General features: G+C 35.9%; 2 long non-coding RNA genes across 2 annotated transcripts; both read right to left on the bottom strand.

Annotated features, from left to right (window-relative positions):
- Nucleotides 1–37,858: 37,858 nt before the first annotated feature.
- LOC141706273 (uncharacterized) lies at nucleotides 37,859–38,961 on the bottom strand. The gene is made up of 3 exons (XR_012568742.1): nucleotides 38,902–38,961; nucleotides 38,432–38,545; nucleotides 37,859–37,915 (listed from the first exon to the last, which is right to left on the bottom strand). It is a non-coding gene; the product is annotated as an uncharacterized LOC141706273 (long non-coding RNA).
- A 97-nt stretch (nucleotides 38,962–39,058) lies between these two features.
- On the bottom strand, nucleotides 39,059–40,885 carry LOC141706272 (uncharacterized). The gene is made up of 6 exons (XR_012568741.1): nucleotides 40,486–40,885; nucleotides 40,360–40,415; nucleotides 40,144–40,270; nucleotides 39,983–40,046; nucleotides 39,556–39,668; nucleotides 39,059–39,122 (listed from the first exon to the last, which is right to left on the bottom strand). It is a non-coding gene; the product is annotated as an uncharacterized LOC141706272 (long non-coding RNA).
- Between the last annotated feature and the right edge of the window lie 31,204 nt (nucleotides 40,886–72,089).

Here is a 72,089-nt window from a genome sequence, read left to right as displayed (position 1 = left end):
TTGCAATATAAAACAGGACTATCAATCAACTACAATATATCTCGAGAAAGTTCAGAACACTTGCCTGGTACTAGCTTGCTATACTACACTAACTTCCAATTACAATCGTCTACTCCTCGACTATCTGCTTCCCATTCCTAAGCCTTTCCTCTTCTGCTCACATAACATAAGTATCTATCAATACTCAACTCATACGATTCTATTCGACATACACTTCTATCTACCCTTCGTTTTACCCAAATCCGATTAACGGATTGAAAGTTACGCTATAAACAAGTAAACACCGAACATATAGACCGACAGTCAACCAACAAGTCACATATAACACATAACACGTCAAACAATCAATGATATATCATTTATAAAGGAGTCTCAGATCATAAACAGGCTTTCGGGTATTTAAAATAATTTTTAAAACATTTTTCGGAATTAAAACGGGTCGTTGGATCAGTTTTAAAGTAACAAACAGGGTTCGGTTGGTCAAATCTGGCTTCAAAACAATTTTATAATAATTATCGAGCCTCGGAAACAATTTAAAATAATATTTTAAAGCTCGAAATTATTTTTCGGCATTTTTAAATCATTTAAATAATTAAATCTAATTAAGTAATTAATTAAAATCAATTAATAATTAATTAAATCAATTAATTTTTGAATTAATTGACCAATTAATCAATTAATTATTAATTAAAATTAATTAACTAATTAATTCAGATTTATTTTCGAATTAAAAATAATTTTTGGAATTAAAATTATAATTTTTAGAATTTTCAGAAATTAAAAACGAATTTTTTATAATTAAAATAATTGGAGAATATGATTTTTAAATATTTTTAAAACAGGAATCCTATTCTTGCAAACTCTGGAAATTTCAGGGACCAAACTGCATCGTCCCCAAAGGTCCAGGTACTAAACAGTAATTTGACAGGGGGTCGCCGTAAAACACCCTGTTTCGCCGCAGAAATCGATTCAGGGATGCTCAGGCCACCACCACTTCCAGATCACATCTACACAACACCAGGAACACAACCATGCTATCAATTCATACTAACAATCCCTGAGTTGGCCGGAAAATGGCCGGGAAGTTCCCTGGTTTCCGGCGAACTCGACGTAATGTTAAAATCACAACTCCCTCCTCTATAGACCTCGTCGATTAGCAAGCCTTATACGATTGAATTGCAAATTTCATAAGGAACACAACCCACTCCTCTAGAACATCTAGTTATCCTGAAATAAGAAACCCCCAAATTCAATTAAGAACATTCAAACAAATTATAAACCCTAATTTCAAAATTCGAAAATCAAACTCAATTTTGAACATGTTATTGAACTCCAAATCAGTCATATAATATATCAAAATCATCAGGAAAACAAGCTCTACAACATGCAATCATCAAATCATTCAAACAATAATTCGAACAAAAATTCATATTTTTAATCAAAATAATTCGAAAATAAATAAAAATATAGAAAATAAACCTTGATTTCTGCAGTTCTGAAACTTGAAGAAATTGATAGAACACTCCGAGAACTTCGTTTGGGTTACTCAAGCTTTAAAAACAGAGATCACTAACACCTTCAAACTGCTGTTTGATTCTCAGAAAGGTTTTTTTTTCCAAAAGAAAGATTTATGAATATATGAATTTTCTCTGGAAAATTATATAATTACTGTCTGTAAATGATTTTCGGTACGAAATAAAATACGGTAAATGCTATTTATAATTACGGAAAATTAGTATCCCGTTGGAACATTCCGGATACAAAATGGTACGTTTATTAATAAAAACTGATCCAAACGGTACCGGTTTTCGGGATAATTATCCAAACCAGTACAATTTGTACTGCGGTCTTGGTCTCAGCGCCTGGTTACACGTATTACGAGGTGATAATTGTGATAGTTTAATAAAAAGATCCTGCTTATCAAAAATACGAGTTTTATTGATTTACCAAAACGAATAATGTATCGAAAATATTGCGTCGGGACCCGCACAGGACAAACTGTACGCCAGATCGAAAAAGTCGAAACATGGAAAATGCTCGGAATATTGGAATTAGGTTAGGAAAGAGGTCTCGGAAGAGTTTCGGGTTATAAAAACGTAAAAACGGATGACATCGGTTGGTTCATGATTGTATAAAATAGTTTTTAAATACTTGGAAAAAGATTTTATAAATTCCATATACTTCCTATAAAATCATAAATCAACATAAAAATAAATAGGAAGTTATGACAATTACTTATATTTTATTTTGGACATATAAAAATTAAAATACTCAATTAATATTATTATTAAACATCCAAACACATTTACCACTTAACAAATAATTCACAGAATAGATACTGGACATACATAATAATTATTTATCAGCAAAAATAATTACACGAGATATCCCGAATATTATATTTGACGTCGTTTAGACCCTGTAATCTGCGATTTAATGTTATCAGATTTAATTTCAAATTTTCTGATTTTTGCTATATTTGGTTTTTAAGATTAGATCATGATGGGTATGATATGTTAAGATCATATTATGTGTTTCAACATATTCTTATGTGTTAATTGAGCATGGTGGATTGTGGCGCCCTCCAAACCCGGGTCAGAAGTTTGGGGTCCACACACACATCTTAATTATAACCTGCTTATAAAAATAATAAAGATAATAATAATATATTCAATGACCCTACTTACCAATCACCACGGACCGCAACAGGTTAAAGTATGCACACAAGCCAAACACACTAATATATTACAAACCGTTCAAATCCCAACTATTTCAAATTTAGACTGAGTATTAAACATTATTACAAACTTTTACAAACTTAAATTATTCCAAAAGAAGCCTACTAGCTCAGCTTTCTCAACCTGAACCCCTAGCTCTCGCGCTGGACTGGGGATCCTCTTTACCAACTGGTTCCTTTTTAACTGGAAAGAATATAAACAACATCGCACGAATGAGCTAACTAGCTCAGCAAGTCACAATGACAAAACTGAGAATAATGATCATCAGGTGAATATGTTTATGATATCAAGTGAACAATGGATTATGATTTAGAATTGGATATTATACTTTTAATTTAAAAACCAAGGTTAGGCTGCTGATCAGTCACGCACTAACCCCGAGCAAGGCACACATCATTGCTCTAACTACTGGATCCAAGGCACACATTGGCCTAACTTGACCATTATATGGTCTGACCACGAATCTGGTCCACAATTTTATAAAAACAATCCAATTCTAACATAATAACAGAATATGCAATAATAAACAATAACCGAAATCATTAACAACAATAAATGTTTAACAATGAAAGGGTTTCAATCCTTGTAAGGATCAATAAGGCAATTTAAAAACTTGGATGCTGGGTAATGAAAGAATTGGATAACAAAGGAATCAATGTTTCAAGGTTTCAAGGATTCGGTCTTTCAAAGTATAAGATACCATGGGTTGAGTATATAATAGTTCATTTCAGTGTTTGGTATTTAGTTTGTATGTATTTGTAGAGTAGTATCGTAGATTTGTGGCTCTTGTTTGGGTATACAATAATCAATGGATTAGAAAGAATATGATTCATGGCTCAAGGACAATAACTGAAATCAGGATTTAGGTTTCTGTGCTTCAAAGCACTTGCAATATCACGGGATTATCAAGTACTACAATATCACGAGAAAGTTCAGAACACTTGCCTGGTATTAGCTTACTACACTGCACTCGCTTCCAATCACAACTGTTTTACTCCTCAACTACCTGTTTCCCTTTCCTACGTCTTGCCTCTTCTGCTCACATATCATAAACATCTATCAATAATTTACTCATGGAATTCTATTCAACATATACTTCTATCTACCCTTCGTTTTACCCAAATCCGATTAACGGATTGAAAGTTATGCAATAATCAAGTAAACACCGAATATATAGACCGATAGTCAATTAACAAGTCACATGTAGCACATAATACATCACGTAATCAATGATATATTATTTATAAAGAAGTCTCGGGTCATAAATAGGCTTTCTGGTATTTAAAATGATTTTTAAAACATTTTTCGGAATTAAAACGGGTCGTTGGATCAATTTCGGGTTAATAAACAGGGTTCGGTTGGCCCATTCTGGCTCCGAAATAATTTTAGAATAATTATCGAGCCTCGGAAATAATTTAGAATAATATTTTAAAGCTCGAAACTATTTTTCGAAATTTTTTAAATCATTTTTAAATAATTAAATCTAATTAAATAATTAATTATAATCAATTAATAATTAATTAAATCAATTAATCAATTAATTTTCGAATTAATTGACTAATAAATCAATTAGAAATTAACTGAAATTAATTAACTAATTAATTTAGATTTATTTGTGAATTAAAAATAATTTTCAGAATTAAAATAATAATTTTTAGAATTTTCGGAAATTAAAAATGAATTTTTATAATAAAAGTAAATAGGAAATATGATTTTTAAATATTTTTAAAACAGGAATCCAACTTTTGCAAACTCTGGAAACTACAGGGACCAAACTGCATCGTTTTCGAAAGTTGGGGTACTAAACTGTAATTTTCCAGCCCTTCGCCGGAAAACAGTCGGGGATGGCCGGAGAACACGTTCCCGGCGTCCTCACTCCACCAACACCTCCAGATCACATCTACACAACACCAGGAACACAACCATGCAATCAATTCATCCTAACAATCCCTGAGTTGGCCGGAATTTGGCCGTGAAGTTTTCCAGTTTCCGGCGAACATCAGAAAACTTCAAAACACAACTCCCTTCTCTACAGACCTCGTTGGTTCATGAAACTTATACGACTAGATTGCAAATTTCACAGAGAACACAACCCACTATAACACAACATCAATCTATCACAGAATAAGAAACCCCCAAATTTCAATTAAGAACATTCATACGGGTTATAAACCCTAATTTTAAAATTCGAAAATTAAACCCACTTTTGAGCATGTTATTGAACTCCAAATTAGACGTATGACATATGAAAATCATCAGGAAAACAAGCTCTACAACATGCAATCATCAAATCATACAAACAATCATCCGAACAAAAATTTATATTTTTAATAAAATAAATTTGAAAATAAGTAAATTTTCAGAAAATAACCTTTGATTCTGCAGTGAAACAAAGCTCAGAATCTGATAGAATACTTCAAATCCTTCGTTTTGGTTACTCAAGCTTTGAAAACAGAGATCGGTAACGCCTTCGTTTTGCTGTTTGATTCTTAGAACAGTTTTAGGAAATTAGGGTTTTTCTCTGAAAATTATATAATTATCTGTCTGCAAATGATTTTGATACGAAATAAAATACGGTAAAAGGCTATTTATAATTACGGAAAATTAGTATCCCGTTGGATCATTCCAGATATAAAATGGTACGTTTATTTGTAAAAACTGATCCAAACGGTATCGGTTTTCGGGATAATTATCCAAATAAGTACAATTTGTACTGCGGTCTTGGTCCCAGCGCCTGGTTACACGTATTACGAAGTGATAATTGGGATAGTTTAATAAAAAGCTCTCGTTTATCGAAAATACGGGTTTTATTGATTTACCGAAACGAGTATTGTATCGAAAATGTTGCGCCGGGACCCGCGCAGGACAAACCGTAAGCCGGATCGAAAAAGTCGAAACATGGAATATGCTCGGAATATTACAATTAGGTTAGGAAGGAGTTCTCGAAAGAGTTTCGGGTTCCAAAAACGTTACAACGGTTGACGTCGGTTGGTTCCCGTTTTTATAAAATAGATTTTAATTACCCAGAAAAAGATTTTAGAAATTTCATATGATTCTTATAAATCCATAAACTAACATAAAAATAATTAGGAAGATATGACAATTATCTATATTTTATTTTGGACATATAAAAATTAAAATACTCAATTAATATTATTTTTGAATATTCAAGTACAGATAACACTTAACAATTAGCTCACAGAATAGATACTGAACACACATAATAATTATATAATAGCAAAAATAATTACACGATATATCCCGGATATTACATCCTTCCCCCCTTAAAAGGATTCTGTCCTCAGAATCTCTAAGAAAACAAATGAGGGTACTTTTCTCTCATATCACTTTCTAACTCCCAGGTTGACTCTTCAACCTTTGGGTTTCTCCACAATACTCTTACTAACTTTATCACTTTATTTCTTAATACTTTCTCCCTTTCCTCTAAAATCTCTATTGGACTCTCTACATATGATAAATCTGTTTGAAGTTCTATTGGCTCATATTCTATTATATGCCTAGAGTCTGGATTATATTTCTTAAGCATTGATATGTGAAAAACATTGTGAATGTGCTCCATGTGCGGAGGTAACGCCAACTCATAAGCTACTTTGCCAATACACTTTAGGATTTCAAAAGGTCCGACATATCTTGGGTTTAGCTTCCCTTTCTTCCCAAACCTCGTTAGTCCTTTCCACGGTGATACTTTCAATAATACCAAGCTTCCTTCTTCAAATTCCATGTTTTTTCTTGACTGGTCCGCATATTTCCTTTGACGATCTTGTGCAGCTATTAATCTTTTCTGGATAATTTCAACAACTTCCTTTGTCTGTTGCACCAATTCAGGTCCGAGTATTTTGCGTTCTCCTACTTCGTCCCAATATACTGGAGATCTACATTTGCGTCCATAAAGGGCTTCATAAGATGGCATCCCAATACTGGCGTGATAACTGTTGTTATAAGCAAACTCTACTAGGGGTAAATGCTCGTCCCAACTTCCTTTGAAATCAATAGCACAAACACGTAGCATGTCCTCGATTGTCTGGCTCGTTCTTTCACTTTGACCATCCGTTTGGGGTGATAGGCCGTACTCATATTCAATCTTGTTCCCAAACATTCTTGAAAACTCTTCCAAAATCTTGAATTAAATCTTGGATCTCGATCAGATACAATAGACACTGGAACTCCATGACGAACTACGATCTCTTTCAAATACATATGAACTAACTTATCGAGCGAAAATCTTTCATTTATAGGCAGAAAATGAACTGACTTGGTAAGTCTATCTACTATAACCCAAATGGCATCATGATTAGCCCTTGTCCTTGGTAATCCAACTATGAAATCCATGGCAATATGTTCCTACTTCCACTCTGGAATCTCCAATGGCTGTAGCAATCCGCTTGGTCTTTGATGCTCCGCTTTAACTTTCTGACAGGTATAGCATTTGCTAACCCATTCCGCAATTTCCCTCTTCATATTTGGCCACCAATAATTCTTCTTTAAATCTCTGTACATTTTGGTACTCCCTGGATGGATGGAATATCTTGAACTATGTGCTTCTTGTAAAATTTCATTTTTCAGCTCTGTTACTGGTGGAATCCAAATTCTTGAAGAAAACCTAAGAATACCTTGATCATCTTGTTGCGTGCATAATTCCTCACCTACCAAACTATTTATATCTTGATCCATTACCTCTTTCTGGCATTTCTTTATTTTCTCCAATAACTCTGGTTGGAAAATCATACTGTACACTTTTGCTTCCTCAGGCTTACAAATTCTAATCTCCAATTCTAATTTTTGAAATTCTTTATATATCTCTTCAGGTACGGATAATACATTTAACTTTTCCTTCCGACTTAAAGCATCTGCTACAACGTTCGCCTTACCGGGATGATAATTAATCGAGCAATCATAATCTTTGATCAATTCTAACCATCTCCTTTGTCTCATATTAAGTTCCTTCTGGGTAAATATATATTTCAAACTTTTGTGATCCGTGAAAATTGCACACATTTCTCCATACAAATAATGTTTCCAAATCTTCAAAGCGAAAACTATAGCTGCTAACTCCAAATCATGAGTAGGGTACTTCTGTTCGTGTGGTTTCAATTGCCTTGACGCATACGCAATCACCTTGTCGTGCTGCATAAGAACACATCATAATCCTTTGTAGGAAGCATCGCTATAAATTACGAAATTCCCTTGATCGTCTGGAAGTGACAAAACAGGTGTTGTGATTAATCTTCGCTTCAATTCCTGAAAACTTTCTTCGTACTTGTCATTCCATATAAACTTTTCATTCTTTCGTGTAAGCTTTGTCAATGGTGTTGCAATTCTTGAGAAATTCTGAACGAATCGTCGATAATATCCTGCCAATCCCAAGAAACTTCTTACCTCATTGGGTGTTCTCGGTCTTTCCCAATTCGTAATTGCCTCGATCTTTGCCGGGTCAACTTTGATCCCTTCGTTACTGACTATGTGTCCTAAGAACTGAACTTCCTGCAGCCAAAACTCACACTTCGACAATTTAGCTTTTAACTTCTTTTTCCTTAAAATCTCCAAAGCTGTCCTTAAATGTTCCGCATGATCCTCCTCCGTCTTTGAATAGATCAAAATATCGTTTATAAATACTATAACGAACTTGTCCAAATATTCTTTGAAAATTCTATTCATCAGGTCCATAAACGCTGCTGGGGCGTTGGTCAATCCAAAAGACATCACTAAAAACTCGTAATGCCCATACTTTGTTCTGAAAGCTGTCTTTGGTATATCTTCTGGTTCGATCTTTAGTTGATGATATCCTGATCTTAAATTGATTTTGGAGAAATACTTGGCTCCCTTCAATTGGTCAAACAAATCATCAGTTCTGGGCAACGGATACTTATTCTTGATCGTCAACTTATTGAGCTCCCTATAGTCGATGCACAGTCTCATGCTTCCATCTTTTTTCTTAACAAATAATACCGGTGCACCCCACGGGGATACGCTGGGTCTAATTACTCCTTTCTCTAAGAGCTCTTGCAATTGCTTTGCTAACTCTTTCATCTCAACGAGCGCCATTCTATACGGGGCCTTGGATACTGGTTCGGTTCCAGGTGCTAAATCAATTGCAAATTCAATTTCTCTATCTGGAGAAAGTCCTGGTAACTCGTCGGGAAATACGTCTGGAAATTCATTTACAACTGGAATATCTTCAAGTTTTGCTGGCTTCTGACTTCTGTCGATCACATATGCTATGAAATGCTCACATCCTTGTCGTAGTAACTTCTTGGCTTGAATCATCGTTAAGAACTTCTATACCTGCTTCTGTCCCTTGAACGTTACTATTCTTTCGTCTGGCGTTTTCACCATTACTTTCTTATTTCGACAATCTATCTGAGCATCATGCTTAGATAACCAATCCATTCTTAATATAACGTCAAATTCTCCTAATTTAAACGGTATCAAATCTACACAAAACTTACTACCAGAAATCTCAATCTCACAATTCCCACAAACTTGATTAACAGTTACACGTTCTTGATTTGCTAATTCCACAGTCATTATTTCATTTAAATACCCAACTGGACAATTTAACTTACTAACAAAATCTTGTGAAACAAACGATCGAGTTGGTCCCGAATCTATTAACACTTTGGCACATAAAGAGTTCACATTAAGCGTACCTGCCACGACATCCGTATCCTGGATCGCATCCTTTACCGACATGTCAAAAACTCTAGCCCTCAGAGTCTCATTCACTGTTGGGGTAGATCCCATAATCCTTAATGCATTACTGACTGGGGTTGGTGTCTTGCAATCCCTGGCCATATGTCCTGGCTTCCCACATTTAAAGCATGTAAATCCAATGGCTGGAACCTTCATTGCTGGATTCCGGATAGGCTGATCCTTATTCGCTGGCTCTCTTGCTGGCTGATTTCGGCACTCCCTCAAGTAGTGCCCTTTCTGGTTGCATTTAAAACATACCATATTCAACTTGTTACAAACTCATCCATGCTTCTTTCCACATACTTGACAATCTGGAAAAGTTAATCTCAACTGATTCGGCTGATTCACATTAGCTGAACGATTGCCCTGACCTCCGTCTCCTACATTTTGTCTCCTGAAATTAAAATTTCTCCCTGGCTGAAACTTGCCCTTCTTAAAATTTGGAAACTTCCCTGTTTGTGACTGACCCTCACTTCCCTCAACTTTCCTTTTCTTGCTTTCCTTTTCTTTCTGGAACATCTCACTCTCTGTCTCTGCGATCATAGCTTTCTGTACAACCCCGGTATAAGTATCCAATTCAAAAATAGCTACCTTCCCTCTGATCCATGGCTTCAAGCCTTGTTGGAATCTCTTAGCTTTCTTTCTATCAGTATCAACATACGACGGCACATACCTTGACAATTCCTCAAACTTCCCCTCATAATCTGTTACCGACATGTTCCCTTGCTATAATTCTAAAAACTTCAGCTCCGTTTGATCCTGAACAAACTGAGGAAAATACTTTTCTAAAAACAACTCCTTAAACCTTTCCCAAGTAATAACATATGTACTTTCTAATGTTTTCACCATTTCCCACCAATAGGTGGCCTCATTCTTCAGATAGTAACTTGCAAATTCAACCTTCTGCTCCTCTTTCACTTTTACCAAGGCAAAAGCCTTCTCTATTTCCTTTAACCACACATTTTCTTCAATTGGCTCTAAGGAACCCTTGAATTCTGGTGGGTTTACTGCCTGAAAAGTTTTGAAAGTTACCTGGGGATTGGTCTGTCTCTGCTGTTGTTGTGCCAGGTGAACTGTTTGTTGGGCCAAGATTTGAAGAATCTGGGCTATTGCTGGGTCCATGGGTCCTGGGTTCACATTCTGGTTTATATCATTTTGGTTGATATTGTTGTTGTTGTTGTTGGTTTCTTCATTTTGGGTGTTGGTGCGAGTATATCTTCTGGGAGGCATTTTCTGTAAAGAATCAATCAATTTATTTAGCTTTTGAATCAAATCTTTGTATAAAAGAAAAGTTTTATGAAATAGAAATATCTTTTTTTTTTGAAAACAGTTGTAACTAAGTAAATTGCATGCTTCTTTACAGAATATAAACAGTTATGGAAAACAGGGTACATGGTATCACAGGATATACTGGTGCAATAAATAAGGTAAAGTATAACAGGTGCAATAAAACAAATGACAGTGTTGGAAAGGAAAAGGTACTGATATATAGATCAAAAGTTTTAGGTAGTACAAGCGTAAAGACGCTTCGAAAGTAAAAGCAAAAAGGGTACAATAACCTACTCACTAGTCAGCATCGTTAGTCTATAAATACAACTCAAAAGTCTACTGATACACACTACACACTACTGTCCATACTACATAACCATAACAACACTACTCAGCATCTCCATCTCAAAATCTCTAACTCAGCTCCAAGGAAACTCTGGTCCTGCCAGCCTCTCAAAGTCCTCCATTACCTCAGTAGCCCAGCCCAGCAGTGCATCAGGGCCTCTGCCAGGTAGTGTAGCTCCATGTAGCCTAGCCTCAAGAACCCTCCGTGTCACATGAATCACCTCTCGAAGCTCTCTCACACCACGATCAACATCTGTAGTCCTAATGATATGCTGTAACTCTCTAATCTAAGCCAACAAGGAATCACGCTCCAATAGAAGAGCCTCATACCGGTAATAAGGAACTGGGGGCAATGTAGAATGGAATGGGGAACTTGCTACTGAATGCCCAGTGGAATCTGACTCAGCTGGTGGGGGTCCTCTGACAGGTGGCCTCATTCCTGGAGGTGGAATAGCCTGCAATGGTACGAGCTGCAACACCGGTGGAGGTAGAATAGCCAATGCTGGTGGAATAACAGGACGTGGATCCGATGCTGGTGCTCCAACTGAAGGCTCTGAGTGATCAGCTGATACGGGAATAAAAGAGTCGGCCATCTCTGCTATCTGAAATCATATCATAATATAAGAATCTCGTACCACAACGCAAACTATACTAATACCGGTTATACCATAACACTCAACCTCTCGACGTCCTATCATCATATACCTTACTTCTAATCCTATCCCTCTACCCATTCCCGTCAACCTAGGCTTGTGTCAGTGACTTATAACCTGTGGCTCTGATACCAAACCTGTGGCGCCCTCCAAACCCGGGTCAGAAGTTTGGGGTCCACACACACACCTTAATTATAACCTACTTATAACAATAATAAAGATAATAATAATATATGCAATGACCCTACTTACCAACCACCACGGACCACAACAGGTTAAAGTATACACACAAGCCAAACACACTAATATATTACAAACCTTTCAAATCCCAACTATTTCAAATTTAAACTGAGTATTAAACATTATTACAAACTTTTACAAACTTAAATTATTCCAAAAGAAGCCTACTAGCTCAGCTTTCTCAACCTGAACCCCTAGCTCTCGCGCTGGACTGGGGATCCTCTTTACCAACTGGTTCCTTTTTAACTGGAAAGAATATAAACAACATCGCACGAATGAGCTAACTAGCTCAGCAAGTCACAATGACAAAACTGAGAATAATGATCATCAGGTGAATATGTTTATGATATCAAGTGAACAATGGATTATGATTTAGAATTGGATATTATACTTTTAATTTAAAAACCAAGGTTAGGCTGCTGATTAGTCACGCACTAACCCCGAGCAAGGCACACAGCATTGCTCTAACTACTGGATCCAAGGCACACATTAGCCTAACTTGACCATTATATGGTCTGACCACGAATCTGGCCCACAATTTTATAAAAACAATCCAATTCTAACATAATAACAGAATATGCAATAATAAACAATAACCGAAATCATTAACAACAATAAATGTTTAACAATGAAAGGGTTTCAATCCTTGTAAGGATCAATAAGGCAATTTAAAAACTTGGATGCTGGGTAATGAAAGAATTGGATAACAAAGGAATCAATGTTTCAAGGTTTCAAGGATTCGGTCTTTCAAAGTATAAGATACCATGGGTTAAGTATATAATAGTTCATTTCAATGTTTGGTATTTAGTTTGTATGTATTTGTAGAGTAGTATCGTAGATTTGTGGTTCTTGTTTGGGTATACAATAATCAATGGATTAGAAAGAATATGATTCATGGCTCAAGGACAATAACTGAAATTAGGATTTAGGTTTCTGTGCTTCAAAGCACTTGCAATATCATGGGAGTATCAAGTACTACAATATCACGAGAAAGTTCAGAACACTTGCCTGGTATTAGCTTACTACACTGCACTCGCTTCCAATCACAACTGTTTTACTCCTCAACTACCTGTTTCCCTTTCATACGTCTTGCCTCTTCTGCTCACATATCATAAGCATCTATCAATAATTTACTCATGGAATTCTATTCAACATATACTTCTATCTACCCTTCATTTTACCCAAATCCGATTAACGAATTGAAAGTTATGCAATAATCAAGTAAACACCGAATATATAGACCGATAGTCAATTAACAAGTCATATGTAGCACATAATACATCACGTAATCAATGATATATTATTTATAAAGAAGTCTCGGGTCATAAATAGGCTTTCTGGTATTTAAAATTATTTTTAAAACATTTTTCGGAATTAAAACGGGTTGTTGGATCAATTTCGGGTTAATAAACAGGGTTCGGTTGGCCCATTCTGGCTCCGAAATAATTTTAGAATAATTATCGAGCCTTGGAAATAATTTAGAATAATATTTTAAAGCTCGAAACTATTTTTCGAAATTTTTTAAATTATTTTTAAATAATTAAATCTAATTAAATAATTAATTAAAATCCATTAATAATTAATTAAATCAATTAATCAATTAATTGACTAATTAATTGACTAATTAATCAATTAGAAATTAACTGAAATTAATTAACTAATTAATTTAGATTTATTTGTGAATTAAAAATAATTTTCAGAATTAAAATAATAATTTTTAGAATTTTCGGAAATTAAAAATGAATTTTTATAATAAAAATAAATAGGAAATATGATTTTTAAACATTTTTAAAACAGGAATCCAACTTTTGCAAACTCTGGAAACTACGGGGACCAAACTGTATCGTTTTCAAAAGTTGGGGTACTAAACTGTAATTTTCCAGCCCTCGCCGGAAAACAGTCGGGGATGGCCGGAGAACACGTTCTCGGCGTCCTCACCCCACCAACACCTCCAGATCACATCTACACAACACCAGGAACACAACCATGCAATCAATTCATTCTAACAATCCCTGAGTTGGCCGGAATTTGGCCGTGAAGCTTTCCAGTTTCCGGCGAACATCGGAAAACTTCAAAACACAACTCCCTTCTCTACAGACCTCGTTGGTTCATGAAACTTATACGACTAGATCGCAAATTTCACAGAGAACACAACCCACTATAACACAACATCAATCTATCACAGAATAAGAAACCCCCAAATTTCAGTTAAGAACATTCATACGGGTTATAAACCCTAATTTTGAAATTCGAAAATTAAACCCACTTTTGAGCATGTTATTGAACTCCGAATCAGACGTATGACATATGAAAATCATCAGGAAAACAAGCTTTACAACATGCAATCATCAAATCATACAAACAATCATCCGAACAAAAATTCATATTTTTAATAAAATAAATTCGAAAATAAATAAATTTTCAGAAAATAAACCTTTGATTCTGCAGTGAAACAAAGCTCAGAATCTGATAGAACACTTCAAATCCTTTGTTTTGGTTACTCAAGCTTTGAAAACAGAGATCGGTAACGCCTTCGTTTTGCTGTTTGATTCTTAGAACAGTTTTAGGAAATTAGGGTTTTTCTCTGAAAATTATATAATTATCTGTCTGCAAATGATTTTGATACGAAATAAAATACGGTAAAAGGCTATTTATAATTACGGAAAATTAGTATCCCGTTGGATCATTCCGGATATAAAACGGTACGTTTATTTGTAAAAACTGATCCAAACGGTATCGGTTTTCCGGATAATTATCCAAATCAGTACAATTTGTACTGCGGTCTTGGTCTCAGCGCCTGGTAACACGTATTACGAAGTGATAATTGGGATAGTTTAATAAAAAGCTCCCGTTTATCGAAAATACGGGTTTTATTGATTTACCGAAACGAGTATTGTATCGAAAATGTTGCGCCGGGACCCGCGCAGGACAAACCGTAAGCCGGATCGAAAAAGTTGAAACATGGAATATGCTCGGAAAATTACAATTGGGTTAGGAAGGAGTTCTCGAAAGAGTTTCGGGTTCCAAAAACATAACAACGGTTGACGTCGGTTGGTTCCCGTTTTTATAAAATAGATTTTAATTACCCGGAAAAAGATTTTAGAAATTTCATATGATTCTTATAAATCCATAAACCAACATAAAAATAATTAGGAAGATATGACAATTATCTATATTTTATTTTGGACATATAAAAATTAAAATACTCAATTAATATTATTTTTGAATATTCAAGTACAGATAACACTTAACAATTAGCTCACAGAATAGATACTGAACACACATAATAATTATATAATAGCAAAAATAATTACACGATATATCCCGGATATTACATGGATGGTTATGGCTTATGACCTTAGGTTAATGGTTTTGTTTTTTTTTAAATACGGCTTGCATATCGTTTGATCTTGTAATTATTAAATCTCGAATGTAACTCGAGTTCTTGTTGTAAATACATTAGATTAGTTTTTATTTTTCATTCGTTTAATGTACATGAAGACATGAAGATTTGAAGATCAAGGAAGGGTAATCTCACATGGAGGCCATCCAAGGAAGCAATACAAGAAAGAAGACATGTAATAGTTAACATGTATTTATTTTTCACCTTAGATTGACCTAGATCTTTGTCATTAGCTTGATGAAGATCACATAGGATAAAGCCATAACCAACCACGTTTATTTATTGCACTTTACATATATATGAGCATATGATGAATGTATGTGTATAGTAGTTTATAAAGATGCATGCTCAATTAGATTGAGGTTGTATGTATTAGATACGACACTCGTGCCATGCTTTCTAAACAAGATAAAATTTGTAACGACTCAAGATTTTAAAATGAACAAACGATTATGAGATTCTCGTGTTTATGAAACACGGAATAAAATACAAATTTTCTTTATTTCTGACATGGGGCGATTTTTTCAAAAGTGAGTTCTTTGAACTTGTAAGGTTGTGGGTTTTAAGCGAGACCGTTGTGACTCCCTCACTACCTGGAAATCAAACCATTGATCAATATTTATTTGAAGTATTTTATTCAAGGAAAAATTAGGAATCTCTTTATGATGGGATCGTGATTGTTTTAAAATTTACAAAACCCTAAAGTTAATATTAAGTTGATCAGATGCCTTCCAATGAGTCCAATGCGTTAACCCCTAGATCGACCAGGAGTGGGTTCGCCAAAGCGAAGTACTCCTATCTATCGTGGGAGATGTGTTGAAGTATATTGATACTTTTTGACTATTGGGTTTGACTTAACTAAGTTATCACAATAGGATTGTGAACTTAGAGGCATAGAGTTTGGCGAGATTTATTAGATAAATATGAACAAATGTTGTTCCACCAAGCTATCCAAGAGTTATATTGTTGATATAATTGACAAATGTTCTCTACCTAAATAATTATGTTTTAGGAGAAAAGCCAAAGCTGACCTAACGCATGGTGAAATATGGATCTTGGCTCACTAGAAAGGATATAGAAGATATTTATTCCGAATTAATAGTTAGGGCTATTGATTTACTAAAAATAGTGGGAGATATATATTATGAATATATATATATGAATAATCACTTGAACATAACTTAATGATCATCTGTAGACTAAGTCATTTTATGAACTTTAATATTGTAGATATCAAATGACAAATAACACAAATAACTTCTCTATGTAATAGTCCCTGAGAAGGACAAGCTGACATGAAATAATTTTCTCAATTGACACGGGAAATTGAGGATTGTCCTCAGGTTCAAAGATGTCACTCAAACCCCTCCCTTATTTCTTCTAGCTGAGAATGAAACATGTGCTGAACAAAATGCTTACCAGAAGCAAATTGATTATGCAACTGATATTTCATATCTCATGCTTGTAATTATGAGTGCTGACCTTTAGAAGCAACAAGAGCATAATGATGCTTATGATATGATTGAGCATCTTCAAAGGATGTTTAAAGGATAGGCTCGTCAAAAAGATTTGACAATAATAAGGCACCATACTTTGCATTAATGGGAGAATAATATCCGGTTGGACCACATGTTCTAAAGAAGATAGGTGTATGTACCTTGATATTTTGGGTTTCAAGAATAGTCTAGATGTTACGACCGGTATCTTCGTGTAATATTATTTGTGGATTTGGTATAATATTAAAGCCGAATGAAAATATATTCAATGATTGTACGTTTGTGTGAGTGCAAATTTCTGCATTATAAATTTGCTTTATGTAGTTTATGATTTTTCAAAGCAAGAGTTTATTTAATTTCTTTATTTTTGATTTATAAGAAATATTCTAAGCCTTGGAAAATTTTTCTTTTAAAAGGTATTTTGTTCACAAATTTTGAAAATGATTTTATAAAGTCTCTAAAAATCCAAATTATTTTATGGTATAAATTTTATAATTTTTGAACTTGTATTTTATTTTATAAAAATAAATCATTATAAATTTTAGTTGTCATATTTAGCAAATTACAAGGAAGCCCTTGCATGCAAACCACCCTCTCATTCTTTTCAAGGAAAAAGAGGACAATTCCAACCCCACTAACTCTTATTTTTCTAGCCAATTTCCTTCTTTACCCTTGCATGCAAATTGAACCAAGATCAAGTGGAAGGCTAATCATGTCAATTCCTAATTCCACTCACTTTTTCCAATACAAAAACCATAAAACAAGCAAAGACATGATCATTTCACTTCACTCACCACCACACGTTCTCCTCCCTCCCTCCTCCCTCTCTCACTCTCGGCTTTTAGCCGAAACCCCCTCCCCATTTTTTTTTCTTCATTCCTCAACCAAGCTTCTACTCTTTACACAAGTAAATGTTACTTCCCATACCATGATCACTCATATTTCAAAGAGTTTTGAGTAGAAAGTTTAAGTTTAAAGGTTGCATGTAAAGGTTTTAGTGAAACTCAAAATACAACCTTGATTCTTGTGAGTTTAGGGTTGTTTTTGAGAGGACTACAAGGAATGGATAAGTGCCAAGTCTTGAGAAGGAAACTCTTGATGATTAAATGGCCCTTCCCATCCATTTCATTCGGCCATGACCATATGGGAGCCGAATGAATGGTCCTTGAGATCATTCTTGTTATTTTGCTCAAATTTTGCATGTTTATGTGATAATGACTTGAATTTTGTGGTAAAAATTTGATAAAACTCCTTGCATGCTAAGTGATCATCTAGGTATAGCTCATGTTAGGCTTTCATGTCAATTTTATGGTAGAATATATGTAAAAAATGTGTTGTTTTGGTTTGCAAACCCCGAGGACATGCATGCATGTGGATTTCTCTTAGAATGTTGTAAGATTTTGATCATTTGGAAAGATTTTGTTAGTGAGCCTTAATTTCAGTAGGAATAATGTGATTAATATTGATTTATGCTTCTTGTTGCATGGTAATAATTTGTGGTTATCTTTTATAAAATGCATATCTTGTGGTTTCAAAAACTTAATGATTGGTGAGTTGAGAAATGTGATCTCTTTTGTTTTGCCATAATTGTACCTTAGGCAAGGATGATCTCACCCAAGGTTATTTTGAGAATAAGGGATTTAGTTCAGTAGATTATCATGTATAAGTCTTGGTTTAAGTATTGGGATGTTGGTAGTTGAGTTTGTCAAGTCAAAACCTTGGAAAAATGAGAGTTATAGTTTCTGCAGAAAATCAGTTTAGTACCCTGAGGTTTAGAGTGAGTTTTGACCATGTCATTGATGTGAACTTTGAGGCCCAAGCCACCAGAAGTTAGTATTGGGAGTATATAAAAGGTTTTAGGAGTTGGTTGGAGATTTGCATGTCTTTTGGTTAGGTGCACAAGTAGAATAAAAAATCTGTCCAGCAGGGAACAGTTTTGTTGCAACTTAGAAATAGGAAGATTTGACCATGTCATGGGTAGGCCCTCATTAGGCCCTATTGGGCCTTAGTTAGAGGGAGTGTCAGAGAAGTTTTTCCAACCATAGTTCATAGGATATGAGTTAGAACCATGTGTCACAAGTTAATTCAAGTCAGGGCGTTTTCTGCCCAGAAAAACAGGGGAACCTTGGACTTTTAGCTTAGGCCCAAGAAGGCCCAAGCCATGCCCTTGAGCCACATCAAGTTTTTGAGATGCCCTTAGGTCAGGAGAGTCTTGTGTAAAATTTTTGAAGGAAAACTTGTATTTTAAGAGTGCCTAATGCACTCAAGAAACTAGAGTTGTCATTTTGAAATTTGCACCAGTGAGCGCTTTCACTTATCACATAGTTTTAGAACACTTAGAAGTGAGTATTAGGTCGACCACCATAGTTGTAAGATAGTATAAGGTCAGTAGAGCAAAAGGCACAAGTGAGGGTCAATAGGTTTTGGATAAGTTAGGAAAGGCACATCGAGTTAGGAAGCCAAAATTAGAAGACCTTGTCTAGTTTAGCGACCAAGTGACTTAAGTGTGAGTCGAGATCATCCAAGCCTAGTGTTGCATTATGGTATATGGTGTTATTTGGTATTAATATATGATATGTGATTATGTGGCTATGTGTGTACTTTTGTAATTTAAAAGTGAATATAAAATTAAGTGCGTATAGGCCTAAGTGCCATCCGTGTTTAATTTCAAGTTGTAAATAGGTTAAGATGGTAAGAATATATTATAATGAGGATTATTATTATTATGTAGGATCTCGAGACGAGGGAAAACTTGCCATAAAGGTCGAGTGAAGCTCCAGTTGCTCCTACCAGTCAGACCAGACCAGCCTTTCTCAAGGCAAGTGATTCAACTTGACCTTCGTATTTACTATAAACAGTTCATATATATATTGATGTAATTATCCTGAGTCATTTGATATGTTTTAAATCAAGCGTATCTTTCGTTTATCTTTGAATTATATAGAAATGCCATGAACCCTCGAGTATGTATTGCAAGTAGTTCAAAAGCCTTTTCATGATAGTTAAATGCCATGATAAAATGAAAAGTTGATATATTACTTGATTAACATGCTGATGATTCCTATGTATTGATATCTCATCCTGATACTTGAATCCCTATAGAACCTTACCTTGAACCCTAAAAGTCAGAAACTTATCAAAGTGATCCCTCATTGATTGATACCCCTCTTTCTTATCCTAAAGCTTGACAACTCTGATATATCCTGAGCTAAAGAATCATTTCTTCATACCTTAACACCCATAGCATTCATGAAGCTTATCTTTTTGATGATCCAACACCTGTACCTTGACGAGAAACCATTGCTTTAAGCCCAGTTTGGCATTACCCCTTTATATTATCCATTAGTCTCCCTAAATTTTCCTGTCCAAGTTCTGACATATGAAAACCTTTCGGTTACCCTAATAGAGTAAAATTTTGTAAATCATGGCCCTGAGATTTAGTACCATATTTCCCGTGTTTCGAGTTGATCTATAATCCCTTAATAAAAATGTTTACTGTTAAAAGATATTTTGTTATAATTCGGCATCAGTTTTTGAAATAAATAAAATATGGGTTTTCAGTCCCAAAGGGGGATAAATGTTTTCCTTGAATAGTGGATCTGGACTGAGACGCGAGTGCTTTCCACACTTATATTAGGCTTAAAAGTTGCCTAGGGATTCCCGTTAATGTTTTAGAACCCAGCGAGGTTCGGGATTACTTCGCGGCTGATCACCGGCTGTAATCCGTAGCGTCATAAAATGATTTTGATTAAGACATGATTTTAAAATTGTTTTGATACAAGCAAAATGATGTCATCTCACATAGTTTTATCTCTCGTTACCATTGGTTATGTCTTTCCATTGTCATTCCTTAATGTATATCTCGATTTATGTTTTGTGTCATACTGTTAGCACTTGTTGAGCATTTGGCTCACTCCTTGCTTTACCCTGATATTACAGCTAGCAGCTATGGTTAGATTCAAGCAGACTGCCCGTAAGACCTGTGATGCTGATGCTTATGTTCGAGCTCAGGTAGAATAAGTAATAATAGTTTGTGTGAGGACTCGGTACTTTTAATCAGATGTAATAGTTGGTAGTGTTGGGTTGTTCCAAACCCTAAACTATAAGATCTTGGAGTTGGTTGTGTATTCTTCTTTTTAAATGTTGTAATAGTTATATTTAATTTGTTGTTTAAGTTGGGGGCGTGACAGGTTTTGGTATCAGATGTTACGACCGGCATTTTATGTAATATTATTTGTGAATAATATTAAGTTAAATAAAAATATATTCAATGCTTGTACGTTTGTGTGAGTGAAAATTTCTGCTTTATAAATTTGCTTTGGGTAGTATATGATTTTTCAAAGCAAGAATTTATTTAATTTCTTTATTTTTGATTTATAAGGAATATTCTAAGCTTTGGAAAAATTTTCTTTTAAAAGACATTTTGTTCACAAAATTTTGAAAATGATTTTATAAAGTTTCAAAAAATCCAAGTTATTTTATGGTATAAATTTTATAATTTTTGAACTTGCATTTTATTATATAAAAATAAATCTTTGAAAATTAGTTGCTTAATAATTATCAAATTACATGATTACCCTTGCATGCAAACTCTCTTCTATTCAACCAAGGGGCAAGGAGGGCAATTCCAACCCCACTCACTTTCATTTTACTAGCCACATTACTATTTTGTCCTTGCATGCAAATCTACCTAACTAAGATTGGAAGGTTACTATTGTAATTTCTCTCATCCACTCACTTATGGGCAAATAAAAACCAAGTAAACATGACAAACACACCACTTTCACTCCACCATTTCCACACTTCTCCTCCCTCCTCCCTCTCCTCTCGGCCCTCCCCCTCTCCTCTCGGGTTTTTAGCCGAAAACCTACCCCCTCCCCTTTTCTTCATTCCACATTCAAGTTTCCACCTTTCATACAAGTAAATATTACTTCCTATATCATGATCATTCATATTTCAAAGAGTTTTGAGTAGAAAGTTTAAGTTTAAGGGTTGCATGTAAAGGTTTTAGTGAAACTCAAAATACAATCTTGATTCTTATGGATTTAAGGTTGTTTTCGAGAGGACTACAATAAATGGATAAGTGCCAAGTCTTGAGAAGGAAACTCTTGATGATTTAATGGCCATTTCCATCCATTTCATTCGGCCATGACCATATGGGAGCCGAATGAATGGTCCTTGTAATCATTCTTGTTGTTTTGTTCAATTTTTGCATGTTTTTGTGATAATGACTTGAATTTTGTGGTGAAAATTTGATAAAACTCCTTGCATGCTAAGTGATCATCTAGGTATACCTTATGCTAGGCTTGCATGTCAATTTTAAGATGGAATATATGTAGAAAATATGTTGTTTTGGTTTGAAAAACCCGAAGGCATGCATGCATGTGGAATTCTCTTAGTTTGTTGTAAGATTTTGATCATTTGGAAAAGATTTTGTTAGTGAGCCTTAATTTCAGTAGGAATAATGTGATAATATTGATTTATGCTTCTTGTTGCATGGTAATAATTTGTGGTTATCTTTTATAAAAATATATATCTTGTTGTTTCAAAAGCATGAAGATTTGCGATTTGTTAAGAGTATTCTCTTTTGTTTTGTCATAGTTGCACCTTAGGTAAGGATGATCTCACCAAGGTTATTTTGAGAAAAAGGGAGTTAGTTCAGTAGAATACCAAGTATAGGTCTTGGTTTAAGTATTTAGTTGTTGATAATTGGGTTTGTCAAGTCAAAACCTTGGAAAATGAGAGTTATAGTTTCTGCAGAAAAATCAGTTTAGTACCCTGAGGTTTAGAGTGAGTTTTGACCATGTCATTGATGTGCACTTTGAGGCCCAAGCCACCAGAAGTTAGTATGAGGAGTATATAATAGGTTTTAGGAGTTGGTTGGAGGTTTGCATGTCATTTGGTTAGGTGCACAAGTAGAATAACAAAATCTGTCCAGCAGGGGACAGTTTTGTTGCAACTTAGAAATAGGGAGATTTGGCCATGTCATGGGTAGGCCCTCATTAGGCCCAATTGGGCCTTAGTTAGAGGGTATGTCAGAGAAGTTTTTCCAACCATAGTTCATAGGATATGAGCTAGAACCATGTGTCACAAGTTAATTCAAGTCAGGGCATTTTCTGCCCAGAAAAACAGGGGAACCTTGGACTTTTAGCTTAGGCCCAAGAAGGCCCAAGCCAGGCCTTTGAGCCAAATCAAGCTTGTGAGATGCCCTTAGGTCAGGAGAGTCTTGTGTAAAAATTTTGGAAGAAAAACTTGTAGTTTAAGAGTGTCTAATGCACTCAAGAAACCTTAGTTACCATTCTGAAATTTGCACCAGTGAGCACTTTCACTTATCACATAGCTTTAGAACACTTAGAAGTGAGTATTAGGTCGACCACCATAGTTGTAAGATAGTATAAGGTCAGTAGAGCAAAAGGCACAAGTGAGGGTCAATAGGTTTTGGATAATTTAGGAAAGGCACATTGAGTTAGGAAGCCCAAATTTGAAGACTTTGTTTAGTTAGCAACCAAGTGACTTAAGTGGTGAGTCGAGATCATCCAAGCCTAGTGTGGCATTATGGTGTATATGATGTTATTTGGTATTAATATACGATATGTGATTATGTGGCTACGTGTGTACATTTGAAAATATAATGGTGGATATGAATTAAGTGCGTATAGGCCTAAGTGCCATCCATGTTTAATTTCGGGTTGTAAATAGGTTAAGATGGTAAGAATATATTATAATGAGGATTATTATTATTTATGTAGGATCTCGAGACGAGGGAAAACTTGCCATAAAAGTCGAGTGAAGCTCCAGTTGTTGCTCCTACCAGTCAGACCAGACCAGTCTATCTCAAGGCAAGTGATTCAACTTGACCTTCGCATTTACTGTAAACAGTTCATATATATATCGATGCAATTATCCTGAGTCATTTTGATATATTTAAACCAAGAGTATCTTTTGTTTATCTTTGAGTTACATAGAGATGCCATGAACCCTCGAGTACGTATTGCAAGTAGTTCAAAAGTCTTTCATGATAGTTTAATGCCATGATAAAATAGAGATGTGTTATAATACCTTATTGATCCTTTTGATTATCATGCTATTGATCCCTGAGAAATCTTAATGTTGCACCCTGATGCTTTGATTCAACTCTTGAAATAACCTCGATAGAAACTTTATCTTGATACCTAAAAGCCAATCTTTTCTTAAATTCATTCATGATTGTTTGATAACCCTATCCTTACCCTAAAGCTTGATACCCTGTTATATCTTGAGCTGATGATCACTTCCTTTATATTTTAGCACCTCTATCCTTTTGGAACCAGTGATGCTTATCTTCTTGATGTTCTAATACCTATACCTTGTCTACAACCATTGCTTTAAGCCTAGTTTGGCATTACTCTTTCATATTATCCAATAGCCTTGCTTAATTTCCTTGTCAAAATTCTTGTTTATGGAAATCTCTCGATTACCCTAATATAGTAAAGTCTAGTGGATCATGGCCCTGAGATTTCGTGTCATATTTCCAGTGTTTCAAGTTGATCTATAATTCCCTGATAAAAAAAAAATGATTTCAGTCAAAAGAGATTTTGTCATAAATCGGCATCAGTTTTCAAAATGAATAAAAGGTGGATTTTTCAGTCCCAAAGGGGGACAAATGTTTTCTTGAATGGTGGATCTGGACTGAGACGCGAGTCCTTTCCACACTTATATTAGGCTTAAAAGTTGCCTAGGGATTCCCAATAATGTTTTAGAACCCAGCGAGGTTCGGGATTACTTCGCGGCTGATCACCGGCTGTAATCCGTAGCGTCATAAAATGATTTTGATTAAGAATGATTTTAAAATTGTTTTAATGCAAGCAAAATGATGCCAACTCACATAAGTTTTATCTCTCGTTATCATTGATTATGTCTTTCCATTGTCATTCCTAAAGGTATATCTCGATTTATGTTTTGCGTTGTACTGTTAGCACTTGTTGAGCTTTTGGCTCACTTCTTGCTTTACCCTGATATTACAGCTAGCAGCTATGGTTAGATTCAAGCAGACTGCCCGTAAGACCTGTGATGCTGATGCTTATGTTCGAGCTCAGGTAGAATAAGTAATAATAGCTGTGAGGATTCGGTATTTGTAATCAGATGTAATAGCTGGTAGTGATGGGCTGTTCCAAACCCTAAACTGTAAGATCTTGGATTGGTTGTGTATCCTTCATTAAAATGATGTAATAGCTATAATTATTTTGCTATTTAAGTTGGGGGTGTGACAGGTTTTTTGGTATCAGAGCTACGGTTTAGAGTCCCTGGACAGCCCAAATAGGTTATAGGATTTGTGTGTAGGTTATAGATATTACGCGAGAGAGAAGGTAAAGTAAATTATTATTAATACTCCTCTTATTGGTTGTCAGCAAAGGGCGCATTCCTCGTCATCCTCTGGGTCGGACGACACTATTGCTTTCTCTGTGTATGCTGAGTTGAGGCGCGAGTTCGACATGCTTCAGGGCAAGTACGACTGACTGATAGACCGACTGAAGAACGTGTATCCGGACAGCCGAAACTATGAAGGGAAGCCCAAGGAGCAGATGATTGCGAGACTTGAGACCTTGGTTTAGTATGTCAACACTAAGCTTGAGGAGATGCCAGCACACCGGGACCGTACCAGCCAGTATGTCATTCAGATGGTGGCGGATGAGCTCCAGAGCATTGTGAAGACGCTTCGAGAGGAAAAGACTACCAAGCCCCGTTCAGATGGAGTGGAGCCTTAGTTCTTTCCATTTACCTTTCATGTTGTTGTACTATCAGACTCTATGGAATCCCCAGTTGTTTCCGTCTTTCCTTTAAATAAGCCTGTTATTCCTAGAATCAGACTATGTCCCAATCCTATGTACTGTGACCTTTAAAAATTTCAATAATTATGTGCTATTGTTCCATTTGTTCTCAACTGTTATTTTATGTTTTTATCATCATATATGCTTAATTTGGAAACTTGACCCCATATGTAAATGAGAATGCCATGCGATACCCTCGAATCATTTTATCATTCATATCTGTTATGACACAACTCTTATTTCAGGATCATGCCTCCCAAAAAGAAGAACCCAACAACCACCTTCACCACAGACCCAAACATTCTTCGACTACTGGAAACCTTGCAACAGCAAACCAATGCTATAGCTCAACAACAACTAACTCTTCAACAACGAATTGAAAACCAAGATAACCGTGAGCCACACCAACCACCTGAACCACCAGTACCACCTAGACAAATTGTCACTTTCAAAGCTTTTCAGAATGTGAATCCACCTGTATTTCATGATACCACTGATCCAGTGATAGCAAACACATGGATCAAGGAGATGGAAAGGGCTTTTGAGTTGGTACAGTTAGGAGACGATCAGAAGACGCCATATGCCACTTACTTCTTGAAGGGAGAAGTCATCTATTGGTGGGAATCAATAAAAGCTATGGAAGTCACTCAGCAGGTTTCTTGGGAGAGATTTAAGAAGTTATTTCTGGACAAGTATTACCCTAAGTACATGCAGAATCAGATGGAGCTAAAATTTCTCGAGTTAAAGCAAGGGAACATGACTGTACTCGAATATGAGAAGAAGTTCACTGAGTTGTCAAGGTTTGTGACAAAGTATACTAGCACTGAGGAAGAAAAAGCAAAGAAATTTCAGCAAGGATTGGAGCCTTGGATCAGAGATAGGGTGGCTATGTTTGAGCTTGAAACTTATGCGGGAGTAGTACAGAAAGCTGCTCTGATTGAGAATAATGGGATGCAGTCAAAGAAAGAGAGGGATAACAAGAAGAGGAAGGTTCCATTTTATGGAGAAAAGTCTGAAGCTGGAAGTTCGCAAGATCGGAATGTAAAGAGGATTGGTTTCCAGAAGGGCGGAAATTTTCAAAGGAAGGGAAATTTGGGCAAAAGGCAAGAATCAAAAGGGAACAATCAGGCAAGCCAAGGGCAAGTTGGAGAAAACAGGTTCCAGAGGCCAGAATGCAAGCACTGTGGAAGAAAGCACCCCGGAGTATGCAATAAGCTGAGTATGACCTGTTATAGGTGCAATCAGAAGGGACATTTGGCAAACGAGTGCAAGATGCCGAAGCCAGGAGTTACGTGTTACAAGTGTGGGAAGACTGGACACATGGCTAGGGAGTGTAAGGCAACAGGACCAGTCAGAGCTCTGATGAACGTGGCAAGTACCAGTGCAAGCGTGCCAGCTGAGGTATTGGCATTACCTCCACCACCCGCACCAACCCCGCAAGCAACAGCAAGGACATTTGATCTAAAGATGAAAGATGCTGTTCAGAATTCTGAGGTGATAGCAGGTACACTTTTATTCAATAATGTCAAAGCTAAAGTATTGATTGATTCGGGAGCAACAAGATCTTTCATATCAGAATCTTTTGTTGATAAGCTCCAATGTGATAAAACGGTTATGAGTGAGGTAGTAAATGTGGTAATTGCGAACCAAGAGAAGATTCCAGTGAATCAATTTTGTCCAAAATGTGAGATTGATATTTCGGGATATAAGTTCTCAGCCGACTTGATACTCTTCAAGCTGGGAGAGTTTGATATAATTTTAGGAATGGATTGGTTAGGAGAGAATAGCGCTCAGATAAATTGTAAGACCAAGAGAGTGTATTTAAAGACGAAGAATGGAGAGAAGGTAGTATTTAAGGGGCAGAGGCAAGAGCAACTATTTCTTACAATTATTCAAGCTAAGAAGTTACTTAGAAAAGGTTGTGAGTCGTTCCTAGCATATGTAGTGGATTCAGAGAGAGGCAGCCCCAGCATGGAAGATATTCCTGTAGTTAATGAGTTCCCCGATGTGTTTCCCGACGAACTACCAGGCTTACCACCAGATCGACAAATTGAGTTCGAGATCAACCTTGCTCCAGGCACGGAACCAGTTTCAAAGGCTCCGTATAGGATGGCACCAGCAGAAATGAAAGAGTTGGCGAGCCAGCTACAAGAATTATTGGATAAGGGAGTGATACGACCAAGTACGTCGCCATGGGGAGCACCTGTTCTCTTTGTGAAGAAGAAAGATGGGAGTATGCGTCTATGCATAGATTACCGGGAGTTGAATAAAGTAACGATCAAGAACCGATACCTGCTACCAAGGATAGATGACCTTTTTGATCAGTTAAAGGGAGCAAAATGTTTTTCGAAGATTGACTTGAGATCGGGATACCATCAATTAAAGATCAAGGAAGAAGATATTCCCAAGACCGCATTTAGGACCAGATATGGGCATTATGAATTCCTAGTAATGCCGTTTGGATTGACCAACGCTCCGGCCGCATTCATGGATCTGATGAATCGAGTATTTAAGAAGTATTTGGATAAATTTGTCGTGGTATTTATTGATGACATCCTTATTTATTCTAAATCGGAAGAAGAACATATGCAGCACCTCTGGATAGCATTGGAGATACTCCGACAAGAGAAGTTGTATGCCAAGTTTACCAAATGTGAGTTTTGGTTAAAGGAAGTTCAATTTTTGGGGCATGTTATTGGAAATGATGGAATTAAAGTGGATCCGGCGAAGATTGAGGCAGTTATGAGTTGGGAGAGGCCAAAGACTCCTACGGAAGTGCGAAGTTTTCTAGGATTGGCCGGATACTATAGAAGATTCGTCAAGGATTTCTCGAAGATCGCCACGCCATTGACCAAGTTAACCAGAAAGAATCAAAAGTTTGAATGGAGTGCAGAATGTGAAAATAGCTTTCAAGAGTTAAAACAGAAGTTGGTAACAGCTCCGGTGTTGGTACTTCCAGATGATCAAGGGAATTTTGTAATATTCAGCGACGCTTCACATAAGGGTTTGGGTTGTGTGTTGATGCAACACAGTAAGGTAATAGCATATGCATCAAGACAGTTGAAGCCGCACGAGTTAAAGTATCCGACGCATGACTTGGAACTAGCCGCCATAGTGTTCGCACTCAAGATTTGGAGACACTATCTCTATGGAGAGAAGTGTGAAATCTACACGGATCACAAGAGTTTAAAGTACATTTTTACTCAGAAAGAGCTCAATATGAGGCAGAGGAGATGGCTGGAATTGATCAAGGACTATGACTGTTCGATAAATTACCATCCTGGAAAGGCGAACGTAGTGGCCGATGCGCTGAGTCGGAAGGAGAGATTGAATATGATGATAACATCAAAAGAGTTATCTGAAGAAATCGGAAAATTGGAATTGGAACTTTGTGCTTATGGGAAAGTCAAAGAAGTTTGTCGTGCAATGACCTTTCAGCCAACACTAATGGAAAAGATAAAGAAGTGTCAAGAGGAAGTAATGGAAAAAGAGAAAAATCAGTTATCTGGAGAAGAGATTAATACTAAAAGGGATGAGCAAGGAATACTAAGGTTTTCATCCAGAATATGGATTCCTCATGTACCTGAATTAAAGAATGAGATCCTCCATGAAGCCCACCATTCGAAATTTTCAATCCACCCGGGAAGCACCAAGATGTATCAAGACTTAAAGAAGAACTTTTGGTGGCCAAATATGAAGCGAGACGTGGCAGAATGGGTTGCGAAGTGCTATACCTGTCAGAAAGTAAAGGCAGAACATCAACGACCAAGCGGATTAATTCAGCCCCTGAAGATTCCAGAATGGAAATGGGAAAATATCGCTATGGACTTTATAGTAGGACTACCGCGAACAAAATCCGGACATGACGCAATATGGGTTATAATTGATCGTCTTACGAAGTCGGCGCATTTCCTTCCAATAAATGAGAAGTCGTCACTGGACAAGTTGGTTCATCTGTATGTGCACGAAATCGTATTAAGGCATGGAGTACCTGTATCAATAGTTTCAGACAGAGATCCCCGATTTAACTCAAGATTCTGGAAGCAATTCCAGGAATGTCTTGGCACGAAGTTGAATATGAGCACGGCGTATCACCCGCAGACTGATGGTCAGAGCAAAAGGACGATTCAAACAATCGAAGACATGTTGCGCAGTTGTGCAATCGATTTTGCAGGAAGTTGGGACGACCACCTGCCATTGATTGAATTCTCATATAACAACAGCTATCATTCCAGTATCGGCATGCCACCATATGAAGCTTTGTACGGGCGAAAATGTAGATCACCAACAAGTTGGGATGAAGTAGGAGAAGGAAGAATTCTCGGCTCAGAATTGGTACAACAGTTGCATGACTCAGTCAAGTTAATTCAGAAAAGGTTGCTTGCTGCTCAAGATAGACAGAGGAAGTATGCGGATCCAGCGCGTAAGGATGTTCAATTCCAAATTGGCGAAGCTGTGTTGCTAAAGGTGTCACCTAGGAAAGGGTTGATGAGATATGGCAAGAAAGGAAAGTTAGCACCTAGATACATAGGTCCTTTTGAGATTTTGAGTCAAGTAGGAAAGGTGGCCTACGAGTTGGCCTTACCACCTCAGTATCGGCATGTGCATAATGTGTTCCATGTGTCGTTGCTTAAGAAGTACAATCCTGACGCTAGCCATGTGATAGAATATGAACCTGTAGAAATTCAGGCAGACCTGTCATTTGTGGAGCAACCGGTTAAAGTACTCGACTGGCAAGTAAAGAGTCTTAGAAATAAGTCAGTAAAGTTAGTAAAAGTACTTTGGAGGAACCCTAAGGTCGAAGAGTCGACTTGGGAGTTAGAGTCTGATATGCGTTCCCGGTATCCTCATCTGTTCTCTTAGATTCTGGGGACAGAATCCCTTAAGGGGGAGAGGATGTTACGACCGGCATTTTATGTAATATTATTTGTGAATAATATTAAGTTAAATAAAAATATATTCAATGCTTGTACGTTTGTGTGAGTGAAAATTTCTGCTTTATAAATTTGCTTTGGGTAGTATATGATTTTTCAAAGCAAGAATTTATTTAATTTCTTTATTTTTGATTTATAAGGAATATTCTAAGCTTTGGAAAAATTTTCTTTTAAAAGACATTTTGTTCACAAAATTTTGAAAATGATTTTATAAAGTCTCTAAAAATCCAAGTTATTTTATGGTATAAATTTTATAATTTTTGAACTTGCATTTTATTATATAAAAATAAATCTTTGAAAATTAGTTGCTTAATAATTATCAAATTACATGATTACCCTTGCATGCAAACTCTCTTCTATTCAACCAAGGGGCAAGGAGGGCAATTCCAACCCCACTCACTTTCATTTTACTAGCCACATTACTATTTTGTCCTTGCATGCAAATCTACCTAACTAAGATTGGAAGGTTACTATTGTAATTTCTCTCATCCACTCACTTATGGGCAAATAAAAACCAAGTAAACATGACAAACACACCACTTTCACTCCACCATTTCCACACTTCTCCTCCCTCCTCCCTCTCCTCTCGGCCCTCCCCCTCTCCTCTCGGGTTTTTAGCCGAAAACCTACCCCCTCCCCTTTTCTTCATTCCACATTCAAGTTTCCACCTTTCATACAAGTAAATATTACTTCCTATATCATGATCATTCATATTTCAAAGAGTTTTGAGTAGAAAGTTTAAGTTTAAGGGTTGCATGTAAAGGTTTTAGTGAAACTCAAAATACAATCTTGATTCTTATGGATTTAAGGTTGTTTTCGAGAGGACTACAATAAATGGATAAGTGCCAAGTCTTGAGAAGGAAACTCTTGATGATTTAATGGCCATTTCCATCCATTTCATTCGGCCATGACCATATGGGAGCCGAATGAATGGTCCTTGAAATCATTCTTGTTGTTTTGTTCAATTTTTGCATGTTTTTGTGATAATGACTTGAATTTTGTGGTGAAAATTTGATAAAACTCCTTGCATGCTAAGTGATCATCTAGGTATACCTTATGCTAGGCTTTCATGTCAATTTTAAGATGGAATATATGTAGAAAATATGTTGTTTTGGTTTGAAAAACCCGAAGGCATGCATGCATGTGGAATTCTCTTAGTTTGTTGTAAGATTTTGATCATTTGGAAAAGATTTTGTTAGTGAGCCTTAATTTCAGTAGGAATAATGTGATAATATTGATTTATGCTTCTTGTTGCATGGTAATAATTTGTGGTTATCTTTTATAAAAATATATATCTTGTTGTTTCAAAAGCATGAAGATTTGCGATTTGTTAAGAGTATTCTCTTTTGTTTTGCCATAGTTGCACCTTAGGTAAGGATGATCTCACCAAGGTTATTTTGAGAAAAAGGGAGTTAGTTCAGTAGAATACCAAGTATAGGTCTTGGTTTAAGTATTTAGTTGTTGATAATTGGGTTTGTCAAGTCAAAACCTTGGAAAATGAGAGTTATAGTTTCTGCAGAAAAATCAGTTTAGTACCCTGAGGTTTAGAGTGAGTTTTGACCATGTCATTGATGTGCACTTTGAGGCCCAAGCCACCAGAAGTTAGTATGAGGAGTATATAATAGGTTTTAGGAGTTGGTTGGAGGTTTGCATGTCATTTGGTTAGGTGCACAAGTAGAATAACAAAATCTGTCCAGCAGGGGACAGTTTTGTTGCAACTTAGAAATAGGGAGATTTGGCCATGTCATGGGTAGGCCCTCATTAGGCCCAATTGGGCCTTAGTTAGAGGGTATGTCAGAGAAGTTTTTCCAACCATAGTTCATAGGATATGAGCTAGAACCATGTGTCACAAGTTAATTCAAGTCAGGGCATTTTCTGCCCAGAAAAACAGGGGAACCTTGGACTTTTAGCTTAGACCCAAGAAGGCCCAAGCCAGGCCTTTGAGCCACATCAAGCTTGTGAGATGCCCTTAGGTCAGGAGAGTCTTGTGTAAAAATTTTGGAAGAAAAACTTGTAGTTTAAGAGTGTCTAATGCACTCAAGAAACCTTAGTTACCATTCTGAAATTTGCACCAGTGAGCACTTTCACTTATCACATAGCTTTAGAACACTTAGAAGTGAGTATTAGGTCGACCACCATAGTTGTAAGATAGTATAAGGTCAGTAGAGCAAAAGGCACAAGTGAGGGTCAATAGGTTTTGGATAATTTAGGAAAGGCACATTGAGTTAGGAAGCCCAAATTTGAAGACTTTGTTTAGTTAGCAACCAAGTGACTTAAGTGGTGAGTCGAGATCATCCAAGCCTAGTGTGGAATTATGGTGTATATGATGTTATTTGGTATTAATATACGATATGTGATTATGTGGCTACGTGTGTACATTTGAAAATATAATGGTGGATATGAATTAAGTGCGTATAGGCCTAAGTGCCATCCATGTTTAATTTCGGGTTGTAAATAGGTTAAGATGGTAAGAATATATTATAATGAGGATTATTATTATTTATGTAGGATCTCGAGACGAGGGAAAACTTGCCATAAAAGTCGAGTGAAGCTCCAGTTGTTGCTCCTACCAGTCAGACCAGACCAGTCTATCTCAAGGCAAGTGATTCAACTTGACCTTCGCATTTACTGTAAACAGTTCATATATATATCGATGCAATTATCCTGAGTCATTTTGATATATTTAAACCAAGAGTATCTTTTGTTTATCTTTGAGTTACATAGAGATGCCATGAACCCTCGAGTACGTATTGCAAGTAGTTCAAAAGTCTTTCATGATAGTTTAATGCCATGATAAAATAGAGATGTGTTATAATACCTTATTGATCCTTTTGATTATCATGCTATTGATCCCTGAGAAATCTTGATGTTGCACCCTGATGCTTTGATTCAACTCTTGAAATAACCTCGATAGAAACTTTATCTTGATACCTAAAAGCCAATCTTTTCTTAAATTCATTCATGATTGTTTGATAACCCTATCCTTACCCTAAAGCTTGATACCCTGTTATATCTTGAGCTGATGATCACTTCCTTTATATTTTAGCACCTCTATCCTATTGGAACCAGTGATGCTTATCTTCTTGATGTTCTAATACCTATACCTTGTCTACAACCATTGCTTTAAGCCTAGTTTGGCATTACTCTTTCATATTATCCAATAGCCTTGCTTAATTTCCTTGTCAAAATTCTTGTTTATGGAAATCTCTCGATTACCCTAATATAGTAAAGTCTAGTGGATCATGGCCCTGAGATTTAGTGTCATATTTCCAGTGTTTCAAGTTGATCTATAATCCCCTGATAAAAAAAAAAAATGATTTCAGTCAAAAGAGATTTTGTCATAAATCGGCATCAGTTTTCAAAATGAATAAAAGGTGGATTTTTCAGTCCCAAAGGGGGACAAATGTTTTCTTGAATGGTGGATCTGGACTGAGACGCGAGTCCTTTCCACACTTATATTAGGCTTAAAAGTTGCCTAGGGATTCCCAATAATGTTTTAGAACCCAACGAGGTTCGGGATTACTTCGCGGCTGATCACCGGCTGTAATCCGTAGCGTCATAAAATGATTTTGATTAAGAATGATTTTAAAATTGTTTTAATGCAAGCAAAATGATGCCAACTCACATAAGTTTTATCTCTCGTTATCATTGATTATGTCTTTCCATTGTCATTCCTAAAGGTATATCTCGATTTATGTTTTGCGTTGTACTGTTAGCACTTGTTGAGCTTTTGGCTCACTTCTTGCTTTACCCTGATATTACAGCTAGCAGCTATGGTTAGATTCAAGCAGACTGCCCGTAAGACCTGTGATGCTGATGCTTATGTTCGAGCTCAGGTAGAATAAGTAATAATAGCTGTGAGGATTCGGTATTTGTAATCAGATGTAATAGCTGGTAGTGATGGGCTGTTCCAAACCCTAAACTGTAAGATCTTGGATTGGTTGTGTATCCTTCATTAAAATGATGTAATAGCTATAATTATTTTGCTATTTAAGTTGGGGGTGTGACATCAGAGCTACAGTTTAGAGTCCCTGGATAGCCCAAGTAGGTTATAGGATATGTGTGTAGGTTATAGATAATATGTGAGAGAGTAGGTTAAGTAAATTATTATTAATACTCCTCTTATTGGTTGTCAACAAAGGGCGCATTCCTCGTCATCCTCTGGGTCGTACGACACTATTGCTTTCACAGTGTATGCTGAGTTGAGGCGCGAGTTCGACATGCTTCAGGTCAAGTACGACCGACTGATAGACCGACTGAAGAACGTGTATCCGGACAGCCGAAACTACGAAGGGAAGCCCAAGGAGCAGATGACTGCGAGACTTGAGACCTTGGTTCAGTACGTCAACACTAAGCTTGAGGAGATGCCAGCGCACCGGGACCGTACCAGCCAGTATGTCATTCAGATGGTGGCGGATGAGCTCCAGAGCATTGTGAAGACGCTTCGAGAGGAAAAGACTACCAAGCCCCGTTCAGATGGAGTGGAGCCTTAGTTCTTTCCATTCACCTTTTCATGTTGTTGTATTATCAGACTCCGTAGAATTCCCAGTTGTTTCCGTTATTTCCTTTAACTAAGCCTGTTGTTCCTAGAACAGACTTTGTCCTAATCCTATGTATTGTGACCTTTAAAATTTCAGTAATTATGTTCTATTGTTCCATTTGCTCTCAACTGTTATTTTACTTTTTTATATGCATCATCATATCTGCTTAATTTAGAAACTTGACCCCATATGTAAATAAGAATGTCATGCGATACCCTCAAATCATTTTATCATTCATATATGTTTTAACATAACTCTTATTTCAGAATTATGCCTCCCAAAAAGAAGAACCCAACAACCACATCCACCACAGACCCAAATATTCTTCGACTACTGGAAACTTTGCAACAGCAAACCAATGCTATAGCTCAACAACAACTAACTCTTCAACAACGAATTGAAAACCAAGATAACCGTGAGCCACACCAACCACCTGAACCACCAGTACCACCTAGACAAATTGTCAGTTTCAAGGCTTTTCAGAATGTGAATCCACCTGCATTTCATGATACCACTGATCCAGTGATAGCTAACACATGGATCAAGGAGATGGAAAGGGCTTTTGAGATGGTACAGTTAGGAGACGATCAGAAGACGCCGTATGCTACTTACTTCTTGAAGGGAGAAGTCATCTATTGGTGGGAATCAGTAAAAGCTATGGAAGTCACTCAGCAGGTTTCTTGGGAGAGATTTAAGAAGTTATTTCTGGACAAGTATTACCCTAAGTACATGCAGAATCAGATGGAGCTAAAATTTCTTGAGTTGAAGCAAGGGAACATGACTGCATTGGAGTATGAGAAGAAGTTCACTGAGTTGTCAAGTTTTGTGACAAAGTATACCAGCACTGAGGAGGAAAAAGCAAAGAAATTTCAGCAAGGATTGGAGCCTTGGATCAGAGATAGGGTGACTATGTTTGAGCTTGAAACTTATGCGGGAGTAGTACAGAAAGCTGCTCTGATTGAGAATAATGAGATGCAGACAAGGAAAGAGAGGGATAACAAGAACATGAAGGTTTCATTTTATGGAGAAAAGTCTGAAGCCGGAAGTTCACAAGATTGGAATGTAAAGATGATTGGTTTCCAGAAGGGCGGAAATTTTCAAAAGAAAGGAAATTTGGGTAAACACTACTAGAAATATGGCATCAGACATCGGTTCAGAACCGATGTTAAAAAAAATCTGAACTGATGTCTTCGCGTGTGATGTTAAATGTCATCAGCCTTTAACATCGGTTAACAGCCGATGTCTATTACACTACTATACATCGGTTTTAATATTAAATATGATGTCTTTGCAACAAATTTCAGCTTAGACTATAGTATTTCTAGGTGAATATGAATATATTATGAGGTATTTATTCATTAAAACATGAAACCTACAAGCTATAAAAGCCGGTTATTAAAATTCTTCCAAACAAACCGATGTCAAAATTGAGAGTCAGACATCGGTTTGATTAGTTGCCCGATGTGAAATGGTTGATCAGACATCAGTTAAATTAGCCCCCCGATGTGAAATGTAGGATAATACATGGGTGTTTTTTACAAAACCGATGTTAAATCCTTTTGTTTAACATCTATTTCGTTTTAAGTTCGATGTTATTTCGCTTAAAATACATTGAGTTTCTTTTCAGAACCGATGTCAAATGACCATTTCACATCGGTTTTTAGTTCTTTTTCGTTTAATATTGTTTTACCCGATGTCTTTTGTACATTTTTTACATCGATTTACATTAACCATTGTGATGTTAGTATTTTGTAAATTGCATGCCATCCTGGTACTATTTACAGCCACATGGAACCAATTGCATTTACAACAAAAAAACAATGCAACATCCCAACAAAAAACATACAAAAACATCGAACAAAAACATAAAGATACATTGATACCAAATTTTTTAACATCCAATCCAACAAACTCAATTCTGACATATATTACAAGTCTAGAATAAACATCCCAACCAAAAACAATAAAACCCAAATTCGCTAGTTATTACATCCAACATTCTAAATATCTCTACAACTTGCAAGTTATGCAATTCAATTGGATTTGGTTGGATCGCTGTAAAATATATGGGCCTCCTAGCATTCTCAACAAGTACAAGCTCTTGCCACTAACCTGACATTATTCAGCGAATTTGAGACCTCAAAACTCTGGGGATCTATCTGTGCAGCTTGCTAAAATTGCTTTGTGCCCAAAGATTTTCAGAAATTGCTTTGTATCTAGAGATTGTTAAATTTAAGGACTCAGATAGATGCAAGTGAACTAAATCATAATTTCTATAAGAACCTCAGAACTATACATGCGGACTCCTTTCTGGATCTTCAGGCCATACATGTTTATATGTTAAAAATTCAATCTTAAAGCATTCCAAAATGCACAAGTAATATATCACAATCATTTTCCTGCTGAAACTTGGTTGGTGGACTTCCACGTGAAGAGGTTGATGTTGATTCTTCCATACCAGCTAGTGCAGTGACATGTTCAGGCTGCAAAAAATCTGAATTAATGTTGACCATAGCTTGTAAGTAAAACAGGCAGCGACCCAACTACATGTCTAACAATCTAGATATTTAGTTAAATGCTCGCCTCTTTGTAATTTAGTTAAATGCTCATCTATTTGTATCCTGTGGATAGCCTCTTTGCATAATCATTAGCCACATGCTGCTGCGAAGTACCACTAACTGCATCATGATGTTGCGCAATTGCCAAAGTATCAGCCAAATTGTCAGTTGTAGGGCCTGCTTGACTTCTTCCCTTAAAATGTTATAACCGCCTTGCTGCCTATTAATTAATTTGTAATACATTTTACTTAAAATTTTATGTAACTAGAGGAAAGCAATGCACTTATCAAATAATCAAATCACTAATAAAATTGCACACCTACCAGATAGTACCCACTTAAGAATTTACACGATCTAGTAGGCATTTACACGATCTGCATATCTGATGATGGTATGAAGTAGTGAGTATGTGTGTGTGCGCGCAAGCGTATATTAAAAAACCAGTTAAGCATGTATTATATAACTACAATACCGTCTCATTTTAATTTTATACTCACGGGAAGAAGTCATCTATTTTGAGTGGCCACAATGCATTTACAGCATATTTGGCATCAGTGTAGAAGGATGGTATTGAATATAGAGCATTGAGAGGCCAATATTTTAGAAACTATCATCAACATACTGTGCCAACTGCCTAGACAACCATTTAATCACTAAAGACAGCGAATATAGAGATCACAAAATCAAACAACTTCAACTCCAAAGGAACTATGATATTTTCTGGATAATAACTAACTTGATTGACATAATGAATAAGCTTGTCCATGTTCCAGAACCACGTCTGAGCATACTGATACTCGAAGTCTGTCCCCATGGTCCACATGATATGATTTGTCCCAGTAATGTTAGCCTGATATAGAGAAGCAAAAAGAATTTGAATCTGCTAGCATCACTAGATTTATAGTTAAAAAAAGATAGAAATCAACCTGAATTTCACATGGTGTCTTTGGATGCTAAGGTCTGACAACTATATATTGCCAAATATATGCTATTTAAATTTCAGATTAGGCGGTCAGTTTCCATGATCATACTTTATATGTTATTTCTTTATATATTTGTGTGTTTAGTACTAATAATTTCACAACTGTTGTCATTTTCTCAAGGTAGATTGTTAAAGAATATACCTAGCATCCATATGTAAATATGTAAATAGGAAGCGTTCACATATTTGGTGTGCAGAGAGTCAAGTAATTAGACTCAGGTTACCTGTGCTAAGGCAGCAGCTACAAAACCATTAACACAATCTTGGAAGTTGTAGTCAAATAAACCCATGTTTTCCTTCAATTTAAAAGTAGTTGTTACATCCTTGAAAATTCAAGCAAAACTTAAAAGCCTATGAAAATTCTGTCTCCAAAGAATTCATCATCGACTTCGAAGTAAAAACCACTTGGGGGTTCGTAATTTTCAAGAAATGCACCTGCAAAGATCTAAAAGAAAAAAAAATAGATCAGAAGTATTCAACACAATGATAGTATTCCGTATAACTTCTGAGTCCTTAGTTTTAACAATCTCTGGATACAAAGCATTTTTTCTCTTGAAAGAGATCTTACTCAATCTTGTTACTAACTGAAAAAGATCTAGCTACTAGAATTTTTAGAGACTAACTATGGACAGTTATTCCCTTGCATGAGATTGACAAAAAAATCTAGGAGCTTATACGAGTATATATACACTCCCAAGAATTGTAACTTTTATAGGACGGTAATTGTCAGGTTTATCATGTGAGTAAAGATAGTAAGATGCTTAGGTGGTGCACAATTAATCATATGTATATAGAATTAACATGCTTTTTCATGTAAGGTCTCATATACATTATGCTACAGATATTTTTAGAAGTTGGAATCGCCTTCTAGAACACACCTGTTTTATGCAATACGTAAAAGCAAGAACCTCCCAAGACATCATCCCAAATCTACAGTTGGTAAAAGCTCTAATATCAAAGTTTTTGCCAATGCGAGGATACATCTCCATGCCTTGTCACGAGAAACAGACCAATATGCATCTTAATGAATATTAACTGTTGCAAGAAAAATCAAGAAGTATGCAACACGTATTGATGCATGTCATACTTGCAAGAGAACTTCATGCATCTAACTTAACAGTTTTGATATGAAAAAATCACAATAAGTTTATAAAAATTAATTAGGAGAAGCGTATAATAAAAATTAGTACGACGCATTCTAGTGGCAAAAAAATTAAGCAACAATCAATAAGGCTAAATATCATGGATTCATGAGAAAGACAACTATTGTCAATGCTAAAAACCAAAATGTCCTATTTGTTATACCTCAAAAGTCATCCATCTTTTTGCAATTTAAAGCCCACCAAAATGCAGTGGTGTTAAAGTGGTCCTAGAGCAAAAAAGTGCAGATGATGAATAACACTAGTCTGAATTCTAAAGCATACCTAAATAAACAATAAGCTCTACTTAGTAAATGATAAGCATACCAAAATAGGGGTTGTCTTGACCTTCTCACCGCCTGATTTTATCAAAGCAATAGTACCCTCACTTTTCTCATTTGTTAGGGGCAGGGAGCTGACATCCATAGAACGTCCCATACTATTCCCGTCACTCCTGGTAACATATAAAGATAAGGGGATAGACTGTAAAATTGATAAAAGGACTAGAAAAACCAAAACAAAAAGAGCACTCTGATCTGATACCATCCCTGATTTGCATCTCGAACATTAGCTAATAGTTTGGATGCTGGAGATGAGACCTGAAAGATATATATTAAAAGAATGAAAGATTAATACTCTAAAAAACAAAAAACTTGAGAAAATTGATACCTTTCATCAAAATATCCTCAATCGCTTTCACCAAGGCCCAAATCGAACCTTCCACCAATGAATTTCATACAAATCGAACCAAAAAAATTATTTCAAGATAATTAGCATGAATGGAACCAATTTTGAGTTGGGCTCGTGTTTAATTAGGGTTATTGTTTTGAATTTGTGAAACTGTGAGTACTAAATTGTTAGAATGGGGTAAATTAGGGTTTGAGATGTGTTGATAGGGAGATGGGAGAGGGAGAGTGGGACGCCGAGAGAGATAAAAGAAAAAAAAGAAATAGTTGGTAAGAGATAATACAGAGAAAAAGTGAAGAGAGAGCTCGATTTGGAGCTTAATTAGAGGGTTTATGGGAGGGAGGGAGGAGAGAAAGAGATGTGAGATGAGGGAGATGAAGTCGAGGCTGAGAGAAACAGTCATGGTGTTTAAGATTGAGTTGAGGTTGTGAGAGAAACTGCAATGGTAGATTTGAGATGAGAGAGAGAGAGAGAGTCGGGTATGAGTAAAGGGGGCAAAGGGGGAGATATTCTAAAAGGGGGGAAATGAAAAATGAGTTGAAGGGGGAAAATTTTTAGTCAAAGGGGGGGAAATTGTATACTGAAACGGGGAAAATGATAACTTAAATTTTATTTTTTGGAATCGGTTATAGACAACGATTTTTAAAAACAACCGATGTCAAAGTTAAAAACATTTATTTGGCATTTCTAATATTTGAACATAGATAACGGTTGTTAGACAAAACCGATGTCAAAATCCTTATAAACATCGCTTAATTACAAACCGATGTTAAAAACTCTTTTAACATCGGGTGCATTACGTGCCGATGTCTAAGTACCGATATCGTATGCACTATTTCTAGTAGTGAAAAGGCAAGAATCGAAGGGGAACAATCAGGAAAGCCAAGGGCAAATTGGAGAAAACAGGTTCCAGAGGCCAGAATGCAAGCACTGCGGAAGAAGGTACCCCGGAGTGTATAATAAGCTGAGCATGACATGCTACAGGTGTAATCAGAAGGGACATTTCGCGAATGAGTGCAAGATGCCGAAGCCAGGAGTTACGTGTTACAAGTGTGGGAAGACTTGATACATAGCTAGGGAGTGCAAGGCAACCGGACCAGTCAAAGATCTGATGAATGTGGCAAGTACCAGAGCAAGCGTGCCAGCTGAGGTATTGGCATTACCTCCACCACCTACACCAAACCCGCAAGCAACAACAAGAACATTTGATTTGAAGATGAAGGATGCTGTACAGAATTCGGAGGTGATAGCAGGTACACTTTTACTCAATAATATCAAAGTTATAGTATTGATTGATTCGGGAGCAACAAGATCTTTCATATCAGAATCTTTTGTTGATAAGTTTCAATGTGATAAAATGGTTATGAGTGAGGTAGTAAATGTGGTAATTGCGAACCAAGAGAAGATTCCTGTGAATCAATTCTGTCCGAAGTGTGAGATCGACATTTCAGGATATAAGTTTTCAGCCGACTTGATACTCTTCAAGTTGGGGGAGTTTGATATAATTCTAGGAATGGATTGGTTAGGAGAGAATAATGCTCAGATTAATTGTAAGACCAAGAAAATGTATTTAAAGACGAAGAGTGGAGAGAAGGTAGTATTTAAGGGGCAGAGGCAAGAGCAGCTATTTCTTACAATTGTTCAGGCTAAGAAGCTACTTAGAAAAGGTTGTGAGTCGTTCCTAGCTTATGTAGTGGACTCGGAAAAAGGCAGCCCCAGCATGGAAGATATCCCTGTAGTTAACGAGTTCCCGGATGTGTTTCCCGACGAACTACCAGGCTTACCACCAGATCGACAAATCGAGTTCGAGATCAACCTTGCTCCAGGAACGGAACCAGTTTCAAAGGCCCCATATAGGATGGCACCAGCAGAAATGAAAGAGTTGGCGAGTCAGTTACAAGAATTGTTGGATAAGGGAGTGATACGGCCAAGTGCGTCGCCATGGGGAGCACCTATTCTGTTTGTAAAGAAGAAAGATGGGAGTATGCGTCTATGTATAGATTATCGGGAGTTGAATAAGGTAACGATTAAGAACCGCTACCCGCTACCAAGGATAGATGACCTTTTTGATCAGTTGAAGGGAGCAAAATGCTTTTCAAAGATTGACTTGAGATCGGGATACCATCAATTAAAGATCAATAAAGAAGATATTCCCAAGACCGCATTCAGGACCAGATATGGGCATTATGAATTCCTAGTAATGCTGTTTGGACTGACCAACACTCCGGCCGCATTTATGGATCTGATGAATCGGGTATTTAAGAAGTATTTGGACAAATTTGTCGTGGTATTTATTGATGACATCCTTATTTATTCTAAGTCAGAAGAAGAACATAAGCAGCACCTCTGGATAGCATTGGAGATACTCCGTCAAGAGAAGTTGTAAGCCAAGTTTACCAAATGTGAGTTTTGGTTAAAGGAAGTTCAATTTTTGGGGCATGTCATTGGAAATGAGGGAGTTAAAGTGGATCCGGCAAAGATTGAGGCAATTATGAGTTGGGAGAGGCCAAAGACTCCTACGGAAGTGCGAAGTTTTCTAGGATTGGCCGGATACTATAGAAGATTCGTCAAGGATTTCTCGAAGATCGCCACGCCATTGACCAAGTTAACCAGAAAGAATCAAAAGTTTGAATGAAGTGCAGAATATGAAGATAGCTTTCAAGAGTTGAAGCAGAAGTTGGTAACAGCTCCGGTGTTGGTACTTCCAGATGATCAAGGGAACTTTGTAATATTCAGTGACGCTTCACATAAGGGTTTGGGTTGTGTGTTGATGCAACACAGTAAAGTGATCGCATATGCGTCAAGACAGTTGAAACCGCATGAGTTAAAGTACCCGACGCATGACTTGGAACTAGCCGCCATAGTGTTCGCACTTAAGATTTGGAGACATTATCTCTACGGAGAGAAGTGTGAAATATACACGGATCACAAGAGTTTAAAGTACATTTTTACTCAGAAAGAGCTCAATATGAGGCAGAGGAGATGGCTGGAATTGATCAAGGACTATGACTATTCGATAAATTACCATCCTGGAAAGGCGAATGTAGTGGCCGATGCTCTGAGTAGGAAGGAGAGACTGAATATGATGATAACATAAAAAGAGTTATCTAAAGAAATCAAAAGATTGGAATTGGAACTTTGTGCTTATGGAAAAGTCGAGGAAGTTTGTCGTGCAATGACCTTTCAGCCAACACTAGTGGAAAAGATAAAGAAGTGTCAAGAAGAAGTAATGGAGAAAGAGAAGAATCAGTTATCTAGAGAGGAGATTAATACTCAAAGGGATGAGCAAGGGTTACTAAGTTTTTCATCTAGAATATGGATTCCTCATGTACTTGAATTAAAGAATGAGATCCTCCATGAAGCCCACAATTCGAAATTTTCAATCCACCCGGGAAGCACCAAGATGTATCGAGACTTAAAGAAGAACTTTTGGTGGCCAAATATGAAGCGAGACATGGCAGAATGGGTTGCGAAGTGCTATACTTGTCAGAAAGTGCAGGCAGAACATCAACGACCAAGCGGATTAATTCAGCCCTTGAAGATTCCAGAATGGAAATGGGAAAATATCGCTATGGACTTTATAGTAGGACTACCGCGAACGAAATCTGGGCATGACGCAATATGGGTTATAGTTGATCGTCTTACGAAGTCGGCGCATTTCCTTCCAATTAATGAGAAGTCATCACTGGACAAGTTGGTTCATCTGTATGTGCGCGAAATCGTACTAAGGCATGGAGTACCCATATCAATAATTTCAGACAGAGATCCCCGCTTTAACTCGAGATTCTGGAAGCAATTTCAGGAATGTCTTGGCACGAAGTTGAATATGAGCACGGCATACCACCCGCAGATTGATGGCCAGAGTGAAAGGACAATTCAAACAATTGAAGACATGTTGCGCAGTTGTGCAATCGATTTTGCAGGAAGTTGGGACGACCACTTGCCGTTGATTGAATTCTCTTATAACAACAGTTATCATTCCAGTATCGGCATGCCACCATACGAAGCTTTGTACGGGCGAAAATGTAGATCACCAACAAATTGGGATGAAGTAGGGGAAGGAAGAATTCTCGGCTCAAAATTGGTACAACAGTTGCATGACACAGTCAAGTTAATTCAGAAAAGGTTGCTTGTTGCTCAAGATAGACAGAGGAAGTATGCGGATCCAGCACGTAAGGATGTTCAATTCCAAATTGGCGAAGCTGTGTTGCTGAAGGTGTCACCTAGAAAAGGGTTGATGAGATTTGGCAAGAAAGGGAAGGTAGCACCTAGATACATAGGTCCTTTTGAGATTTTGAGTCAAGTAGGAAAGGTGGCCTAAGAGTTGGCCTTACCACCTCAGTATCAGCATGTGCATAATGTGTTCCATGTGTCATTGCTTAAGAAGTACAATCCTGACGCTAGCCATGTGATAGAATATGAACCTGTAGAAATTTAGACAGACATGTCATTTGTGGAGCAACCGGTTAAAATACTCGACTGGCAAGTAAAGAGTCTTAGGAATAAGTCGGTAAAGATAGTGAAAGTGCTTTGGAGGAACCCTAAGGTCGAAGAATCGACTTGGGAGTTAGAGTCTGATATGCGTTCCCGGTATCCTCATCTGTTCTCTTAGATTCTGGGGACAGAATCCCTTAAGGGGGAGAGGATGTTACGACCGGTATCTTCGTGTAATATTATTTGTGGATTTGGTATAATATTAAAGCCGAATGAAAATATATTCAATGATTGTACGTTTGTGTGAGTGCAAATTTCTGCATTATAAATTTGCTTTATGTAGTATATGATTTTTCAAAGCAAGAGTTTATTTAATTTCTTTATTTTTGATTTATAAGGAATATTCTAAGCCTTGGAAAAATTTTCTTTTAAAAGGTATTTTGTTCACAAATTTTGAAAATGATTTTATAAAGTCTCTAAAAATCCAAATTATTTTATGGTATAAATTTTATAATTTTTGAACTTGTATTTTATTTTATAAAAATAAATCATTATAAATTTTAGTTGTCATATTTAGCAAATTACAAGGAAGCCCTTGCATGCAAACCACCCTCTCATTCTTTTCAAGGACAAAGAGGACAATTCCAACCCCACTAACTCTTATTTTTCTAGCCAATTTCCTTCTTTACCCTTGCATGCAAATTGAACCAAGATCAAGTGGAAGGCTAATCATGTCAATTCCTAATTCCACTCACTTTTTCCAATACAAAAACCATAAAACAAGCAAAGACATGATCATTTCACTTCACTCACCACCACACTTTCCCCTCCCTCCCTCCTCCCTCTCTCACTCTCGGCTTTTAGCCGAAACCCCCCTCCCCATTTTTTTTCTTCATTCCTCAACCAAGCTTCTACTCTTTACACAAGTAAATGTTACTTCCCATACCATGATCACTCATATTTCAAAAAGTTTTGAGTAGAAAGTTTAAGTTTAAAGGTTGCATGTAAAGGTTTTAGTGAAACTCAAAATACAACCTTGATTCTTGTGAGTTTAGGGTTGTTTTATAGAGGACTACAAGGAATGGATAAGTGCCAAGTCTTGAGAAGGAAACTCTTGATGATTAAATGGCCCTTCCCATCCATTTCATTCGGCCATGACCATATGGGAGCCGAATGAATGGTCCTTGAGATCATTCTTGTTGTTTTGCTCAAATTTTGCATGTTTATGTGATAATGACTTGAATTTTGTGGTGAAAATTTGATAAAACTCCTTGCATGCTAAGTGATCATCTAGGTATAGCTCATGCTAGGCTTGTATGTCAATTTTATGGTAGAATATATGTAAAAAATGTGTTGTTTTAGTTTGCAAAACCCGAGGACATGCATGCATGTGGATTTCTCTTAGAATGTTGTAAGATTTTGATCATTTGGAAAGATTTTGTTAGTGAGCCTTAATTTCAGTAGGAAAAATGTGATTAATATTGATTTATGCTTCTTGTTGCATGGTAATAATTCGTGGTTATCTTTTATAAAATGCATATCTTGTGGTTTCAAAAACTTAATGATTGGTGAGTTGAGAAATGTGATCTCTTTTGTTTTGCCATAATTGTACCTTAGGTAAGGATGATCTCACCCAAGGTTATTTTGAGAATAAGGGAGTTAGTTCAGTAGATTACCATGTATAAGTCTTGGTTTAAGTATTGGGATGTTGGTAGTTGAGTTTGTCAAGTCAAAACCTTGGAGAAATGAGAGTTATAGTTTCTGCAGAAAATCAGTTTAGTACCCTGAGGTTTAGAGTGAGTTTTGACCATGTCATTGATGTGCACTTTGAGGCCCAAGCCACCAGAAGTTAGTATTGGAAGTATATAAAAGGTTTTAGGAGTTGGTTGGAGGTTTGCATGTCTTTTGGTTAGGTGCACAAGTAGAATAACAAAATCTGTCCTGCAGGGGACAGTTTTGTTGCAACTTAGAAATAGGAAGATTTGACCATGTCATGGGTAGGTCCTCATTAGGCCCTATTGGGCCTTAGTTAGAGGGAGTGTCAGAGAAGTTTTTCCAACCATATTTCATAGGATATGAATTAGAACCATGTGTCACAAGTTAATTCAAGTCAGGGCGTTTTCTGCCCAGAAAAACAGGGGAACCTTGGACTTTTAGCTTAGGCCCAAGAAGGCCCAAGCCAGGCCCTTGAGCCACATCAAGTTTGTGAGTTGACCTTAGGTCAGGAGAGTCTTGTGTAAAAGTTTTGAAGGAAAACTTGTAGTTTAAGAGTGCCTAATGTACTCAAGAAACTATAGTTGTCATTCTGAAATTTGCACCAGTGAGCGCTTTCACTTATCACATAGTTTTAGAACACTTAGAAGTGACTATTAGGTCGACCACCATAGTTGTAAGGCACAAGTGAGGGTCAATAGGTTTTGGATAATTTAGGAAAGGCACATCGAGTTAGGAAGCCAAAATTAGAAGACCTTGTCTAGTTTAGCGACCAAGTGACTTAAGTGTGAGTCGAGATCATCCAAGCCTAGTGTTGCATTATGGTATATATGGTGTTATTTGGTATTAATATATGATATGTGATTATGTGGCTCTGTGTGTACTTTTGTAATTTAAAAGTGAATATAAAATTAAGTGCGTATAGGCCTAAGTGTCATCTGTGTTTAATTTCAAGTTGTAAATAGGTTAAGATGGTAAGAATATATTATAATGAGGATTATTATTATTATGTAGGATCTCGAGATGAGGGAAAACTTGCCATAAAGGTCGAGTGAAGCTCCAGTTGCTCCTACCAGTCAGACCAGACCATCCTTTCTCAAGGCAAGTGATTTAACTTGACCTTCGTATTTACTATAAACAGTTCATATATATATTGATGCAATTATCCTAAGTCATTTGATATGTTTTAAATCGAGTGTATCTTTCGTTTATCTTTGAATTATATAGAAATGCCATGAACCCTCGAGTATGTATTGCAAGTAGTTCAAAAGCCTTTTCATGATAGTTAAATGCAATGATAAAATGAAGAGTTGATATATTACTTGATTGATCCTCTTGATTAACATGCTGATGATTCCTAAGTATTGATATCTCATCCTGATACTTGAATCTCTATGGAACCTTACCTTGAACCCTGAAAGTCAGAAACTTATCAAAGTGATCCCTCATTGATTGATTCCCCTCTTTCTTATCCTAAAGCTTGACAACTCTGATATATCCTGAGCTAAAGAATCATTTCTTCATACCTTAACACCCATAGCGTTCATGAAGCTTATCTTCTTGATGATCCAACACTTGTACCTTGACGAGAAACCATTGCTTTAACCCCAGTTTGGCATTACCCCTTTATATTATCCATTATTCTCCCTAAATTTTCCTATCCAAGTTCTAACATATTAAAACCTTTCGGTTACCCTAATAGAGTAAAATTTTGTAAATCATGGCCCTGAGATTTAGTACCATATTTCCCGTGTTTCGAGTTGATCTATAATCCCTTAATAAAAATGTTTACTGTTAAAAGAGATTTTGTTATAATTCGGCATCAATTTTTGAACTAAATAAAACATGGGTTTTCAGTCCCAAAGGGGGATAAATGTTTTCCTTTAATAGTGGATCTGGACTGAGACGCGAGTCCTTTCCACACTTATATTAGGCTTAAAAGTTGCCTAGGGATTCCCGTTAATGTTTTAGAACCCAGCGAGGTTCGGGATTACTTCGCGGCTGATCACCGGCTGTAATCCGTAGCGTCATAAAATGATTTTGATTAAGACATGATTTTAAAATTGTTTTGATACAAGCAAAATGATGCCATCTCACATAGTTTTATCTCTCGTTACCATTGGTTATGTCTTTCCATTGTCATTCCTTAATGTATATCTCGATTTATGTTTTGTGTCATATTGTTAGCACTTGTTGAGCATTTGGCTCACTCCTTGCTTTACCCTGATATTACAGCTAGCAGCTATGGTTAGATTCAAGCAGACTGCCCGTAAGACCTGTGATGCTGATGCTTATGTTCGAGCTCAGGTAGAATAAGTAATAATAGTTTGTGTGAGGACTCGGTACTTTTAATCAGATGTAATAGTTGGTAGTGTTGGGCTGTTCCAAACCCTAAACTGTAAGATCTTGGAGTTGGTTGTGTATTCTTCTTTTTAAATGTTGTAATAGTTATATTTAATTTGTTTTTTAAGTTGGGGGCGTGACACTAGAGACTCAGCTTGATTTGATCAAACAAACTTTGAACAACTTCTATTATTAGTTTGTTAAGAACAAATGGAATGAGATAGACAGAACACTCACTGAGTTGTTAAGCATGTTTAGAACTGCTGAAAATAACACGGTAAAGGCATGAATTACGTCCATATTGATGATATACACATGGAATGCAAATAGGAAAGGAAAGTGGATAGGCAAGGTGAAGATTTGATCTTATTCGGTGTCAAACCAAGGTCCAATCCCAAAGGGCTTTTAAAGCATGATAGTGGTGTTGCTAAAGGAGATGATTGTCATTTATATGGAAATAACTGGATGATTGGAAGTTAAATTATTGAGCTTATTTGGAAGATCTAAAGAAGAAGACTAGCAATGGTCAAGCTTCAGGTATAGGGTTAGAATTAGAGCAAAAGTTGTTTCTCTAGTTAAAGGAACTCGATACCTAATGCTGCCCATAAGGCGAGATTGAGAACTTGATAAATTGTTATTACGTGCCTGCCTTTAGCGGATACATTAAGTCAATTTCTTGTCAGGACAAGAAAGGTTTTCATTTTAATTAAATAAACAATAGTTGTTTATTCTATTTCAATGATAAGACTTATAATGTTGCACAATTAGTTAACATTTTATATGTTCTAAGTTGACTCAAATTAAACATTACCTCTAGCATCGTCGTTAAGCCATATTAATGAGAAACACATTTCAAAGTTACATATAGATGCGTACTTGGATAATTTTGATTTTGAATCATACGGAAGATGCGAACTTTGTCTCATTGGCAAAATGACTAAAGCTTCTTTTACCTGATCAGGTGAAAGGGCCACCGAACGATTATGACTTATACATAATGATGTATGTGGTCGAATGCGTATAATGGCAAGGGGGCTTATACTATTTTATAACATTTACTGATGATTTCAGTAGATATGGATATGTGGTTCTTATGAAGAACAAATCCTGTTCTTTTGAAATGTTCAAAGAATATAAGGCCGAAGTAGAAAAGCAAACAAGGGAAAAGTATAAAAATTTTACGATCAGATCGTGGATGAGAATACTTAAGCCTCAAATTCAAGAGTTTCTTGAAGGAGTGTGATATTGTATCACAACTTACTTCTTCTGAAATACCTCAATGGAATAGAAATTCTGATAGGAGAAATCGTACCTTGTTGGACATGGTGCGATCGATGATGAGTCAAGCGGATCTTTCATTCAGTTTCTAGGGTTATGCTCTAGAAACGCCTGTATATACACTTAACCAAGTTCCGACTAAAGCGGTTCAAAATACTTCGTATGAGATATAGAGTGATAAATGTCAAAGCATGTCATTTATGAAAATTTGGGGACGTAAAGCATTTATAAAACGTTTAGCCTCTGACAAGCTTGGACCAAAATTAGATAGATGCTATTTTGTGGGATACCCAAGTGAGACTAGGGTATAGGTTTTATAATCCTTCCGGGAACAAAGTGTTTGTTGCTCGGGCCGCTGTATTTCTTGAGGGAGAACTACTTTCTAAGAAAATTAGTGGGAGGATAATACATCTCGATGAAGATCGAGAACCACATGATAACATTAAATCAGAGTTGGAATAAGATCAGGATATACATCAAAATGTTGAAAGTAATCCTGTCCAAGAAACACATGTTATTCTTAGATCTAGTAGGATTCACCATGAGCCCGGGAGAAATTATGAATTTCTTTTGACTCAAGATGGTGATGTGATGCTTACGGATAATGATAAGCCTCTCACCTACCAAGATGCTATGAACAGTTCAGACTCCAAGAGATGGCTAGAGGCCATGAAATCCGAGATGGAATCCATGTATCAAAATAAAGTATAGACTTTAGTTGATCCACTCGAAGGGGTAAAACCTATAGGGTGCAAGTGGGTTTTCAAGAAGAAAACTGACATGGATGGTAAAGTACAGACCTATAAGACGCGACTAGTGGCAAAAGTTTCAAATTAATTCATGGTGTAGACTATGATGAGACTTTTTCACCGGTTATTATGGTCAAGTCTATCAGGATTTTTTTAGCAATAGTTGCTTACTTTGACTATGAGATTTGGCAAATGGATGTCAAAACTGATTTCTTAAATGGGAGCCTTGAACATGATGTATATATGATATAACCTGAGGGTTTTATCGATCCAAAGTTTGCTAAGGTAGTTTGTTAGTTGCTTCTATCTATTTATAGATTGAAGCAAGCCTCAAGGAGAATGAATATTTATTTTGATGAAACGGTCAAAGAGTTTGGTTTTATTCAAAATAAAGATGAACCATGTGTTTACAAGAAGGTTAGTGGGAGCCATGTGACATTCCTAATATTATATGTAGATGACATATAACATATATGAAATGACATACCTTCTCTACAGGCTGTTAAGACTTGGTTGAGAAATAGTTTATCGGTAAAAGACTTGGGCGATGCTACCTATATATTAGGGATCAAGATCTATAGAGATAGATTGAAAAAATTAATCGACCTAGTTGGAATACATACATTGATAAAGTATTACATCATTTTATGATGCAAGAGACAAAGAAAGGATATGTTTCGATGTCTCATGGGATAGTGATCTCAAAAGATAATTGCCCCCTAAATCATTAGATGATAAGGGCCGTTTGAGAAAGTTCCAGATTCGTCAGCAATTGGATCTATAATATGTACAATGATATGTATTTATCCTGATTTTTCGTATGCTTTAAGCATGATGATCAGATACCAGTCTAATCCAGGTGAAGGTCACTTGATAGTTTTCAAGAATATTCTTAAGTACTTAAAGAGGACTAAAGATTTATTTTTGGTGTATGGAGAAGATAGGGAACTGATTGTAAAGGGTTACACTGATACTAGTTTCTGAACCTAATTTTTGGAAAGACAAAGATGATTATGAATTTATTTTTGTTTTGTGTTTTGTCTAAATATAATTGATGTTAGCTTAAATAGTTCACAACAAGAACATTGATGATTCTATGGAAGCCGAATATATTGATATTTTTTTTGAAACAGCCATAAAGACTGTTTAGGCATGTCCTTAGGCAATATCGCCTTATTAATGAGATTAATGATTAAGGAGATATAAATGTAAAGTGCATAGTAATGATAGTGTTGCAGACCCACTGACTAAGGCTTTGTCGCAGCAGAAGTACGATGGTCATACTAGTTCCATGAGTATTAGATACATGGGTGATTGGCTCGAGTGCAAGTGGGAGATTGTTAGTGTTTGTGCCCTAGAGACAACACTATGATGTTTTAGTTTAAGATATTAGGATTATTAATGTTTATGTTCTATCGATTATTCTATTTATAATTTATTAATTCTTAATTTACTGTGATATAAATGTTAGATTAATAAATGTCCTTGGAATATGATATGCAATTCTATATCTCTAAGTACGTGACTTAGAAATGAGATTATGAGAATAGTATCAATATTCCTAAAGGTCCCTAGTCGAGTATTATTATTAAGGGACAATAATACTGCATTAAGACTGGTGTGTTTGTTGACTGATGATCACATCTCATTGATCATAGGTATAGTGATACTAAAGTCAAAAACACAGGCAGATGTATATGTACATGGTGTTGGACAGACCTAATGTGAGATTCTACATGTCTGTTGTGTCATAAGTAATTCTCACAGTGATAATGATGTAATGGTCCTTAGACCTGAAGTCATTATATTTCTATACGAGAATTAATATACATTGATTCCATTAAAAGTTATCCTTGACCGGGTAATTATAAAAATGGACATTGGGTATATTATGAATCGTATGAGAAATATGAATGATGTAGATGGGATTTAACCCTCCTATTTTAGGAGTGATATTATTGGCCTCTTGTCTGAGCTAGACTATGAAATGCGTGGCCACGCTCAAATATTGATTTTATATGATAGTCTACTCATTGATCAAGGAAACTTGGATTAAACTATGATGAGGATGACACATTACATGCCTCTAGTTTAATCTATAATATTTGGTTAAAGGGATTATATTACATTGTATATTATTCATAAAAGGTTTAATCGATCACCGATTCAATTATTAGTACTTGGATAGCTATGATATATTACTAGATGCCGCTCATTGTTTACGATTTTAAATTAGATTTAAAATTTGTTGCCAACATAATAACAACCTATAGGGTCACACACTAAGAATGCTTGAAGGATTATTTAATTTAAATTGGATTTAAATTATATTAAAGTAATTCCAATTATTTATAATATTAATTAAGTATGACTTAATTAATTAGATAAATATTGATATTCGAATTTACTAATATTAATTATGAAATTTATTTGTTAAATAATTAAGTGAGACTTAATTATAATACAAATAGGATTTTTGAATTAATAATAACTCCTAATTAGTTAAGAGTTATAATTAGTTTTCCTACTCTCTATATAATATCTCTTGTATGGCTGATTTTTGGATGAAAAAAAAGAAAGACTTTTACTAAAACCCTAGCCACCAAGAGAGAAGATGGAGAGAGCAAGAAGAAACGAGTTTGTGCTAGTACACATCCAATTCTTGAGTTCAAGCATTCGTGTGGATACCGATAGAGCGTAGATCGCGAGAGCGGGATGCATGGTGATTGAACAAGCTTTGGATCTCCATTAGTCAACCAATTTGTAAAGCTTTTTAAGGTAAACAATCTGATCTACGAATTAAATTTCTATTTTTCGCAAGGATCCTGCGGTGGGTTTCAAAAATTCTGGTTTTTTTACATTTTTAATTACTGTTTCCGTTGCGTGTATGTGCTCGAAACCCTTCAGCAAATATGGGAAAAGATTGAGATACTCTGTGAGGGAACTGAGGAAGTTAGGTCAGACCAAAGAAGAATATTGATTTCACAGTATAAGGGTTTTATGGCAAAGCCAAAGGAAAGCATTACTGATGTGTTTGAAAGATTTAATAAGCTGATAAATGACTTGCAGCTTCATGACAAATACTATGAAGCTGAAGAAGTGAACCTAAAGTTCTTACTTACTCTCCCTGATCATTTGGAACAGAAAATCTCAGCAATCAGGGAAGAGAGAGACTTGAGCAGAATAACTCTGGAAGTTCTATATGGAATTCTCAAAACATATGAACTAGAGATGATTCAAAGGTAATCATTGAGATCTGATCAAGGACATGTTATAGATGGCTCAAGTGCTTTAATTTTAAATGAAAGCCAAACATCCAATGATGAACCAAGATCTCAAACTTTAGTTCCCTCAGCTAGTGAGCAAAAAACAAATGATTCACAGAAGCAAGTCATTCTAGAATTGGAAAAAGATGAGTTCAATACTCTTGAAAAACTGGATGAGCTAGATCAGTCAATGGCCTAATTGGCTAGAAAATTCTCTAACATTAGAGTAAAGAAGCCAAGATACTTCAAGAGTAAATAACAGTCTTTCAACAAAGACATCAGCTGTAAGGAAAAAGGGAAGTACAATTCTGATAGCAAGAATGGCTACAAAACTGGATCTGTTGACAGATCTAAGATAAGGTGCTTCAATTGTGATGAACTAGGCCACTTTGCTACAGAATGCAGGAAACCGAAGAAGGTAAAGAAAGATAAAGCTTATCTTGAACTTGAAGCAAAGTATGAAGCTCTTCTGAAGAAATAGCAAAGTAAAGCTTATATTGCAGAAGGTAAAAGTTGGGATGACTCTGAAAATGATGAAGATGAAAAACTTGGTAACTATGCACTCATGGCCCTGGAGCAAGGAGAATCATCCTCATCTAAATCACAGGTACCAACTCTTACCACCACTGATTTAAATGTGAATCAATATAAGGAAACTGTTGAATAGATGAGTGCAGATATGTTTCACATTCATACAAGCATGGTAGCTGCAAATGAAGAAGTGTGCAGACTAATGAAAATGAATAAGAAGCTTGAGAATGAAAAAACAAGGAACTAAATTATTGATAGTAGAGCTTGAAGCCTTGAAACAAGAAAATGGTTATCTGAAGAACAAGCTCAAGTGTGCAAATGAGATTGAGGCTGTGCTAAGGGAAAAACTGGAGAAAAATGAAGTAAAGTTGAAGTCCTTCAATAATGTATATGAATTGGTTGGTCAGTACCATGAGAAAAACAAACCATGTGCAAACATTTCTATTGGTCTTGATTATGATGCTTTGAACATCAAAAAGAAAAACATATGAGACAAAGGAAAAGCAACAAAAAATGGAAATATTCCAGCAATGCTGAAAAAGGTTGGGTCACCTGTGTTCAAGGCTTGTGAAGTAAACTTCAGTGAAGAAGAATTGATTATCAAGCAAGAAATTGTAGATGAGGATAATGAAAAGAAAAATGCAAACTCAACTCAATCTTCTAAGCCTGAAGAAAATCTCATGGACAATCAAAGCACCAAGATTCCTGTCAAAGAAATAAAGATTGAAGATGCAAAAAAGAAGAAAAATAGAAATGAGAAAAAAGGGATAAACAAAAGCAATAATCTTGCTTATGTTGCAGATGCTCCTAGAAAGAAGTGTGAAAAATGTGGCTCTGCAAATCATCCAACTCACCTTTGTAAAAAGATTGTTAGTAAGCCAACTGAAGGAGCTTGCAAATACAATAAAGCAGATTCAAAAAATCCCTACTCATTATGTGACAAGTTTGACTGCATCCCTTGCAACTTGAAAGTGACGAAGAGTTGCTACAAACTTAAAGTAGGCCTTAAAGAAACAAAAATTGGGTCTACATCAGATAGGGAAAATGCATAACAACTTTGAACTCTATTTTATCCGAAACAACTCACTCTACTTCTGCTAAATCAGTTAACAAGAAGAAAATACCCAACACTTCTTGGGTCACTAAACACACCTGAATCTCATTGTGTGTAGGGAAAAGTGAAGAAAGTCATATGGATCATTGATAGTGGATGTTCCAGACATATGATATGTGATAAGGCCCTACTATCACAGTTTGAGGGGAAAGTTGGTCCATTGGTGACCTTTGGAGACAACGTCAAAGGATTCACAATGGGATGTGGCAAGATTATTTCTGAAAATGTTGTCATTGTCATTGATGATGTAGCACTAGTAGCTGGTCTTGAAGTGAATCTTCTCAGTGTTAGCCAATTCGCAGAGAAAGGCTTTGAAGTTTTATTCAACAAAGAAGATTGCACTTTTATCAGCAAGAAAACTGGTGAAGTTGCTCTGAAAGGAGCAAGGAAAGGAAGTTTGTTTGTTGCAGACTTGGACTCAACAAATAAGGATGGTATTTGCTGCTTCTACACCAAGGCATCAGAAGAACAAAGCAAGCTATGGCATAAGAAGTTGTCTCACTTGAATTTCAAGGCAATTAACACCTTAGTCAAAAAGGAGTTAGTAAGAGACATGCCCAAACTGGAATTTGCTCAAGTTGAAGTTTGTGAAGCCTGTCAGAAAGGAAAAATGAAAAGATCTAGTCACAAGTCAAAAACTATGAATTCTATAAGTGCATCACTGCAAATTATTCAAATGGACTTATTTGGGCCAGTGAATGTCTTATCAATTTCAAGGAACAAATATGCACTTGTGATGGTGGATGATTTCTCAACATACACTTGGGTAGAGTTCATGTACTCTAAAGATTAAAGTTCACACATCATAATTGAGCACATCAGGAAGATAGAAAAACAGGCTGAAGATTACAATTGTGTGAAAAGATTGAGAAGTGACAATGGAACAGAATTCAGAAATGCTACATTGAGTGATTTTTTCTAAGGAAAAGGCATTGTTCAAGAATTCTCAGCTGCCAGAACACCTCAACAAAATGGAGTAGTTGAGAGAAAGAACAGAACATTGGTTGAAGCTGCCAGGACAATGCTACAAGATGCCAAGTTGCCAATTAGTTTCTGGGAAGAGGCTTTTAACACTGCATGTTATACTCAGAACATATATCTCATTAACAAGGCACATGGCAAGTCACCTTACTCAATCATGTCTAAACGAAAGCCTACTATAATGCATCTTCATGTGTTTGGAAGCAAGTGTTACATTTTGAAAGACAACTCTAAATATGTGGGAAAATTTGACTCAATGGTTTTTGAAGCAATTTTTCTGGGATATTCACTGGAAAGAACAACTTACAAAGTTTTTGTGATTGATCAAAAGAAGATTATGGAGAGTACAGATGTGACCTTTGATGATGACAAATGTACAGGATTGAGATGCCTTGATGATAATGAAGCTGAAGCCCTGGCATTTGAAAACCTCAATATTGATAGTGACTCTGACGGGGAAGATGAAGTTGATGTACAACAGATATTAAATGAAGAGACTACTTAACAGGAAAATCATGAAAATTGAAACTCATCTCAAACACCTGAATTTGAGAGCACAAACTTAGGGGGAGAAAGAGAAGAAGGATCCAACAGTAATAGCAATAATGAAGAAAATAATGAAGGCACAAGTCAACAAACTCGTACAAGGAAGTGGGATAGGAGTCACACTAGAGATGCAATTATTGGTGATCCTACTGTTGGTGTGAGGACTAGAAGTGTAACTGCTAATGAGTGCCTACATGCATGTTTTCTGTCTCAAGTAGAACCTAAGAAAATTGATGAAGCTCTACTGGATCCTGACTAGATATCTGCTATGCAGAAAGAGCTGAATCAGTTTGAAAGAAGCAAAGTTTGGAAGTTAGTTCATGCACCAAAGAATAGAAGCATTATTGGAACAAAATGGGTGTTCAGGAACAAGATGGATGAAAATGGTGTAGTTACCAGGAACAAAGCAAGGTTGGTTGCAAAAGATTACTCACAAGAAGAAGGAATTGATTATAATGAAACTTTTGCTCTAGTTGCAAGACTTGAAGAAATAAGAATTTTCCTAGCATTTCATGCACATTCGAATTTTAAAGTGTATCAACAAATGGATGTCAAGAGTGCCTTTTTGAATGGTGAGCTAGAAGAAGAAGTTTATGTGCAACAACCACCTGGCTTTGAAGATCCAGAATTTCCAAATTTTGTGTACAAGTTACTCAAAGCTCTATATGGACTAAAACAGGCACCTAGAGCTTGGTATAACACACTGTCAGATTTCCTACTGAAGCATGATTTTACTAGAGGTACCATAGACAAGACTCTCTTATTCAAGAAACATGGTGATGATATTATCCTAGTTCAGATTTATGTGGATGATATCATCTTTGGTTCTACTAATGAAAAGATTTACCAAAGATTCTCTAAGCTTATGCAAAGTGAATATGAAATAAGTATGATGGGGGAACTAAGTTACTTTCTTGGACTTCAAGTCAGTCAAAGAAGTGATGGTATCTTCATCAACCAAACTAAGTATGTCAAGGATCTATTGAAGAAGTTTGGTATGGTGGATTGTTCACCTGCATCTACACCTATGTCTACTGCAACAAAGTTGAATGAAGATAAAAAGGGCAAAAGTGTAGATATCTCAAGCTACAGGGGGATGATTGATCATTGCTTTAGTTAACAACAAGTAGACCAGACATCATGTTTGCAACATGTCTATGTGCAAGATTTCAAGCCAATCCAAAAGAATCACATTCGATAGCTGTAAAGAGGATTTTCAGATACTTGAAGGGGACTCTAAACATGGGATTATAGTATCCTAAGGGAACTGGTTTTGAAGCTATTGGTTACACAGATGCAGATTTTGCTGGATGCAGAAGTGACAGAAAGAGTACCAGTGGAAGCTGTCAATTTCTAGGACAAAGACTTGTGTCCTGGTATAGCAAAAAACAACAATCTGTATCAACTTCTATAGCTGAAGTTGAATACATAGCTGCAGGAAGTTGTTGTGCTCAAGTGCTTTGGATTAGAAATCAGCTAATAGATTATGGCCTAGTGTTACATAAAATTCCTATTACGTGTGACAATACTAGTGCTATATCTATAGTAGCTAATCCAGTTAACCATTCTAGGACAAAGCACATCGATGTATGATACCATTTTATTAGAGAACATGCTACAAATGGTACCATTGAGCTCATTTTTGTACCAACAGAAAAACAATTGGCTGACATTTTTACTAAACCTTTGGATGAAGCAACTTTCACTAGACTTGTAGGTGAAATTGGAATGCTTAATTCTTCATCCTAAGACAAGAACTCAGCTAATGTTTTGCAACAGATTAATCTCCAGTAAATCAAAATTAATTTGATTTAATTGGAACTTAACTGAAATATGAACTATAAATATTTCAGAAATCTTTGCATATTTGTTTTTCCAATTTAAATTCAACTTGGAATTCTTCAAATTCTAAGTAAACTGCTCAGTTGTTTATTTACATCCTTAATATGTAAAATTAACACAAGGCAGAATTTTAGGAACCAAAAGTATATAGAGAACTGAGCTCTCGATAAGTCAAAATTGACTTCTCGATAAGTCATTTTAGGACTTCTTAAGTGAGTCCTCGATAAGTCAATTTACTGACTTCTCGAGTGACTCCTCGATAGGATCTATCGATAAGTCCTTGAAGAGTTCTCTACAAGTATAATTGTTGACTTATCAATAACTCAGAACTGAGATAATATAAATCAGTTAATTATTTTGGTAAAATACTCTTGGAAAATTTATTCTAATTTTTATTTTTGAATTTATTCAAATAAAATTTGGAATTAATTCAGTCCACTTTTTGGACAAACTAGGTATTTATTTGATATCTCGATAAGTCAATTTTGAGTTCTCTAAAAGAGTAATTTAAAATGACTTCTCGATATGTATTTCATTTCTTAAAATGACTTCTCGATAGACAAACTCCAAATGTCTATTTTTGAGTTCTCGACAAGTCATTCACTTTTTCTATAAATACCCAAACTTCTCGATACATATTTCAACTTAGAATTTTTCAAAAATTCTAAATAAACTGTATATTTATTAATTCATATCTTAAACATATGAAGTTAATAAATAACATATCAAAAGAAGCAAAAAGTATGGAAAACTGGAATAATTTAATTCATAAATTATGTTCAGCAAAATACTTTTGACATACTTTGTCTATAATTACTCAGACTTATTGACACATTCGTGCTTATGTGCACATTTTTGATCAAATATGGAATATGTTAGTCTAATTTATGTAGACTAGTATATTATATGTGATGTTTTGAGAATTTTGATAATAGTTGAATTCTGATAATAGTATATTTATTTGACAAAATGTTCTTCATTTGGTTTGTTGTTTGAGAAAAGAAGGATGTAATAAGCCAAGATCCTCATGCTTATTTAAAACTTTCAGAATTTATGAAGAGGATACTTGTGCTTACTAAATCAGAAATCCTACATGTTATTCTGATTCATCTCCAAAGAAAGGACTAGAACTTCATCTGTTAATGGTCTTCACAGTAGCTCATTAGCCTGGAATGTCACCCTTAGGGAGGATTTGTTAAGGAAAGATGTCAAAAGTTCCTACAACAGCAAAGTAAAAAGAGAGTAAAGGAGATTACTCTTGGACATATAGATGAGACTATAAAAATATTTTTACTTCCTGGATCATGCACAAAAGAACCTATGTCTTAATGGGGCATAGCTGCAACATCATTCCCTGATCCATGTTCCACAAGAATCTATACTACACATAGTATAGAAGACAAGGAAGAATCTCTTGAAAAACATGAAACAACCTGCACAACAAACAGTGTTAACAGAAACTTAGAATTCAAACAGTGGAGTAGAGTACACAAGAACCTGGATGTCAAAGTCAGACAACAACTCTTGAATCTCCAGCCCCACAAGAACCATTACCTCAAAATGGTGATGAAGGCAGAATCACTGAGAACACTGTGAGAACAGTTGAAATTAATGAAAGATGCAGCTGCATACCAATGTTAAATTAATCAGCTGCTTCTTCAAAATCTCGCAAAGTATGAAATGCATATCTACTTTTCTGATGAAATGAGTATGATTAGACCTATATGGATCACCTCTAATCATATGATCACAGACAACTCTTCTCAACCACCTCTTATTTCTGTAGGTCAAACAAAATTTGATCCTTTCATGTGAGGATGAGAGAAAAGATTGAGTGAAAAATAAAAAATAAGAGAGGCAGGATCCTTCCTGGCAAAAGGAGAGGTAGATGAGTGTCTGGATTTAGTAATCCTTGTGAGGAAACTCTGACTTTCAAAAGTCATGAGACTATTGCAGTGAGAAGTAGTTAGACTACAATGACACAAGCTTGAACAACATGCATCTAGCTGATTCTTCCCACCTCAAAATAATGTCAAAAAGGGGGAGAATATATCTAAATGCAAAAACAGCTGTTGGATGTTGCCAGACAATAATACTCTCTTTTTGAAAGGGGGAGAAAAGAGTAAATATAAATGCACTGAGAAGATTAGGAAGATTGACTTCCACATTTAGATAGAGTTTTGACATCATCAATCTGAACTTGTGCATAATTTCATAATGAACAAGTTGGGGGAGATTGTCATACATAAGTGATGATGTCAAAGATTACCGAAGATAACAATATCATTAGTATCCCTGATTAAGGTATGAAGCAAAGTTAAATGGACATCTGATCTAAGGAGAATAATGAACTGTTACTTTTATAATCTGTTAAGCTTAGGATTAGTCTTATTAATAGGCATGAATGTGTGTTAAGCAATCTTCTCACCAAATTGGGAGAGATTGCTATGCAAGATATACCTGTACTCTAACAAGACTAAGACATTTTATCAACCCTAAGTAAGTTGTATTGTGATCTTAATCTGTATTTTTTACTTGTAATATTTAAAGTCTATAAAAATGTCAAAGGAGCAGACTGGAGCCTTTTTCTATAAATGGTATCAAGCCTAAGAATTCTATCTGGAAGAAGATCAAGAAGATCATGCCTTAGAAGAATAATAAAGAAGCTTGGAGTTGAATAAAGCTATTTTAGGAAAAATACTCTAAGTCAAGATCTCTACTAGTCATAGATTTAATGTTATAGAGAAGTCATTCGAGAACTCCAGAATGGCTTATAGAGAAGTCAAGAAAGCTACTAGAGAACTCAGAGAGTTATCGATAAATCAAGTTTCACTAGAGAACTCAGAGATATCGATAAGTCAAAATTCACTAGAGAATTCTGAGATATCGACAAGTTAAATTTGACTAGAGAACTCTGAGATATCGACAAGTCAAGAAGCTACTAGAGAACTAAGAGTTATCGATAAGTCAAAGTGAAGATGTGAAGACTAGAGATCTCGACAAGCTAAAATTCTCGTATAGAGAAATGAAGACCTCTACAAGCCAAACTAATTATAGAGTACTAGAGATCTCGATAAGCCAATAGACTTATCGAGATGTCAAATGCTCTATAGACCTAAACTGGAGATCTCGAGGTAAAATCTCAAAGTACAAAGTTACAGATCAGTTCAATATTCAAGATTAACAATCAACAAACAATCCAAAAAGCTGGATTGACAAGTCTACCAAAAGCAGCTTGAAGAATGTGCAAGATCAATGGTAAAGATTAACTGACAAAGGAAGATCAAAGTGAACACGGGATGTTAAAGATATGCTAAGCCAGAAATGAAAGATCTACTTTTCTATAAATAGAAATGACAAGTGACAGTTTAGAAAAGCTAATAGCATATCTTATTACACACTGTGTAAACCAGTAGTTAACTAAGTTATAAAGTTAACACTGGTCCTTTAGTTAGAAGTAACAATTTAGATCAAATTTCTTGTAACACTCTCAAGGAGAAGCTAAGCTCTTTATAAACAAAGATCCTATAAATTTTGTAGCAAAACAGTCTTAATTTTAAAATAAAATTAAGTGAGTTTTGAAGATCTGTGTTCTTAATTTTCTGCAAGCTTAAATTCTGCATGAACACATTTCATTACAAGATTTAGTTTACTTTGTTCAACCATAAACATTCAAGAAAAGCACAAAAATAGTAAAACACATTCACCCCCCCTCTGTGTGTTATTCATTTCCTAACAACAGGATTCTTAAAACCCGACCTAGCGAGGCCGCGCACTTGATCAGCTCGGGCGTGCTGGCTCTCTGAAGTTCAGGCGCGGCCACGCACTTGATCAGCTCGGGCGTGCTGGGCTTCTTCCAAAACTTTGACTTATTCTTTTTTCTTGCAGATTTTAGCCGATATTTGTGAGCTTTATTCCTTAGACACCAACCTAACATGATATTAGCATCAAATCAATGTTAATTTACCTGACTCTCAGATTAATGCTTGAAATACAAAAACACTAGAAAACACATTAAAACACCAATAACTTGAGTACAATTACACCAATTCAAAGCTTTACGGAGCGTAATAAAGTGTCATAAATACCACTCAACAATCAGTACTTGCTAGATACTTATTATTGTGTTCAATTCTGATGACATGAAAGCTTGCATTTAACTTCTATTAATCTCAGCCAATTGCTGCATGTTAAACTCTGATTATGTGTATAAACTCTGATATTGGTCAAACTTGTTTTGACTGATAGATCCTGACAGTAGTTGTTAAATTCTGATGTTGGTCAAACTTGTATTGACTAATAAATTCTGATAGTTGTGATTAAATATTGATAATGGTCAAACTATGATTATCTACTATATTTTGATGATAATTTTTAAATTTATTCAAATATTGTTTTAATCAGTATTTTTAATTACAGGTTTGAAGTTATTTGTAAGTGGGTAATTTTTCCATGATTACAGTTGTTTACACGATGGCTTGAGGATATGGAAACGTTCAGTTGATATAAAACTTTATTCTCGGGACTTTGCATGCAGTAACACACGTTTACATGATTACTTTTATAGTCAATCGTATACTGCCACATGTCCGACTAAATTGAATTGTTTCTGAATTAGTGGAGTGATATGTTATACAAAATCAATTCTTGATTTCAATTAACATTTTACTTATCTCTATTACTTTTTCTCTCTGCTACTTTACCTTCTCTCACCCGTAAACTCTAAAACCCTGGGTTCTATTTGATTTGTTTTTGCAAATTAACCATGACTTTACCTGTAGCTTCCAAACCATTTGATTATGGTGGTGCAAAGTTTGTGACTAACAACTATTCTGCTATCCTCAATAACAACAGTGTGAATGTTGATTTTTATATTTTTCAGGACATTCTTAGATCTAGTGAGATTGGGTTTGCTCTCACAGCTCCACCCACAATCTCTGGTGACCAGGTGCTTGCTATTTGGAGGACTGGAGTCTATAATGATAGAGGAGCTAATGGTTCTCCAAATCTTGTGTTAGATTTTGATAATAAAATAAAGATTGTAACTCCTCAAACTGTAAGGGATACATTACAGTTGTCTACTCATACCTCCTACACTAGATTTATGGGAGATACTGAAATGAGGAGATTCTTTACTGAGATAAGATATGACAAGAATCTAAAGAATCTTGGTCAATTGAAAAGGAATGGGCTCAGGAAGGAATGAAATTTCTTCTTTGACTGCATCACAAAGGCCTTCAACAACAAATCTTCTAATTTTGATGCCCTCCCCATCATGACACAACAGATAGGGTACTCTCAAATTCATGGTTCAAATTATGATTATGGTAGAGTACTCTTATCTTTTATAGGTGATAGGATAAATATTGATAGAAATATAGTATATTATGCTAGATTCTGTCAGTTGATTTTCAATGTTTGTTTCCATGATACACCTATCCCATCTAATCAAATAGTGTCAATATTTAAATTGATAAAAAGGGCATTTTCTGACTTAATTTCACAAGATGAAAAGTGGTTGAATTTAGCTCCTTTGAGGTTGCCATTGGTTGCTAGGAACTTGCTCATTGCAAGGCTCCCCGAGACTTATGATTTGCCTAAAAAACAGAGTGCTAAGTTGCAGGAAATTACCATTGAGAACCCCCCTGTAGATCACCCCAGCACAACAACTCAAACACAAACACAAACACAATCACCACCACAACCACAAACAAAACCACCTCAAGTGTCTCCCAAAAGACATCTGTTGCAAACAGGAAGAAAGAATTGGCTAAGAATGCTACAAATCCTGGTGTAGCTAAGTCAAAATCTGAAGCAAAACAAGTTTCTCCTTCTTCTAAACCTTCAGAATCTGTCAAGAGAAAACTTGTGCTTGCTGTATTAGAATCAGATCCAGATAAGGACAATGCTACATTATCTTCTAGATTTCCAAACCTTTCATCCAGTTCTTCTCCAAAACAGTTTGTACTACCAACTGAAGAGGGAACAACTACTGATGTCGGTACAAGCCCAAGGCCAAATAAAAAAAGACTGATCAAAGCATATTACAATCAGAACTTGCTCAAGATTAAATAGGAAATTGCTAAGGAGACATATAATGCATCTACTCCAAATCCTAAATTCCAAACAACTGCTGATGCACCTGTGGAACTGTCTGATTTTCCAATGAAGCAATATAACAAGAGAGCAAGAGAAATCTCTCATGAACAAGTTGAAGAGAGTGTCAAGAGGCTACAAGGGAAAGGTCTTCGCCCTGGATCAAGCACACAAGAACCTGTATCTCAAAGGGGTACATCAGCCACATCTCCTGATCCAATCCCATAAGAACCTGCACCTCAAAGTGGTGTAGCAAATGTTGAAGAACAAGAGCCTATGAATGAGAAGTCCATTCAACAATGGCATGATGAAGAAACTGCTAGAATTCATGCAGAAGTCGAAAAGGTCAAGGACTCCTTTAAGCAATTTAATCCTGAAAGATTCAGTTAGACAACTGATTTTCGAGAAGAGCATGCTCAGGAATCTATCACCACAATTATGGAGAAGAGTACACAAGAACCTGGGTGTCAAAGTTATCCAGCAATTCCGGATTCTCCAGCTACATAAGAACCATTGCATCAAAGTTGCAATGAAGGCTTCATTCCTACTGCAGTTACTCTAGTTATAGATGATGAAGGCAAAATTCACCTGTCTCCACCATCTCGTTATATTTTATCAGTACCTCCACTGAATGTCTGCAAAGAAGCTGAATCTTTAGATTCACAAGGTATAAATACTGATTTTACTTTATCAGCATTTATTTTAAATACTGATTTTATATTATCAGCATTTATTTCTTCTGCATGTTATACTTTTTTTAGTATGATTATTTCTAGACCTTATTTAAGGACTACCTCTAGTTGTATGACCACATACCACACTTCTTTAGACACCTCTTATTTCTATAGGACAAATTATCTGAGCTTTTCTGTGAGTTGTGTGAAAAGATTTAGAGACATGATGTAGTAATCCTTATGAGAAAAATCTAACTATTGAAAGTTATGAGTTGTGCGGTGTGAGGAGTAGTGAGACTACTTTAAAAGAATATAGAGATTAAGTGTTACTTGTTATATTTTTGAGGTGCACAAAGTACACAAGAAACAACTGCTGAACAACAGTCTGTTGACCCTCGGATAAACTCTGATGTACCAAGTGCTGATAATCTCCCTGCAGGTCTAAGTATTGATACTTTCTTGTAGTCCATTCACTCTACTATTCCATCACCTGAAATTTTCCCTGTTATTGCTGAAGATGTAGTAGCACAACAGTCCATTCATAAAGATATATCCACTATAAGGTCACCACAGCACTCTACAGGAACTGAGATTCTGGAAGTAAATTTTGAAACTTCAGTTCATTTGTTTACAATTATTGAAGATGTGGAGTTAAATGCTGATGGTATGGAAGCTTATGAAGCTGCTGGATCACATACAACACCAATTTCTGATTCTATCTTACAAGCTGAAGCTGGTGATGAAGTTCAGCAGATAGTTCAAGATCCAATTGCAAATGAAGAATCTAATGATGGTGAAGAAGCTGATACTTTAAATGCTCTTATAGGTCCCGAGGATGATCTATTCTTCCCTGAAGATATGTCTAATCATGTGAGGCAACAAAAGCTGAAGGAGTTGGATGTTAAGAAGAAGTAGGATTATTTTGATGAAATCTAGAATGCTAAATTGAAAAATGCTACATATCTTATTTCTAGAACAAATGTTGTTGAACATCTGGAAACAACTGAATAGAGAATTCAAAATCCTGATATGCTGAATCATCTGAAAGCATCTCCTCTGATAGTTAGATCTCTGTATAGAGCTCAAGAAGCAACTAATTCTCAAATCAATCAGATCAAAGAATCTTTGATTGCTTCAAGGCTGACTGCTCATCAGGAAATTCGGAAGCAGATTACACAAATTATTTCCAGACAGACTACAATTGAAGCCAATCAAGCTAGATTGGAAGCTAAGCAAGTTCAAATGTCTGAACAACTTACAGAGGTACATAATTCAATGGAACTGATTCTTTCTCTACTACTTGGTGATGATGCCAAAAAGGGGAGAACATTATTACATCTAAATGTAAGCAGTTGACATTGACAAATACTGATGATGAAAATCCTGATGGTGGTAATAATGGGGACAAAAGGACAGTGAAAGAAGAGTAGGTGAAGAGCTAGTTGGGATTAGTAGCTCATCAATAACTGTCACTAGGTCTCAGTCTAGACAAGGTGGAGAAAAAGATAAGTGAAAGAAGAGTTAAAGGAGAAGAACTGATTGTGACTACAACAACTTAACAAACTTTAAAAGTCACAATTGTTAATAAGACCAAGGTATTCTGGAGATAGAAGTTGGTGCAGAAGCAAGTTAGTATCTTCAAACTCTAAAAGTAAAAGGAAGAAATACAACTATATTCTACAAGGATCCAAAGATTCAAGCATTCGACTTTGAGGTGAGTAAAGAATCTTTGAAAAAGAAAAACCTATAGTTGATCTAGAACAATTAAGGCAAATAGAGGAAGACTTCAATAATTCAATGAAGACAGCAAATACTGATGTTGCTGTTATCTCTCAAGATCCATATGAAGATGATCCTTCTAACAGACCAACTAAAGGGGTAGTCATAAGGGAGGTAAGTCAGGCAGATGCTGAAAGATCTCTTAGGTCCCAAGCTATCTTAACTGCTAACAGGAGTCAGAAAGGGAAAGAGAAGATAGGAGAGAAGTCAAAGCCTTTAAAGTTTAAAACCAAAGCTGTTGCTAAGAAGAAATTTGTATTTAAGGAAATTAAATCTCAAATACTGATAGATCTAATCTATACAGTAGCTAAAGCATTTGATACTGAAGAAATTGTTGAAGAAAAAAAGTCAGTCAAGCTCATCAAAAAAGGAAGATTCATGGAGCTAAATGGGCTGAAAAAATGTAATTAACCTCTGATATTGCTCAAGTAATGAAGAAAAAAATGCTGTTATTCAACCCATCACAACCCCTAATACTACTCATGTTGATGATGTTTCAAACCTAATTCAAGCTGAGTTATCAAATCCTGATTCTAAAAACATAGTCTCTGATAAGCCATAACTTATTCTTGAAGAGAAGAAGAAGCTGCTATGGGGAAGCAAGAAACTTGCACCTAGAAGAGATTCTTCTGAAACATTAAAGAAGATTTATATTAGAAGTTCTCATGCTAGAAAACCTGGAATCATAAGTGGTCTGGGAAGGTTAAATGATGATCCATATGTAGGAAATGCTTTGATTTTAAGGAAGCATGCTAATTTGACAGAAATTGGAGACAATGTGATGCTTGAAGACTTATAGAAGATCATATCAGTACAAATTGTTATTGATCTTGTTGGAGAGAAAATGATTTATTTTCTGGAGTTTGGGAGATAATTATGGTTGACTCAAGAACAGTTGAGAGACAAACCATGGCAGGAATTGGTACTTATTTCTACAATTCTCAAGGTAACCAATCGTATCACTGCCAGATGGTCTGCATTTATAAAGAATATGATACAGTTAAAGTAGAGAGGAATGCCCTTGCAAATCTAACTATATTCCAAAGTACATTGATCAAACTGAATATGCTGTTGATATGCCTATTGGAGGAGCTAAGACAAAAATGAGTCTATACAAGTCTTAAATTTTAATCCTGATGGAAAGAAGATTGGGTTTCTGGAACTGGATGATATTTCTCTTGGAAATTCAAAGTTACATGACCTCAAGGATACCATCTATCAGAATGATGAATCAACAGATGAACTGAATGAACACAAACAGAGGATGTAATGGTATTTGGATGTAATGGAAGAAAATCTGCTGAGGAAGTTTCTTGAAGATTTTCCAGACTGTGTTAGAGTTCAGAATGAAGAGTAAAATCTGATATTCACTGAAGTAAGGATGAATATGTTTACTTGGTCTCTGCATTTAGATAGTTTTGACATCATCAATTGGAACTTGTACATATATTCATAATGCACAGGTTGGGGGAGATTGTTAGATATAATTGATGATATCAGAACATAAATAATCAGAAGTTCTTATCAGGACTTAATATCAGTATTTACTGAAGAGTGACATCATCAGTACTTATATCAGTACTTGATGCTCAACAGAAAATGTCATCAGGATTTGTCACATTAGTAGATATTCGAGGAGGAAAAGGAAAGCAGAAATTCAAGGAGGTGTAGGACTTTATCTCAGAAGCAATCTGTTAGGTCACACACACTGTAGAAGGGGGTTGAATACAGTGTTTAGCACAATCAAATCGAATTAAAGAACATAAGTAACAGAAAGCAAACTTTATTAAACTCTGTTACAATATGGAACTGTCCTCTTTCAGTGATGAATAAATTATCACGAGAGCTGTTAGGGTTACAATGAATATTATTCTCGATAATGATAACACATATAGTGTAAACCCTATGTCTGTGTTTATATACTACACAGTTACAAGATAATCTCTAATTAATATGGAATATAATTCCGCTTCCTAAAATATATCAATCAGTTATCTTTTCTTCCAAGTATTCTATTCTTCATAGAATTTCTTCTTCATGCATATCTCTTCTTGGGTTTTTTTATCTTCTTTCCTTTCAATCAGCCGCCTTCCTTATCTAAAAGTCCCCTTAAGTCCTGATATTATCTCCTAATAAATAACTTAAGTTCTGACTTCAGTATAAGTGCTGATTTCCAGTTAAGTACTGATTTGTCCTATTTAAGTAAGATCTGAAAACTAAACACAAATCATATTAGACATGACATTATCAAATATATCTAACAATCTCCCCCAACTTGTAAATTAGCATAATATACAAGTTTAACAGATATTTGATGATGTCAAAAACATTAAGTACAAATGCATGAGAATTTGACTAGATAACTACAACATATAGTCCTTGTAGCTTTACCATCTTTAACTTCTGATAGCAGCTTCAGTCTGTATACACATCAGAATTTGAGCAGTTTTAGAACTTGACTTGGCTTCAATTACTGATCTCTTTGATGTCAGGAGTTGTTCTGAGATAGTTCTTTAACAAACATCTCTCAGCATATTTAAGTTCATCAATCATCCTCCTTTTAGCATTCTTCAATTCAACTGTTGTCACACCCCCAACTTAAACAGCAAATTATATATAACTATTACAATATTTTAAATGAAGAATACACAACCAACTCCAAGATCTTACAGTTTAGGGTTTGGAACAGCCCAACACTACCAACTATTACATCTGATTAAAAGTACCGAGTCTTCACACAAACTATTATTACTTATTCTACCTGCACTCGAACATAAGCATCAGCATCACAGGTCTTACGGGCAGTCTGCTTGAATCTAACCATAGCTGCTAGCTGTAATATCAGGGTAAAGCAAGAAGTGAGCCAAATGCTTAACAATTGCTAACAGTACGACACAAACATAAATCGAGATATACCTTTAAGAATGACAATGGAAAGACATAACCAATGATAATGAGAGATAGAACTATGTGAGATGGCATCATTTTGCTTGTATCAAAACAATTTTAAAATCATGTCTTAATCAAAATCATTTTATGACGCTATGGATTACAGCCGTTGATCAGCCGCGAAGTAATCCCGAACCTCGCTGGGTTCTAAAACATTAACGAGAATCCCTAGGCAACTTTTAAGCCTAATATAAGTGTGGAAAGGACTCGCGTCTCAGTCCAGATCCACCGTTCAAAGAAAACATTTATTCCCCTTTGGGACTGAAAAACCCACATTTTATTTATTTCAAAAACTGATGCCGAATTATGACAAAATCTCTTTTTACAGTAAAATTTTTTATTAAGGGATTATAGATCAACTCGAAACATGGGAAATATGGTACTAAATCTCAGAGCCATGATTCACAAAACTAAACTCTATTAGGGTAACTGAATGGTTTTCATGTATCAAAGTTTGGACAAGGGAATTTAGTGAGGCTATTGGATATCATGAAAGGAAGTGCCAAATTGGGCTTAAAGCAATGGTTTCTCATCAAGGTTCAAGTGCTGAATCATCAAGAATGTAAGCTTCATGAATACTAAGGGTGTTGAGGTATGAAGAAATGATTTTTAGCTTAGGATATATCAGAATTGACAAGCTTTAGGATAAGAAAGAGGGGTATCAATCAATTAGGGACAACTTTGATAAATATCTGGCTTTCAAGTATCAAGGTAAGGTTCTATAGGGATTCAAGTATCAGGATGAGATATCATTACTTAGGAATCATTAGCATGGTAATTAAGAGGATCAACCGAGTGCTATAACAACTCTTTATTTTATCATGGCATTCGAATTACTTTAATATACTGTCATGATAAGACTTTTGAACTACTTGCAATACGTACTCGAGGGTTCATGGCATTTCTATATGATTCAAAGATAAACATAAGATACGCTTGATTTAAAACATATCAAATGACTCAGGATAATTGCATCAATATATATATATATGAACTGTTTATAGTAAATACGAAGGTCAAGTTGAATCACTTGCCTTAAGATAGGCTGGTCTGGTCTGACTAGTAGGAGCAAAGCTTCACTCGACCTTTATGGCAAGTTTTCCCTCGTCTCGAGATCCTACATAAATAATAATAATCCTCATTATAATATATTCTCACCAACTTAACCTATTTACAACTCGAAATTAAACACGGACGGTACTTAGGCCTATATGCACTTAATTTATATTCACTTTTAAATTACAATTGCTCACACATAGCCACATCATCACATATCATATATTAATACCAA

This window comes from Apium graveolens, chromosome 2 (assembly GCF_009905375.1).
Source record: "Apium graveolens cultivar Ventura chromosome 2, ASM990537v1, whole genome shotgun sequence".
In the NCBI taxonomy this organism is placed as follows: domain Eukaryota; kingdom Viridiplantae; phylum Streptophyta; class Magnoliopsida; order Apiales; family Apiaceae; genus Apium; species Apium graveolens.
The sequence above is the reverse complement of the archived record's forward strand: the minus strand, read 5'-3'. Positions and strand labels throughout refer to the sequence as shown.